We start from the raw sequence: 72,089 nt of genomic DNA, 5'->3' as shown, positions 1-72,089 counted from the left end.
ATACGTACACAATATGCGGTAAACGTGTCTTTAATCATCATTCAAGAAGTATGGAAAGCTTGACTGTTTTCTCAATGCGGTTGTCATCAGGATTCCTAATTCTTATTGTTTTTGTAAGGCTTTTTTTCATTGGCTTATACGCAAATGCCGACTCCAAGAGAATCTATTAATAGAAAACAGCAAAACGTCTCTGATTGGCTGACAATTTCGCTGTTTGCACTCAGAATCGGGGCGATTAAACCAAAGTGTGGCACGCATAGCATCATCACTCTGGTGAACGAGAATGGATATAACTAGGTTCACGGAAATCATATGGTCGTTTCGTGGCCTTGGATTGTTGCCTTAAGTAGTGCAAAATATAGGTTTAAGCAAAAATATTGATTTTAATGCATTCTCATGTTTTACTCATATGACTATAATGATAAACACAGAAAAAAAAATATATTTGTGTACAGGAAACAAAATATTTGCCTGTATATTTTTTTAATATTAGGTTCGTCGTCACCGATGTCAAAAGAGCGCAAAACAATCATTATAATTGCTTGATCTATTCAGAAACCATATGCTTTTGTTTTTGTTTTGATCATTAAAGTCAAATGAGTTAAACATACCAATGCATTAAGATTAAAAATAATTTTTACCTCAACCTATATTGTGGGCCTTTATATGCAAAATAAACCGCACAAAAGCACACGAAGTTTTCAATGAAGTATTTAACAAGGAACAATCCTTAAACTCCAGGATCAATCCTTATTTTTAACAAATGTCGTACATACGAATTCTCATTACTATGCAAAATGGATTCAATTTAAGACTTATGACAGCTTAGGTTAATATGAGACGCGCTTTTAAATGCTGGGATGGTATATATAAGCTTAAGTATGAATACGATTAAATTCAAACATACGTTGCTGTCTGGCCGGTGTGATGACCCGCGGAAGCTCAGTACATGCGTTCACTTTTAAATACATGTACATTAATCAGTGGGCGTAAATAGTCTGTAAGGGTGACTTAGTGCTCTTCATATGGAATATGGTATCCGTCAACATAAACAAGAACAGTTCAGATGTTTCATATTCGATTAGCTAGATGCCTTACCAAATTTAATAAACTTCTTACATACAGACAAAGTGAAAACAAGATGAAATAATTTTCTTTGGCGAATTGAAGCACACAATTTGATAATCGTGTTTAATTCGTAGACGAACGTTGGGAGTGGCTACGGTCAACAATGCACGGTTGAATGTTCGGTCAGTTTTGCCTTTTGAATGAAATGACTGGCGTCATTACTGCTTCAAAAAATAGCAAACAGGTAGTTTTTATAACAAGTACAAATTAACTGTACAGAAAGGTGGTATGTACCCGGTCAGCGATATTTTCAAAACAAATAATTGAATGAGTGTTTACTATATTGAACAGTTTTGAAATCAATAACCTAAAGATAAAAAAAAAACATTTGAAAGCTGACCCTTAGAGGTTTCTATGAAACAAAATATTTAAAAACAAATACTATCTTATTCTTTGTTTTAATTTTAACGTTTTACATACTAATATGAGCTTAACTTTAACTGCATGGTTCCTAATATTTAAGATACAATTATGAAAAACTTAATTGGCATTCAATGGCTTTGCCTATCTGTATTTATGATCAGGATACATATTCTTTTATGACATTAATTTCGATAAAATCGATTAAATCGATAATTGACAAATGTATATGCACTAATTGGCATGTCGTGCCACTTCAGCGAGTGTCATCAACCGAGTGACGCAGAAGACGGAAATCACGGGCCAGCGCGTGGAGAAAATGCAGACGATCTAGGACGATCATAGTTTTGATTTTTTTTCAAAAATGAAATACCACGAATTCAAGTGACCACGAAATTGTATTTTTTCGGCAAACCACTAAATTTCATGCCAACGAATATAAATGATTTCACAGTATTAAAGATTTTAGAATAATTAAGGCATTCAATTTATGACTTTAGATGTAATGGGAAAATTATTTTGCCAACGTGACGAAGTTATATATTTTCTGCATGTACGTTTTGTTAGTAATTTATTCTTGTCTTATTTCGTCCAAGGTTTCTTATATTTTTTGCGGAAATAATTAATTGATGCATAATTCGAATTCTGAAATTTATATTCGTTGAATCCGTTTTTGAGATACATTTACTTTACTTCATTTCAGAATATAGCCTATATTTCCAGCCAGTGAAATTGCAGATAGGCAATCATTAGGTTCTAACGGGGGCGTTGTTGTCATCGTGAAAAGTAGTTAGAAATGGAGTGGAGCAATCATTGTTTTGCGATGATTTGCTCCAATAAAATGGAATGGAGCAATCATCGTTTTTACGATGTTTTGCTCCTTAACGAGATTTGTCCTTGATAAGGCCCTTGGGAGGGGCTAAGACTCCTATTGTATACTGTGATGGTCCTTTAAGATATAAGTAAACGAATTGACAATAATGCGAGTGTGTATAAGTGAACATAAATGAAAATTGTTGTAGAACGATATTGTTCTTTATAGTGTAAGGGAAACACTACACGACGTGGAATACGGAGAAGCGTTATTCTTCTTAATCACAGTCGCTGGGTTGCGAGAATACTTTAAATTAGTTGTTGGTGTTGCTCATTCCTGATCGTTTGTTAATATTTCAAGGCGAGGATTATAAAGACCCTTTTTTGTAGCTAAATGCTCATTCGATGTTAGACCAGTCCCCTAATAACTCATGGATAATAAAGAGAAAGAAGACATTTTAGAGCGATATTATTTTGATGAGAAAAATCCCACTGCTTACGCTGGTGTGCAGAAACTGTTTCGTGTTCTTGATGAAAAATATCCTGGAATATTTACTGTTTCCTACGTAAAGCAATGGTTAAACGATCAGGACGCTTACTCGCTTCAGAAACCTAGACGACACACATTTAAGAGAGCGAATGTGCGAGTGACGGCTATCGGCGAGCAGCTGGACATTGATCTTAAGTCGATGTTTAACATAGCTGATAAGAATGATGGTGTGCGTTTTTTGCTTTGTGCGATCGACATTCTTTTCAGGAAACTGTGGATGAGAAAAACAAAACGGCAAAGAAAGTTTTAAATGCTATCAACGGCACGATGAACGACATTTCTCCGATAGAAATTCGCAAGGTTCGAGCGGATAAAGGTGGCGAGTTTTCTAACCAATGGTTTAGGAAATACATAAAGAATAAGAACATCAATTTTTTTCATCACCAATAACTCTCCGAAAAGTAATTTTGTGGAGCGAGTGCGGAGAACTTTCAAAGAGAAATTGTATAGGATGATGAGACACAAGAGAACCTATCGATGTATCGACGATCTACAAAATGTGGTCGCGAGTTACAATGCAACTCATCTTCGAGGTTGACACAGTTTAGCTCCAAATGATGTAAACAGAAGCAACGAAGCCGATGTGTGGGCGCAAATGTATTTGAAGAAGTCAAACAAGCCAATCCCGAAACGTGTATTTTTGAAGAGAGCAATACTCCCCATCTTGGGGAAGTTCTGCCCCTCAACAAAAATTGTGTCTTTGGGAGGGTTTTAGCATAGTTTACAACACGTTCGCGCATATCCATTTTCCGTACTTGTATTAGGTTTTACAGATAAAAGTTTAGTAAAGTGTATATGCAATGTTTGTTTAATAACTCACCAGAGCTTACACTATCCCCGTTTACGTAGACTTTAAAAATGCCTTATTATACCTATTCTCTGCGACTGACGCAGGATAAACAATACTAGATACAACAAGGCATTCTTTTCTTTTCCTCTTCCGATTAACTCATTTTTTTCATATTCGAATTAAGGTCTCCAGATTTCACTTATATTTATTGCTAAAATAATTACTTTATTATTCAAACATATTTGCTTTATTTTGAGACAAGCAATGCAAAATTGTGGTCAATCGAATTAAACCTTCAGTCACTTATTGTATTTTAAATGTTGTAGTATGTTCACTTTATTAACCCTTTTGGAGCACAAAAATAATTTTATCCGAAGTTTAAGCCACTTGTAGGTCATTCGCTTTTACTGTCATTTATTATAATATCGTCCGCTGCATTACCGATATTTTTTTTCCTTTCCTTTTCACGCAAGCAATATCGAATTGATTTAAATCGCTGCAAACCTTTTGTATCATTTAATCTAAAAAATACACGTTTCGGGATTGGCTTGTTTGACTTCTTCAAATACATTTGCGCCCACACATCGGCTTCGTTGCTTCTGTTTACATCATTAGGAGCTAAACTGTGTAAACCTCGATGAGGAGTTGCATTGTAACACGCGACCACATTTTGTAGATCGTCGTTATATCGATAGGTTCTGTTGTGTCTCATCATCCTATACAATTTCTTTTTTAAAGTTCTCTACACTCGCTCCACAAAATTACTTTTCGAAGAGTTACTGGTGGTGAAAAAATGGATGTTCTTATTCTTCATATATTTCCTAAACCATTGGTTAGAAAACTCGCTACCTTTATCCGCTCGAACCATGCGAATTTCTATCGGAAAAATGACGTTCATCATGTCCAGCTGCTTGCCGATTACCGTCACTCGCACATTCGCTCTCTGAAATTTGTGTCGTCTCGGTTTCTGAAGCGAGTAAGCGCATTGATCGTTTAACCATTGCTTTACGTAGGAAACAGTAAATATTCCAGGATATTTATCATCAAGAACACGAAACAGTTTCTGCGCACCAGCGTAAGCAGCGGGATTTTTCTCATCAAAATAATATCGCTCTAAAATGTCTTCTTTCTCTTTATTATTCATGAGTTATTAGGGTACTGGTCTAACATTGAATGAGCATTTAGCTACAAAAAAGGGTCTTTATAATCCTGGCCTTTAAATATAAACAAAAGATCAGGAATGAGCAACACCAAATACTAATTTAAAGTATTCTCGCAACCCAGCGACTGTGATTAAGAGGAATAACGCTTCTCCTTATTTCCACGTCGTCTAGTGTAGCAGTTGTTTTCCTTACACTATCAAGAACAATATCGTTCTACAACAATTTTCATTTATGTTCACTTATACACACTCGCATTATTGTCAATTCGTTTACTCATATCGTAAAGGACCATCACAGTATACAATAGGAGTCTCGCCCCCTCCCAAGGGCCTTTCCAAGGACAAAATCTCGTTAAGGAGCAAAACACCGTAAAAATGATTGCTCCACTCCATTTTATTGGAGCAAAACATCGTAAAACGATGATTGCTCCACTCCATTTTATAGGAGCTAAATATCATAAAACGATGATTGCTCCACTCCATTTTATAGGAGCAAAACATCTACTCCCATTACTGAATTCAATTAGGTACATTTCATGATAAGTGTTCAGGCGCTTACGTCACAACGATCAGACTAACTCTCTCGTTTAAACTTGTATTAGAACGGTAAATATCTGAATCATTCAACCAACAAATATGGCTTGTAAAAGGATGATCATTATTGAATTGAAAATTCATAATTTTAACCATATATTTTCAAGAAAATACTTTTTGTCACGTTTATGTAAAACGTACTTGACGTATAATAAATTCGGCAATAAATTCTAGTATGTTGTTAATTCAATTTCGACTATTTCAAGCCATATGTAGGTATAAACGTATGTATGTCGAACTATATGTGGATGTATCAATCACGAATAGTGAACATGATTATTACAATATGATATACATGATAAAATTTTGTATATAAAATTATGCATTTTATGTTTATCATCATGTCAATATATAATTTCTTATCATTCCTGTATACTGCTACCTATATTTCAAGCGAATAGCCCCAAAGTGTGTTGCTACTCATTGCGAAAATTGTGTTCACTTATTGGTGAGAGTTGTCAAATGGTATAGGTCTCCGCCAACAGTACTGGTTTCTACCAAGGAAACGGACTGTGTAAACACATCTGTTTTTTATACTTTCACTGTTATTTTCATGAAATATTTCAATTGAAAACAAAAGTATATTAATGTTAAGAAAATGGAGTTAATTATATTACATGTATTGACAAATTAAATCAGCGAAGTTTAACTTAACAACATCAATATTCTATTCATTTTAAAATGCTAACATCCCAACTATTTTACATACAAGAGGTTTATTTTTTTCATGTAAAATTTCATTTGAAAATGCTCAGTATTTTCCAGTTGATTGTGAAAACGCACAGAACTCCATTTGAGTACGAAACAGACAACTACCCAGTACTGTTTAAACTCATGAAACTATTGTTTTTTCTTACATTTAAAATACAGTTGTTCGAAGTTAATACGATAGTTTCACTTACTGTAAATAATGCTATTTGAGTTTATTAACATCCTTATCTCGTGTGGCTTGTAACTTGTTTCCAGCACATTCCTTTGTCAACAAGGAAATTAATCATGGTTTATTGATTCAACTTACGCGAAGCACACACAATACCAAAACCGCATATATAAATATCAATATAAGTGTATGACAATATCAGTCAGCAATAGTATATGATTATGTCCCGGAAATTGAAAATCAAGATTTATGTACTCAAGACTTGGCATTAAACATAAATAGTTTGTCCTTCAACTATACAGACAAACGTAGTTGGTATATGACATACCACAAGCGCTAAAACAGACATAACATTTAAGATATCCCACATTCATACAGTAAATAAATATTCGCGAGACAGCGTAAATGCATTCATTTAAAATGTCAAAAACATAAGAGGGCGTACGTTTTGTCATTCATTAAAGTAAGCAAAGAAGCATTTATCACTGAACGTTCGAATTCAGTAGTCGGGTCTTAACCTATCCAGGTCGTTTTCCTATTGGTTAACTTATTATATTTTAGCATTAACCGTCTTATGATTCAGCACGGGGGGCTCGTATGTGGTCCTATAGCACAACAAGCACTTTTCCTTCGCAGTTGGACGATCATTGCCACCATTTTGCATTTAAGCAGCCCTTTCTTTAGTTAAGGCTAACAATCGCTTACGATAGCTAATTTCTGCGGGTGCCAATACAGTCCGTTGAAACGTCAATGTAACTTAGCTAACTGTGGAGTATTACTGTATTTTATCATGTTTCTAGCGCCTAAGGCTCATCACATATTGAATGCCTCTCATATGGAACAAACGTATTTTGATTTGTTTTGTCTGTACATGAATACCATAAAATATTCCAAATTCTTAATGAAATCACTCAAAACCGGTCATTCGTAATTTTCCGATTAACCTTTTCCGACCGTTAAAATAAGAAGTTTTGATAAGTCAATAATTAATTTACGTAAAACAATCACCGTTTGGTATTGTTCATAAATACTTTTTTAAAACAGGTATTTTTTTGTACGTGTGTGATCTGCCCGTGTTGTTTCTCGAGTTGACTCTTAGACCTTAACCTTGGGTATTTAAATACGGTCTTCGTTAGCAAAATAACGCTATCGCTTTCTTTATATTCTGAGCCTCGCATGAAACTAAAGCGCCATGCCGAACATGAGTGAATTTTTTCAATTCATGCTCTTTGCTGTTGAAAGTCTCGCTGTTTCAAGGGAAATAACTGTAGTAGTCATTATATTGTTTCAGAATGAAGTTAGCTTCTGCTATCTGCTTACATTTTACATTTAAATTGTACAGGTTCTAATTATTCATATGAACAAAAAAATAAATGACTGAGGGCAAAACGGAGCTTCTCCTTGTTATGATCAAAAATGTCTACAAAGCGGCTGGGGTTTCTAATGTATTTTATTAGAAGGATTGATCTATCAATTCCAATTCCAAGTGTTTAAAGATATTCTGGATTCATGGAACTTTTAGAAACATACATCGCCGTCAGGAAGTCTTAAATGTTTACGAAGTTTCATACAGTCAGATCAAGCATTAGTATCAAATATTTGGACTTGGGGTGCAATTGTTACACAGGTTGGGCACTTCGGAATTTGATAATGGAAATATCAACGTTGTAAAATATCTAAGAATCTTGAATCGTAAGTTATGCTTAAAGCTTAAAAAAACGTAACCTGCCGTAAGTTACGAAAATTAAACACTTATAAATAATTTGGCATTGCTTTCCAGCACACTCCCATGCATGAACTTAGCCATTTTAAAAGTATGTGATTGCTTGTAAGCAAAGGTAAACTATAACCATAGCCTCTGAAGAATCACCAAATACTTAAAAATTGTCTATACATTATATGCATATACTTTTTTAATAGTTCGTGTTGTATTCGACATCTGCTGATGCAGTTCAACTAAATATAAAGCCACCTTTTAGTTATTTAACATGAACGATCTCCAATTCGATATTTTATACCAGATACAAAATGATGGGCTAACTATCATCAGATAATTCTGTGTAGGAGTTATTTTTATACTTGAACTATTTTATTGTACTTTAAAAATTGTACAAAAAGGGCACTAATGAGGAACTAAAAGGAATTTAATTTCACTGGATGGGGTAAATCTGTTTGCGTGATGGATGGTTAGTTAGTAAAATTAATTTATCCAGTGTTCAGTGGAAACTGTGCTTACTTACATAGCTCTCTAACTAATAGAGCGGCATGCTAGTGGGCCTGCGGTTATCGGTCTGAAATCGCCAACAAGGACACACTTTTTTCAATGTTTAATTCTTTAAGATCAAGGGGTGGTGGTACAGGAAAAGTTGAAATATGCTGACATTTTCGCTGTGCTCATGGAAGGCAGACATTTATTTTTGTATGTTTTTGCTATTTTCAGATGGCAGTATGGTACAAAAAGGCATCAACTCTGAATTCCTGGCTTGTCCGTATGTAAATTGCAGTTAAGCTGTATGTTTTTTTGTTGTATTTTTCAAATTGTGTATGATAATGCAGTTCTGGTTTTAGCCAAATCAATACAGTCAATCTGCAAGAGTGCAGCTTAAAATAGGTGTGACGTAAAAGATTTTACGAATACTTTTAATTTGGCTCTTTGAAATGTTAAAGGGTACAAGAGCTCTAGTGAATAAGGTGTCCGCCTCCCGTCCAATGTTGTGGGTTCTAGCCCCACCATGGGTATGTCCTTAGAACCCCCCCCCCCCACATCAGTACTGATTATTTCCCAGGAAACAGACTCGAGAGTGATTTTATTAGCTTTCAGCTTACATAATTTGGCGTTAGCTTAAATGTCAGCTGACATGTAAACCATTTAACCATTTTTGTAGACTTGTTTTGTAATTAGACAAAATCTTTATAAGAAGTGATGAGCTATGATTGCATTAAATATTTATTTTTGTTATTTAGTTAACAATAAAAGCACATCATAACAAATTGTATTGCTTTGGGAGATTGCATCTGTAAGGTTGTGCGCAAATGAAAAGAAGAACATCTAAATATTTAAATGCGAACATACTTTGCAGTTACAATTATTAGCATATATCCTTACTACTATTTACTAGTTCTATCCCGAAGCCAACAGGAGATGGCCGAGTTGTGTCGATTGATAATGTACTTGGTTAGTTTCGTTACTTTAAATAGCCAATGCTATATCAACACTGTTGAATAAGTATTGTCATCCAACGGGCTGCTAGTCAACAGGTATATCTATGATTGGATAACATTGTGTAAAACTGTCCACACATCGAAAGTTTCTTATTTTAATTTTATGTTATGAAAACAGGTGCGTTTCTGGAAGCGGCGTACCAAAAGTTCGTTCCAAACGGTATTTGTTAAAGTTTTGTAATCATAAGTGTTACGACCACCTAGCGCACGAGAAAAAATGAAACGAACAAATATCTTTCCATAACAACAATAACAACATTAATTTACTAACAGTGTCTTAGAATATATGCAAATGCATCTCAATAAAGAACTGTTAGGATGTTAACATGTGGACTAATGCACGACACTTTTTACCAAACGTTCCGGCAGGATTTCCCGGTCATATTGCGGAATGTACGACATTTAATGAAAAATGCGTCATTCGGAATGATAATTTTATAATTTTGAAATCACAAGGAAGTATACACGTAGAATGTTGTACCATTTATCTTATTAACGTGACATCAGAACCACGGCTCTTCTTACCAAACTTTACGGCTCTATTTCCCGGTTATAATGGATCATGCACGAATTATAATGAATAGTGCGGCGTACTTATAGCTCGTTTGTTTTTACAGTTTAGTATTCATAGGGATGTATACATATAAAAGGTCATCAGATACACCAGGCGTCTTAGCAGAACTTTTTACCGGTCATAATTCGACATGCAAGAATAATCATTTAAATATTGCGAAGCAATAATTCTTTTTATGAATGATAATTTTGATATTTTTTTTAAAGTTTTGTATTCATAGAAATATGACACTTCCTAAAACATTTTACATCCTTACGTCCCGGAAATAAAGTGGTATTAAAAATGCGGTGTTCCTATAATTCGTTCCGAACAATTATTACAATTTTGTATTCAATTACTGATAAGATTTTCTAGTTATTGTTAAAGTTTAATAATTAAGGATGATCAGCGCTTAAAGACAAACAGTTAATGCAAATGCTTCAAATTCATGATATCATCCTTGGTAAGTTAAGGCAAAGTGTATATAAAGTTTTGCAAGTAAAATGTTCAATTTTAATTGTGGCCTCAATAAATAATACACGGAAATTCTCAATCTGAAGACATTTATCGTACAACCCTTGATAAGATGACACCATTGAAACTTAAGCAAGATTTTATGAAACATATTTTATCTTTTTAAGTACTATTATGATTCTCAAACTCAATAAATAATACACAGAAATTCTCAATCTGAAGACTTTTTATCGTACAACCCTTGATAAGATGACGCCATTGAAACTTAAGCAAGGTTTTATGAAACATATTTTATCTTTTAAAGTACTATTATGATTCTCAAACTCAATAAATAATACACAGAAATTCTCAATCTGAAGACATTTATCGTACAACCCTTGATAAGATGACACCATTGAAACTTAAGCAAGATTTTATGAAACATATTTTATCTTTTTAAGTACTATTATGATTCTCAAACTCAATAAATAATACACAGAAATTCTCAATCTGAAGACATTTATTTTACAACCCTTGATAAGATGACGCCATTGAAACTTAAGCAAGATTTTATGAAACATATTTTATCTTTTTAAGTACTATTATGATTCTCAAACTCAATAAATAATACACAGAAATTCTCAATCTGAAGACATTTATCGTACAACCCTTGATAAGATGACGCCATTGAAACTTAAGCAAGATTTTATGAAACATATTTTATCTTTTTAAGTACTATTATGATTCTCAAACTCAATAAATAATACACAGAAATTCTCAATCTGAAGACTTTTTATCGTACAACCCTTGATAAGATGACGCCATTGAAACTTAAGCAAGGTTTTATGAAACATATTTTATCTTTTTAAGTACTATTATGATTCTCAAACTCAATAAATAATACACAGAAATTCTCAATCTGAAGACATTTATCGTACAACCCTTGATAAGATGACACCATTGAAACTTAAGCAAGATTTTATGAAACATATTTTATCTTTTTAAGTACTATTATGATTCTCAAACGCAATAAATAATACACAGAAGTTCTCAAGATGAAGACATTTATCGTACAACCATTGATAAGATGACGCCATTGAAACTTAAGCAAGGTTTTATGAAACATATTTTATCTTTTTAAGTACTTTTATGATTCTCAAACTCAATAAATAATACACAGAAATTCTCAATCTGAAGACAATTATCGTACAACCCTTGATAAGATGACGCCATTGAAACTTAAGCAAGATTTTATGAAACATATTTTATCTTTTTAAGTACTATTATGATTCTCAAACTCAATAAATAATACACAGAAATTCTCAATCTGAAGACTTTTTATCGTACAACCCTTGATAAGATGACGCCATTGAAACTTAAGCAAGGTTTTATGAACCATATTTTATCTTTTTAAGTATACCATTATGATTCTCAAAAATAATTCTTGTTACAGCTTCATGTATCCCACCGTCATCGCGTTATCAGTACATGTATACTTGTGTGTGTAAATTCCGATAGCCGACCTGAGTCACGTCGTATCTTTGATCTTTAACGATTGGAAAAGTTCTTTTCACGAACAATAATGACAACTCTCCCATTCTAATGTTCCTATCATTGTGAAGTGAGGAAATGCAATTGGACTGAATGATCTTAAAACAGTACACATTGGGTTAGAAAGAAATGTCGGACGAAAAAGAACAAGTTATTGCGTGTTATGGTTTGAAATGGCTACAGCCAACGGGCAATAACAGACCAGCTGTGCCATTATTGACAGACAGCACACCGGCGCCGTTTTTTAACCTTTGTATTACATATGGTGTTTTTTTTTTCATTTTATGAGAAAAAAGACACATTTCGGCCGTTACTCAACAGTAAGTTTTCATTGATTGTTTCATTGGGCAATTATCAAATATCGCACTGATTGACCTATAACCCAACTATTGTATTTATGACGTCATCAAAGTCACTGTTTCTAGGTCATAGATTACAATGTAGTGTGGTGTGGAATGATAAATACTGGATGACTCAAATATGTCGATGACATATTCTTAACAACTGTCAATGGAAAACTCGATGTATTTTAAATAAGAGGTACGATCATGCGATGTAAAACGCCACTGCTTGGTTTATGTATCAAGTGGTCGTGGTTTACACTAACATCGCTAGACATCGTTTACTAATACAGAAAATGGAAGTTGAAATGGTGCTACAAAGGAATATGTGTCAGGTATAAGCATACTGTCAAGTACGATTTCGTTTACTTTGATATTATTTGTTTTTTAAATTACTCGCGAAATAGGGGCTTACCATTACGGCAGTGGCATCCAGTCCGTATTGACCCATTTTCGGCCTAAAATGCTACTATATTTCGAAATATATGCAATAATTAAAATTAAAATTATTTTGCACTAGATGAATAATCACGCTTGATAAATAGCATTTTGAATAATCCTTGTGTGTTCCAGTTATTAACTTGTGTGGCGCAAGAATTATCTTTTTAGTTATCAAATTTGATTTCTACCTTTTTTTCTTTTAAAAGTATGAATAATATAACTTATGTTAAAGAGCCGGGTCAGACACAGTTCTGTACAACATGTATAATGTCTTCCCCATTAGCACATGTGACTACTCAATAAATGGCGCTTTACACATCAAACAAAAAGTAAGACGAAATAGATTCAGAAAAATATTGGAGGTAAATAAATAGGACGAAAGGAAAGAGGAAATGACTCGCTGCTCAAGATGATTTAAAGTTCTTTTATTAAATGTAAAATAGTTTAAAACATCGCAAATGTTTTGATTAAACAGAATAATATAATATACAAGAGTACAGTTAAAATGTATACAAAAAATATAACGTATGTTAAAGAGCCGGGTTAGACACAAGTTTCGTACAACATGTATAATGTCTTCCCAATTAGCACATGTGATTCATCAATAAATGGCGCATTACACATCAAACAAAAAGTAAAACGAAATCGATTTAGGAAAATATTCGAGATAATTCAGACGAAAATGGAAAGAGATCAGAATAGAAGGTACCTGATTGGCTGCTCTAAAGATGATCTACGGTTGAAAATGAATGTAATGGCATGGAAACATTCTGGCCTTATTATGATGAACATAGGGGTTATTCTGTGAAACGTTTATATGAATGGATATTCGTTCTTGAGTAAATAGATTAGAAATCAAAAACAATTCTGTCCTCAAGTAAAGTGTTATTAAATACTTCACTGGTTCCTTTTACGAGCATGGATTACTGACTATAAATGGTGTCCCAACAATTTTTGTCTACTCTACCCCCATGGTACTTCAATTTTAAATGGTCAACAGTATATTCTACACGTACTGTATAGTCGTCCTTAAAATGTACAATAGTTTAACACATCGCAAATATTCTGATTGAACATAATAATATTACATACAAGTGTAAATATGGATTTCATATACAAAATAAGATAAATATATCCCTTAAATTATGAAGAAAATCATAACATTTACTCATTATCTAATATTAATGGAACAAGCAACTCAGACTCTAAATATAAAAAAAACACTGTTAAAATATTTTACAATATCAGTTAAAATTTTCTCTTTATATGGAGAGTATAACATATATACAACAGGTTTAATGGTACCAAATACAATATAAATGTCAAGTAATGCATGTTTGTATATACACAACAATGGAAAATTATATACATTCAAAATCAGTGGCAGGGTGGCTTTTAAGTCGAGGAATAAAGACAACTTTACTCGTAAAGTTATTAAAGATAACATCTTCATTTTAAAGAAGGATATACATGAGTAATTGCTTATGGTGTTTGTTTTATTTGTTTATAATTGCAGGACTTTGGAACATAGAATCGAAAGCAAATTTCTAAATTCCAAACTGCATAAGGAGAACCAAAATGTAAATGATTTGAATAATATGGATACAGTTTAAATGTTGAAAACAATTTTAAGTTATTTGTACTACACTGCAAGATGTATTATAGATTTTAGTTACGAAATTGAAACAGTTTCTAATAATAAGTTTATTTAAATACAAAAGACTTGGAACGTACACAATACAGAAAAGAGCCGCCTTACCTCTTTCTTATTATAACTGCTCGTATTTATTTCTATAGTTGTGTATGTTGTATGAGTAGTGTGGTATACTAATACTAAATGATAAGAAGTCAATAAAAATAGCAGTTATTACAGTTACTGAGCAATTATTAAACAACAACATCGACAACAACAACGGGCGATGCGTATTAAAGAAACAAATCGAGACCTAATCTAAAAAATTGAAGGATTTATTTCATTTTCCTATTTTTAATGAACTACTTTAAGCCAAGCAAATCAGAGTCCATATTTACAAAAGCACTGTAATAATATTTTAAAATATCAGTTACAAATGACATATTTAATGTTCATATAGATCTGCCATTTTAATGTGAACAAACATTAAAAACTGTTGTTGCACAACGTTTCATTTATTGCGTTGTTTAGTTTTTAATAGAATATTCAAAGACTGCTTTCATATAGACTTATACTTTACATATGATGAGCAACACATTGTTATTATAAGTTCATACTAAATTGTCAAAGCTTATAAAGTATGAACCTGATTTGCAATCCAATAAGATGAGTGAAATGATAGTGTTTTAGCACTTTTTTATATGTACAAATATATGTTCATAAACCTAATGTGATTCATTATATCACATAGTACAAACACAACTGTTTATTTATACAACTTGGTGACAGTAGAGCTAACGAAACACAATTCAGGTTGGTCCTATGTTTTGATGTAATCTATAAAGCAAACATCTGTTGGCTGGAAAAAGAAGAATTAAATGGATATACCTTAATACCTGTAACAATAATAGAAGATCATTACAAGCTAAACTAAGAGCTCTACTATGAACAGATGTAAAAACAGAACGAAAATAGCTTTATTTTGACGTAAAGTCTCAGTAACGAAATTAAAAATAAATAATGATTCTAAGCTTAAAATAACAAAAAACAGCAACACTATTTAAACGTTTGCGTGATAAAGGTCGCGAAAGAAATAATAGGAAAATGAATGTCTTTGGGCACTGCCAGAAAGGATGTTTATAATCAGTTTCTAGTGGTGAATAATGACCAACATTAAGTATTAGCTATTTTAACAATAAAGCTGGCAATAATTTAAAGGTTTCTAAAATAAGAGTTCCGTTCATAAGTAATCTTAATGAGATGTAACATGCCATGCATTGCTAACGTTTAAGTAATGTTTTTTAAGCGTCCCTTTCGTCAAACAATTGTCCACAAAAAGATTATAACTTACAGTTCAGTATCATGTATCGAGAGATAGGGAAAGTCCACATCTGAAATGTATAAAAATTATGCACAACAACAAAACAGTTTTATGCTAAAATGCAAGATACTATTTTCATAATAACATAGAGTAACGAAATCAAGTTTAATGTTTTACTTAGGGACTGGTACGTCTGTACTGCTTGACGTATAGGAACTCATTCAGAGATATTTTGTTTTAAAATATTTAGATTTTTATTGAATTTGTTATCCAATTTTCTATCATCAGTAATTTTCACCTTACATTGTTTTAACATTTCAGCTTAATGGTGATTAATGACCTCTACCACACACTTAATCGAATACACAGTGAGCATTGTATCAATCGGAGAACTCATTGTTTTAATTTACAACGCGTTTGATAATATTCTGGCCGTCGCTCAAAACATATACACTTCGTCAAGAGTCCTCCATACCTTTTTACTAGGAGAGGCAATTACAACTCAGGACTGAATAGACTAAATTGTAAGAAGAAAACATTTACCCGATTGGCTGTGTATCCAAGAGTCTCGAAGATGATGCGTTTTTTCCCCTGAAATACATTGCAAGTCTCTATCGCTCTCTCTGAAAATAAGACAATATAAGGATCCTGTACAGACATATATCACTCAGCAAAATTCACAAAGTTATTTTGCATGTTTTTATACATGTTTAAAACCTGCAATAACTGAGCTTAAAACTGTATTTCTTTGATATCTATGCACATAGATAAATTGAAAGGCGGCATGAATGTTTAAATTGCGGTACTGTTTATTTAATGCTCTTATTTACCACACTGCACTTTGTTTTTATCGAAATATCTTTTTTAAGTTAGGTTATCCCCTAATTATCACCGAGAATAAAGTTTTACAAATAATTCAGTTGTAGAAATAACGTGCGATGATAAGATTGAAGACGACATTGTAATTTGGTGCTGAAATAGCAAAGCAATATTGAATTGGTATTACTTATGACAATATAGGGGAAATTGATAGGAAAGCTCACCTATTTAAATTAGCATTGATAATAAATAATCATTTAAATGTGGATCGCAATGATATAAAACAAACTTGTAACGGAAGCCGAAGTTTACTAGAAAACGTCTCCTTTTTCTTTCAATTGTTAAGTTAAACTGACATTAAGATAGGGGTAAAAAATGATTATTCAACTATTACGAAACGTGATATCATTACTAAGCATTCACTTATTTGCACAGAATATATGTGGTATAACAACGTTATCGTTTATTAAAGGTTCTTATAGCCATTTGGTCCACAACCCAATTGCATTGACTGTGGTTCTCACCATTCGAAAATGGTGCATTGTCTGAAAATTATGGCATACAAAATTGAAGGATTTATTTCATTTTCCTATTTTCAATTAACTACTTTAAGCCAAGCAAGTCAGAGTCAACATATGCAAAACCAGTGTAAAAATATTTTAAAATATCAGTTACAAATGACATATTTCATGTTCATATAGATCTGCCATTTTAATGTGAACAAACATTAAAAACTGTTGTTGCACAACGTTACATTTAAACGATTGCGTTGTTTAGTTTTTAATAGAATATTCAAAGACTGCTTTCATATAGACTAATACTTTACATATGATGAGCAACACATTGTAAGTATAAGTTAATACTAAACTGTAAAAGCTTATAAAGTATGAACCTGATTTGCAATCCAATAAGAATGAGTGAAATATTACTTATTTAGCACTTTTTTATATGTACAAATATATGTTCATCAATCTAATGTGATTCATTCTATCACATAGTACAAACACAACTGTTTATTTATACAGTTTTGTGACAGTAGAGCTAACGAAATGCAATCCATAAATTTAAATCAAACTTCTGTCTGGAAAAAGAAGAAAACAATGGATATACCTTAATACCTGTAACAATAATAGAAGATGATTACAAGCTATACTTAGAGCTCTACTATGAACAGATAAAATAATGGAACGAAAATAGCTTTATTTTGACGTAATGTCTCAGTAACGAAATTAAAAATAAATAAAGGTTGTAAGCTTAAAATAACAAAAAAAACACTATTTAAACGTTTGCGTGATAAAAGGTCGCGAAAGAAATAATACGAAAATGAATGTCTTTGGGCACTGCCAGAAAGGATGTTTATAATCAGTTTCTAGTGGTGAATAATGACCAACATTTAGTATTAGCTATTTTAACAATAAAGCTGGCAATAATTTAAAAGTTTCTAAAATAGGAGTTTCATTCATAAGCAATCTGAATGAGATGTAACATGCCGTGCATTGCCAACATTTAAGTAATGTTTTTTAAGCGTCTCTTTCGTCAAAAAATTGTCCTGGAAAGAGATTATGACTTACATTTCAATATCATGTATCGAAACGATTTTTCCTTCATGGACAGAGATGTCCTCATCTGAAATGTATAAAAAATATGCACAACAACAAAACAGTTTTATCCTAAAATGCAAGATACTATTTCATAATAGCATCGAGTAACGAAATCAATTTTAATGTTTTACTTAGGGACTGGTACGTCTGTACTGCTAGTCCACCTAAATGGCCGTCAACCAGTCTTTTGACAATTTTTAGACTATGGCAGACTGGTGACGTCCACCATCCCAGCAAAAAGTAGCAAACGGGCCTTGCGCAGAGGATCCTCGCGGCCACAATTTTTAAATTATCTTTGTTATAAATTCAAATTTCTACGAAAATATCATTGCCTTCTATCAAACACACATTTATTCATGTCATTATGCCAAAAAAAACATGTTCAGATACCATAATGCACTTACATGCATCGATTGTATCCATTAATCTGTAAATCTAGGACAAATCTGACAGGTTGTGTACATGTATGAAACGGGGTAGAGGATTTCGAATATTTTGGTCGTTAATAGGCTCGGTTAAATAACACTATTAAAATGCAACCATTTCAATGCGCTGAACGCTAACGTGTTTGATGGGTCAAGTTGGGAGAAGTTGATGATGATGATGTTCGTGATGATGATGATGATGATTAGGTATCACCATTTTTGAACACTGTTGCGTTGCTCTGCACAATACATAGAAAAGGGAGGATAACTGTGACTGCGCACAGGGTTAACCATCATTGACGGATGGGTACAAATTTATTCGATAAAAATCAACATGTATAAAAAAAAGGTGGACTGCTACGCTCATTTCGTGACCCAGAGTATATTTATGTGAAAATAACGACTCTAACGACAAATCCAACCCAGTTAAGATCACTGTTAGGTACATTTGTAACAATTATATCATTATTAATCAACATCGATGCATAATATTACTATATATTCTTTCGCCCAGTGTTAAATGGTAGAGAATTGTAGCGTTACAGGGATACACATGAAATTTCAAAATAATAAAAAAGTATCCCTGATCGCTCATTATTGTAGCTACTGTACTGCTTGATGTATAGCAACTCATTCAGAGATATTTTGTTTCAAAATATTTAGATTTTTATTGAATTTGTAATCCAATTTTCTATCATCAGTAATTTTGACCTTTAATTAATTTAACATTTCAGCTAAATGGCGATTAATAACCACTACCACACACTTAATCGAATACATAGTGAGCATTGTATCAATCGGAGAACACATTGTTCTAATTTACAACGCGTTTGATAATACACTGGCCGTAGCTCAATACATATACACTTCGTCAAGAGTACTCTATACTTTTTTACTAGGAGAGGCAATTCCAACTCAAGACTAAATAAACTAAATTGTAAGAAGAAAAATTTACCCGATTGGCTGTCTCTAACGCTCTCTCTGAAAATAAGACAATATAAGGATCCTGTACAGACATATATCACTCAGCAAAATTCACAAAGTTATTTTGCATGTTTTTATACATGTTCAAAACCTGCAATAACTGAGCTTAAAAACTGTATTTCTTTGATATCTGTGCACATAGATAAATTGAAAGGTGACACGAATGTTTGAATTGCGTTACTGTTTATTTAATGCTCTTATTTATCACATTGCACGCTGTTTTATCGAAATATCTTCAATAAGTTAGGATATCACCTAATTATCACCGAGAAGAAAGTTTTACAAATCATTCCGTTATAAATATAACGTGCGATGAAAAGATTGAAGACGACATTGTTATTTGGTGCTGAAATAGCAAAGCAATATTGAATTGGTATAACTTAAGACAATAAAATGCCAAATTGATAGGAAAGCTCACCTATCTAAATAAGCATTGATACTAAATAAACATTTAAATGTGGATCTCAATGATATAAAAAAAACTTTCAACGGAAGCCGAAGTCTACAAGAAAATGTATCCATATTCTTTCAATAGTAAAGTTAAACTGACATTAAGATAGGGGTAAGATAATGACTTTTCAACTTTTAAGACAAGTGACATCATTACTAAGCATTCACTTATTTGCACAGAACATATGTGGTATAACATGTGGTATAACAACGTGTTCGTTTATTAAAGGTTCTTAAAGCCATTTGGTCCACAACCCAATTGCATTGACTGTGGTTCTCACCATTCGAAAATGGTGCATTGTCTGTACATTATGGTATACTCGTTTTGTATTAAGATTCTTTGGTAAAGATTTTAATCTTAAAAGAGAAACATTATAGTTAAACCGTCGATACATGGCGGCTACCAAGCATTTAATCGAATACATCGAGCATTGTATTAATCGGAAAACACATAGTTTTAATTAACAACGCATTTGATAATATACTGGCTGCCGCACAATACATATACATTTCGTCAAGAGGAATCTAAACTAAAGAGAAGCAATAACAATTCAGGACTGAATACACTATATGTAAATAGAAAACATTTACCCGACTGGCTGTGTTCCCACGTGTCTCGATTTTGCCGCTTTTTTCCCCCTTGAACGAAACCTAGGCATACTTTCCCTAATCTGAAAATGAAATAATACAAGGATCTTGTACAGACTTATATCACACACCAAAATTTCAGAAGTTAATTTGCATTTTTTCTGTATACATGTTCTTAACAAAAACCATGTAAAATTAAGAATAATTGTCTAAAAACTGTATATATATATTATCTGGTTACATAGATAAATTAAGAGGCAGCACGACTGTTTGAATTCCGGTACTGTTTATTTAATGCTATTATTTACCAAATTGCACGTTTTTATCGAGCTATCTTTTTTAAGTAAGGATATGACCTGATTATCGCCGAGAAGAAAGTGTTTCAAATTATTCCGTTACAAATAAAACTTGCGATGATAAGATTGAAGTTGAAATTGTTAGTTCGTGCTGATATAACAAAGCAATATTAAATGGGTATGTTGTATGAAATTAAAGTGCTGATATGATAGAAAAGATCAGCAACTAACATTTACCTTGATACAAATAATCTTGTACATGTGGATCTTAATGATATTAAACTTAATGCAAACGTAGGTAGTTAATTAGAAATAAAGTGCTTTCTCTACGGGTGTGTAGCTTCATTGCCGGAAACCTTCTAGTTCAATTTTTCTAACGACTTCAAGTGAGACATACCGGGATTGAAAGGAAAACGTTTTCCTATGTTAATGTTATTTTAAAGTCTTTAACACATATAATAACAAGCAGTTTTGTTGCAGTTGAATATTTATTGAATATACAAATGTATACACAAACATGCCAATACTAATTATACGCATTAAAAAGGGACAGTATTGTATTATTATCAATATGATGTGGAATTATGATGTTATTAGTGAGTAGAAATACACAACATCCAATAACTAATACAAATGAAACAAAACGAACTTTAAGCCTAAACACGACAGATTTATTCCTTATACATGTTTTAATGAACTACTTAAAGATAGACAACTCTGAAAATACATCTGCACCGTTAGAATAATTAACAATTTAGTTACAAATAACATATTTAATGTTTATATATATCCGCATTTTGCATGTGAACAAACATTTAAAAACTGTTTGTTGCACAATGTTAAAGACAAACAAATGTGTTGTTTAGATTCAAATATAATATTCAAAGACTGCCTTCATAGAGACCAATACAGGAGTAGAATCGAAACTATAGCTTTCTTTAAAGTGCCTTTTAAATGTTTCAAATGATAAATAAATGAAATGTACATCACGCTTACAGATTAAATAAACTAAATTCTAATTCGTATATCTTTTTTCAAATCGGGTATAAATAGAGTATATTTGTTGATTTCAGTTTAAGATCGAATTGTATTTTAAGAGATTGATAGAAACCATACATAAAGATAGTTTTTCTACGACCTTACACTGAAATCAACATTATCTCTGTTTCGTTAATGCTTATGTCGGAGTTCTATTAGTACTTTAAATTATTGTATAATACACCCCTATTTGAAAAGCTACCCATGAGACGCTCCTCACCTAAATATTATAGCTGACGGCGTAGATTGTGCACACATTTTGAAAACATTATTAATAAATGAACTTTTATTAATGCATCTATGTTCCAAATAATAACAGTAAATGCACGAAAGCACTTTTAAATTAAACAGGGCATGAATACTTGACCAAATTACTACGCCGCCATTTATTAAATGAAATATTTAAAGGTCGAACATGTTAGCAAATCATTTGAGGATTAACATTGGATAAACTATATTTCTTATGTATATAGTTTATTTCATGATATATTAATATTCAGTCAACCCTCACTGTCAAAGACCAGTCTGACTTGCTTGAAGATAGGTCGCTTTACAGGTAAAGAGTGAAGATCACGCTAGGTTCTTGACAAATCTTGAGGCGAGGTTGGAGTAAGAAATCATCAGTTAATCTGTTACTTGGTGTGTGAATATTCCGGGAAGTTTTGTATTACAAAGACAAACAACAGTTCAAAAAGTCATTTGATCGATGATATATATGTTACCTCGTGATTATTTTCGAACAGTTGTTTTCCTCTGTAATTTGTTTTGTATGAAAGGATATGTTCGAACGTTCAGCTTCAACGTTAAAGAAAACGTTTGAAAAAAAAGTGATTACCATTTTCTGAATTTATGTATTTAAATTTATGCTACCTTTTTAAATATCAAATCATTCTTTTATGGTAACATTCTCTGGCTCAAAAGTGACGTGTTTAGTTTTGATCAAGGGTAAGTAACTACAATTGGTTTTTAAAGGTAGTTCTTAAAGTTAATATTTTCACTCCTTAGTTTACAGTGAAAATATCAAATTGGTATTCTCACTAATGTTTTTTTTAGAGATTAACTTCCATATTTCATCGAAAAGCATGAAATAAATACTGATATTGAAGATCAATTACAGTTATGTAACTTAGTTGTCTGATAGCCCTTAACCCAAAGGTGAAGAAGTATTTGACATTGCATACACGATTGTGTGATATGTCTTCAAGTACAAGCATGTCGTAAGTCAATCAGTGGCGATTACCTGTATTGATGATCAAATATAGTTGTAGACCTTAATTTCCTGAGATCCTGGATCCCTTGTACGGAAATTTGAGATATCACTATAAATTCTTAAATTCCGAAACCTCTGCCCCCAACTTTTCTAAGTCCATCATATATAGTTTTTTGTATTAATTGTATGGTGACTTTGTCAATTACTCAAACGATTTTGAGATATTACAAGAAATATCCATTCCTGCTGAAAAACTTAAACCAAGTTCTCTAAGTCTAAGAGGCTATAAATTGTAGTGTGTAACATGTATTTATCTTAATTGTCTGACGGCCCTGAACAGAAAGGTCAAGTATTATGTCCATTTCACCAATGACATCTTGCCTAAAAATTAAATAAGTCAATCAAGGGCTATAAAGTGTATTTACAATAATGTATAACTGTTTTAGTCAATCGTCCGCGTGAAGTAGCAAGTCAATGAAACGATTATTAAGATATACAAATCTAATTTTGCTGAAAAGACCTTTACCGGACCCGGACGCAGACGCCAACGTCGAATACAAACTTCGTATTCTTTCAATAGTAGAGCAAACATTATTTTAAGAAAGGGGTAACAAGATGACTATTCATCTATTACGACACGTGACATTATTTCTAAGCATTCGCTTATTTGCACAGAACATATGTGGAAAAACGGCGTGTATGTTTATTTAAGGTTTTTAAAGTCAGATGGTCAGCAACGCAATCATCTAAACTGTATATAAATTTTCTATTGTGATTCATATGTCAAGATTTTAACATTTTTAACAGCATTTTAACCGTCGATAAATGGCCGCTACACTGCAATTAGTCGAGTACATAATTAGCAAATTATCAATCGGAAAACACATAGTTTTAATTAACAACGCGTTTGATAATGCGGCCGTCGCACGATATATATACACATCGTCAAGAGGCCTCTTTTTCGAAATGAGGGGTGAAATTACATTTCAGGTTGAATATACTATAAGAAAGAAGAAAACGTTTACCCGTAAGGCTCTGTTCATGCTTTTCTCGGTGTTGGTGTGTATATATGTCCCTGCTCTGTTCATTCTTCTTCTCCTGAATCTAATAAGAACATATATCGCGCCCGCTGAAAATCAAAAAATAAAAGGATCTTGTACAGACTTATATCACTCACCAAAATTTCAGAAATTATAATTTGAATGTTCTTAACCAGGACCTGTCAAAATTGAGAATACATGTCTCAAAAATGTATTTTTTAATATCTGATCACATAGACGATTGTTTGAATTGGGTACTGTTTATTTAATCATTTTATTAACCACATTGCACGTACTTTATCGAAATATATTTCAGTTAGGATATGACTTGATAATTTCCTAGAAAAAAATGTTTCAAATCATTCCGGTACCAATATAACGTGTAACGATCAGATTGAAGATGAAATTGTAATTTCCTGCTGAAACAGCAAACTTATTGCAACATAGGTAGTTAGTGAGAAATAAGGCGCTGTCTCTATGGGTGTATAGCTTCAATGCCGGAAACGTCATCGTTTTTCAAGTACGACAGTCCGAGATTGAAAGGGAAACGTTTGTGCTAGGTAACGTAACTTGAAGAGCTTTAACGCATGTCATATAACAAGCAGCTTTGCTGCAGTTGAAAATTCATTTAATATATACACAAACATGTCAATCATGATTTTAGTAGAAAATGTAACAAACAGTAAATAAAAGAAATGTATCACAAATCAAAAGCATTTTCACATTTTATGACAGCAATAATGATTAAACAGAATAAAATTAACAAACAAGAGCAATTATGGTTTCCGTTTACAAAACAAATGAAAAAAAACTTTTATTATGAAGAAAAATCATGACATTTACTCAATAACTTATACTGATGACACAAAACGAATCCTAAGCCTAAAATGTGAAGGATTTATTCCTTGTACATGTTCTAATGAACTTCTTGAAGCGAGGCATCTCTGAAACTACACCTGCACCGTTAAAATATTATACTTTCTCAGTTAAATGTTTAAAAGTTCATATTAAAATCTCAAAGCTTTTCAGGTATGATTGCCAATCCAAAACGAATTGAGTAAAAGGTAATTTATTTAGCACTTTTCATGTATGAACATAAACTAAATGTGGCACACCCTTTCGTGAAATCAGACAACGTTTTCACTCGAATAATATTTGTATCACATAACACTAAAACAAGTCTTTATGTATACCACTGCGGCAGTAGAGTTAATAAAACACGTCAGGTTGTTCAGATGTTGTATTGCAATCTTTAAAAGATAACTTCTGTAGTCTGGAAAAAACAAAACAAAATAAAATGTAAACAACTTATGTTTATAACTATTATAGAAAATCATTACAAGCTATAATAAGAGCTCTTCTATACACAGATATTGAAAATGGAACAAAAAAGCTTTATTTTGACGAAAAATCTAAGTAACGAAATCAAAAGTTTGCTGATCCTAGGATTAAAATGGCAGATATCTGTTTAAACGTTTGCTGTATGGTGTTTGTTGATACAAATAGGTAAAATAAATTATTAACATAGTTTGCAAAATGGTCGCGAAAAAATATACGAGAATGAATGGGCACTGCCGGAATGAATGTTTACAATCAGTTTCTAGTGGTGAATAATAACAAACATTAGGTTTTAGCTATTTCAACAGTAAAGATTGCGATAATTTAAAGGCTTACTAAAAATAGGAGTTTTGTTCATCAGCAATCTGGGTGATATGTGACATGGTGAGCATTGTCAACATTTAAGTAAGGTGTTTTTTAAGCATCACTTTCGTCCCTATAATTTTCTTCAATGAGATATTTACTTACATTTCAGTATCATTTCTCAAAAGGATTGCCTCCTTAAACAGGTAGATTGCCTCCTCTAAAAAATAAAACAATGTGTTCACGAACACAACAGTTTAATGCCTTAGTATAAGAAACTATTATCACGATATTATCAATGTTGTCAATTTTTTTTTTCTTTAGCATTGAGTAATTTAATTAAGTTAAATGTATTACTTGGGTACCGGTATGTTTTTACTACTTGACGAATGGCGACCCATTTAAGAGATTTTGTTTAAAAATATTTCGATTTTTATTGAATTTGTCATCCAATCTACTATCATAAATATTTTACTTTTAATAGCTTTCGGGATAAGAGGCTACCCCAATATGCATGTGCATACCCATGTACATGACTCTTTACATTGCAAATGATTTGCCATGAAAGGAAAGGAAAAAAAATCATACATAAAAGCAATGATGCCACATTATCTGTAAAGGTCACTGTAATTTTAACCTTAAATGGCTTATTTCCTTTTTTGTTTCCGAACTTGGTACTTTGTACCAAGCACTCTTCGATTAGTTTGTAAAGCCTACTGATTAATATAATTTGCTTTATTTAGCTAAGAAGAAATCAGGTTAACAGCAGCATAAATAAAACATATATACAATTCACGATAATAACAGCATTTCTTGAAAATTCGATATTCATTGCTATAACTGAAAGACGATTTACAAACCAAAACTTTTATTAAAGTAATGAACTTTTTTACGCTGGTATTACCTCTCAAATATAATCATTAATAAATACAAAACAAATGGTGCACACAGTGTTGCATCGGTTTTAAAAACTCTGTCAAGTTGAAATTTTGGCCAAGGATTGCTTCGTTAAAGTTCAAGCAAATCTAAAATATTTCACACGTGTAGAAGTGGAGCATAGTATTTTATTAGCTAAGAAATATTTTCATATCCTTAATGACAAAACAATTATTTAGAAATTAATGTCATTTACTTGTTAACATCGGTTTTGACCCATGTAAGAACCCCGAAGAAGTCACGTGATTCCTCACCCTGGAATTGCAGTACAAGTTTGAGTCAAATTCTAGTATTGGCAGCCTAAGACTTCAGAACTTTGTTATATCGCAGACTATCCACAGCTATTGCTAACAAGTATTTTTTTTTGTAATAGCATAGCGCTACAAGAAAACAATTGATTTCAGGGTTATTTACATTTTTTACAAATTAAAACTGACTGAAATTCGAAATGACGTGGATTTTTTTGCCGCGATCAGGTTTAATTGCATAGCCCGAGAATGGCAATTAACATAACACGGATGGGAGCCTCGCTCAGCCAGGTTTATTAACAAAAACATGCGCAATCAAATGTAGATGAAATATTACTATATTCGAATAAAATGGTTGAATGACAAATAACATTTCAAAGATATTATAGCCCGTATAAAATACTGCAATTTAGGAGGGGGGAAAATCTCATCCGGATCCTGCCTAATTTTGAAATTTTCATTAACTGATAGAAAACATGCAGTCCATGGGAAGTTGCTCGTTGGAATCTTTTTTTTCAAATTTTAAATCCTTTTATATAGTATTGTTTGGCATCATTTGCGAAGCGCTTCCAACCCAAAACTACAGTCATGTTTAAAACAATAACGGGGCATAACTCAAAAATTATTAAAACAAAAGTAATTGGACTTGCATTATGACACATCCACATTCACTAATGGAAACATCTGTCTTCAATGGCATGCAGTGTTCTTGTGAAATGTACGGTGAAACTAATATTTTTTTCTGGCAGGGTCAGTGCATACCTGACGCATTTTGAATTGTACACATGTATTACATCAGCAGTTTAACTTTAAAATAAAAATACTAATGAAAATACGATTTTCAAGCATAATGAATGCCAACATTCAGCAAATAACATTAAACATTAATTAGCCTAACGTTGCTGGCCATTTACTTTAATTCTTGATTTTAGGGTTAAGCACTTGTCATTTTCGTGTTAGATGTGCATGCTCAGATATTCTGGAGTATGCGCCACTGGCAGATTGGTCCAAAGAGAACATGGACATTATCTCATATCTTAAATTATCTGGTATTTGTATAAAAACATGGTCGGACATTTGCATCTGTTGTAAAAAAATATTTTCTACAACTACCTACGCCACACCGTATATAATACGTTTGTGTAACCAGCTACCAGGCCAATTTTACACGGCAACCTCAGTCCGGGGATGTGCATTTGAGCATGTTACTTCAGTTTGTACATAATTTTAGTTCTGCTTGCGTCTCATTATAACCCTGCACAATCGCCTTGTACGAAAATGCTCCAAATACTCTGTAAAATAATGGAAAAGCAGTGTTTAAATTGTTTTTAACATGAGCCTGCTATGAATGACATTAATGATAGGTAAGTTCTAAACATACGCAAAATCGAAAGGAAATTCCTGAAAATAGTTGACATACATTATATTTACAGAACACTTAGAAAAGATCATTGTGAATGTTATGTTTAGGCAGTGATCAGTCATAATAAGGATACATTAGCTTCTCGTTTGAAAACAAAGATCGGTAAAACATGAAGTCGCTCGCGAGTGGTGTTCACATATCAAATATGAATTAAAAATATAGTTCATACATTTCAGTTCAACTCAACGTGAGACGAATTGGTCGGATTTGTGTTTATTTTGCGGTTTGTAATCAAACATTAACAATGTCGTTCTGTTTCCTCCATCTTTCGTAAAATGCGAAAAAATACGTTTAAATCTTCTTTCATGAAATTGTAACGGTATTTTGTAAACTCTGCAGTAGTTAAATCGTTGAATGACAAAAAAGTTTGCTTCATTCTTTATTTTAGATGAATACACAATATCATTTCTGATAAAAAATAAACGTATTCGCATTTATATGTATTTTCGAATCAATTTACGGAATGTAACGATGTTAAAATGTGTATGCAAGTCAGGTATCAGCGTGTTTTCCAGGTCAGAACATGTTCAATGATCTTACCGGCCTGAACGTGCCTTCTATGTTAAGGGTCATTCATTCCGGCAAAGAAAGGAAGTAGTCCCTATTTACATGCGCGTAGAAGGGCTTAAACACCCGATCCTGCCACACATTTAGCCTGTATTGATACCAGTCGTCATGAATGACATTTAATTAAAGATGGAAAATTAATGATAATTTTCGGTTTAAACTGTATATAAAGCTGCAAGTAGACTGTACACCTAATGAAGCTTGATTAATAAAAATAATGGTGATAAAATATCCCATAACATGAATTTAACGTGGTTCAGAAAGATTTCCAATTCATAATTGTATACTGCATTTTCTTACATTAGTGTTACTTTGCCTGCATTTTAAGTTTCAATTTCGATCCCCAGCTTTAAAATCAGACCTTTCAGAGTATAATCGATACAGAAAATATTATCGAGAAAAAACTAATGTTGAGCACTCAACCAGAAAAGGCAATGAAATAATACAATGGTAACTACAGAGACAATCTCAGTTGCCAATAAGTTGAAAACGATGAACTTGTGAAGAGCACAATGTTCAAGGCCTATCGCACAATGCATCAAAACAAATGTTTGGGTTACTGCTTTGGAAAAGTCAGAGACACAGGAGTTATTTGAGGTTTAAACTATGAAAACAGATTCTCAAAATTGTCCCAACTTGTATTAATTGAGTTGATATATATAAAGTAAAGAAACAAATGAACTCATAAACTCACTTTACTTAAATTGCTCTTGCCTATATAAATCTGTTTTGTATGGAAACCTCCAGAATGAATATAAACAAAACATATCTTCGTATATTAAAACTGAAATGTTCTTACAGCATTGGCCTAACGAAGTGCCATCAAAGCGCTAAAAGCGTTGAAAGGCTTTCGGCCTCCTACATTTTCTGTATATTCATGTAATTTGTAAAACAACTAAAAGAAATAATATGCATGCTCATGAATGAATTCCTTCGCGAATACTTTAAGATTGTTAATTTTGATACTCAATTAAATCAAAACCATGAAGTATAAGTCACTTGAAATACTCATTTGATATGTTTAATACCTAAATAGTTACAAAAGTATCGAGTGATACTTAATAGTATATGAAACCTCATCTAGAACTTTGATTTCTTAAACAATGCACTGCAACAGATAAAACATGTGGTCATTAGTTTAATTTAAATCTTCTCCTCACTGAAAACATGCATCGAATTTAAATTACTACGTGGGTTTTCCCTCTTAAGACTCAAGTAAATAGTTAATGGATGATATGTCACGCACAACAAAAACGCAAGTTAAAAACGATTTAATGCATTATTGTATGCACTCTAAAGTATGTCGTTTCAAAAAAGTAAAGTAAAAAAAAATATACATAGAGGCTAATTGTGTTTTTTTTCATTGTTAGATCGTAATATATTTCACCGAGTATGCACAAAACGATATTCAAAAGTCGCGTGTAATTGTGTAAATTATATTTTTTTACTGTTCACGAATTGAAATATTTTGCGATCTTAAACTGATAAAGGGCAGTTTTTTATTATATGCTTTAAAAGGATGTAAAATGACATTTTATAGTAGTTTTTCAGTACAGATCGCCAAATAATTTGCAAAATTAACATCATTTCAGAAATGACGTCGTTGAAATTGTGTCGTGCGCATTGACGTTTGAATTGAGAGCGGGCTATAATTTCAAAACAGTGATAATAACAAACCGTTATTACATTGTTTGAAACAGTGAAATAGCATTTTCCTTATACTGATCAATCTCAATAAACCACCAGAAAGCATATAAAATAAATAAGATTATTCAAACTCTGCAAAAATGAAGCATTCTCATGAATTATTATACTGTATTTGAAATTGGTGTGCCCCTTGATGGCAACGACTCATGTGCGTATGTTTTTTAAAAAAAACCCTGTAAATCCGGACCTCTGACACGCACGTGTCATAAAATCCTAGTATTCAAAAACCCTTTTATTCAACGAATTCAGGAAATATGTAAGTAAGCAATACTTGGCATGTTTTCTGGACGAATTGAAAAAAATGGGGGATATTATGATAGGACGCTTTTCTGGTGACCTGTTTCAATCCGAGTTCGGTGTGTAAACACGTATCCGCCGTGATGCAGGTCACCAGAAAAAGCATTACTATCGTAATACTCCAGTATATGCTTTTTTATTTTTTATTTTTCGGTTTCAATTTTATTTAAATACAATGTATACCGCTATCTGTCAAATTTCCAAAAATGAAATGGCTTGCGCGTGTGAATGTGTTAAGTACTTTTGTGTATTGAAGTCAAGGCTACCTCAGCGAAACAAGTCAGAAGTTTCATAATTCACTTTATTGAGAAAAATAAAAAAAAACTATTTTTATCTCACCAAACTAACATAATTACTCATTACTCATACGAAAACATTTATTAAATGTCACAACACAAAAAAAACAAACTTTAACTGTACTTTTTTTACGAGTATAAACAAATTGTCATTACACGAAGACGTAACGCGGCCATTTTAACAAAAGTTCGTGGAATTTTTGACGATCATTATATGTAGAACGGAGGGAAATTCGTGAGTCAATCGCTATTACTGTCAATGACGCGAATTCACCTCCTTTTTGTATTGGCGAGCTGCTCCTGTTTATGATAATGTTACGACTTATGAAATTCGAATTGGCTGGGACAAATAACTAATCCTTCTCCCGGGAATTGGCAAACAACAAGGTAATTGATAGGCATATAAAAAAATATGTATTATACGAATACGGGGGTCAGACTTTTTTTTAAATGATTTTTCTGAAGAAAATACCAAAAAAAAACCTTTCTGTTTCTCCTGCTCTAGTGATGAGCCGAGTACCATAAGCAATGCTTGTTCCCGTGCAACATTTATGTAGATTTTATATGTTCACGAGGTCATTTACTGTTTAAACACATTTAAAGTTCCGAACGTCTTAAAAATATAGTTCATGAAATCAAGACAATATTCCACGCTTTCTTGTTAAGATTTAGATGGAAAATGTTCTTCTGTCTTCAAATATTTTTTTATCATAATTACAAAATGTGAAATAATCGCATCACTTTTTAAAATATGGCCAATTAAGCATACTTTCGCCCAATTAATTTATTTACAAACATGTGGAATGATGTATTTTTGACCAATATGAATATGTTATTTTACACGCTTATAATACAGAAAAAAAAAACGTTATGACTGTATTAAACCGTAAACAAGGTATAGCCATCTTGGACACCATCTTGGATTTCTCAGCTTCGCATCGGCATTGAACAAAATGATTAGCCATTCCAGAAACTACAGACCTTTGCAAACAGTTTGGTATATGAAACTTGCTGTTGGCAGGCATTTACCATTTTGGTGATCTATACCTCTCCAAGTTTTCAGTTTTATAAAGCTTATTTTTAATTAAAAAACAAATAAACAATGGAAACTACAGGAATAAGTGTATTAACATTTTATTATGAATATCTTTAATTGATGATTGATGATCCTTGTCTGGGATGTGTAAAACCATGCGCAAACATAACCTTTGTATGTATCATCAAATCATAATACAACTTGGTGGCAGTGGTTATGGGTCAGTATGTATCAGTCAAGTTTGATATGTAGGTAAGTCGCCTAAGTTTAGCCGATCTTTCGTAAAACAAAAGTAGTTAATGTCTTGAGTAATAACTTATCTCGGTCAAGTTATATTTATTGGTTATCCCAAATTTGTTATAATTGTATTAAATAATATATACTAGTTTACGCACTCCTTTAATAATCGGAAATGGTATATGGTAAATACATGTTTTACAATATCATAGTAAGGTGATGAAACGCTGAGAGTACCCAGCACAAATGTCGAAAACTAAAACGAATACAGCGCTTTTTCACCAAAAATTGTGAAGAGGCCTAGTCTTTTCATTTTGGTAAATTTAAACCCCTGAAATTCTGCAAATAGGGAAATTTAAAAAGCGTTACCGTCTCAAAATGGAAAATTACACATATGAGGATTGAAGACACCTTTTAAACATGTGTCAAGGTATCCATATGAAACTTGGAACTCATGTTACAAAAAACAGGCTCATATCTAACATGTGAGTCTACTTCTAGCTATTTTTTTCAATTGTGACCTTTTTGATATGAAATGTGTACAAACACTCCAAAGGGTCAAGCTTGAAAGGTCTAAAATGTATGGACTTCCAATTGATACACATGTAGATCTTATGGGGGGAGAAATCATGTCTTTGATTCGTTTTTTTACCATGAGACAAGGACAGGAGAGGGAGAGAGATTAGTTTTGATCTTCAAAGAGTTGATTCTAAATTGAGGGAAAGATTTGATAACAATAAATGGACTAATTGGTCCTCGAATAATGTTTAAATTATACAGCATTCTTCTTATGTTAACTTAAAAGATAAAAAAAGATTAATTTGCTCAAATAGTATAAATTTTTATTGTACATTTTTTAAGTAAGATCTTCCTTTTTGGGAAAAATATCTGGGAATTGTGAAAAAAATATCTGGAAATTGAGAAAATATGCCATTTTTTTCCAATTGTGAAGTAACCTTATTTCGGCCATTAACAAAGAAGGTGCAAAAGCCCAGGGATATTTGTAACAAAATGTATAGTTTAGAATTCACAAAGAAACACAATAAAACTTTCTTAACGATTTGGCACTGTCAGATAATAAATCACTAGAAACAAAATGTAAACTGTACATTTATGCAAGTGTTACGTCATGGCAAGTATACATGCCCATTTGTGTTTCTGAGTTGAATACAGTTTACGAAGGAAGAATAAAAAAACAAAAACAATTTATACCAAAACGCAGCGGTGTTGCAAGAACATGAAATATAAGTGTAAGTCAAAGCTTGAAATTGCACTCACGGTAGTATCTTATTACTCTGCGCTTAAAACGCAAATTTCAAGGAAGATATTTGCGATTTGTTAATTGTATATACTTCATTGATAAAATTCGTTTTGCAGATGGTTTGATGTAACATTTCCTCGTAGAATAAGCTCATATATAAAGAAGATCGAAACATATTAAAGTTTGTATATGACTGTGTTCCAATCAACTTAAAGAGTTGAAAGGTTTATGACACTTCGAAATTCTAGAGATAAAACTGATGGAACTCATCATCCAATATTTAGGAAGTTGATTAATTATATGATATTACATTTTATAAAAAGCTTCGGTTAAAACACATACCAATCAATACAGTCACCAAGACTGATGCCAATACTATGAAGCTCAATGCTACCCAAGATATTGATGTCTTTGGACTGCTATCTGAAAAAATAGTGATCATTTGTGTATAAATTCATCAGATAACTTACATTTAGTTGGGAAATTACATCTTAAACGTGTTTAAATGCAAAATGAAAAAAGTAAAAAAAACAAAACGGATATACTGTATTCGTACTTTCTATTACGGTTAAACTTATTTGTCCTCAGGCTTAAATATGTAAATAGGCAAACCGTTTTGCATAAGCATATCAACTAACGACATAGTTGAAAAAACCCGGTCACAATTTAGATAAGATATGTTAAATTTTAGTTTTATTTACCCTTATCCACGTGCCGACAGTACATAAGTGCATTTTTTTTGTGTTCTTGCCATTTAAAGGGACTGTACACCAGATTGGCACCAACAAAAGTTTTTTTCTATAACGAATCTCATGATAATTATTTAATAAAATGTTTTTTCTCTTTGATATCATAATTGTTAAAAAAAATCCCAAAATGTAAAGAAAATATCGAGACGGAGACCGGGTTCGAACCGGTGTCATCAAAATTGCAGACCAGTGTTGAATCCACTGTGCTACAAATGCTTACCCTAAACGGTTGGAATATTTAAGCTATATACCTAACTTGGTAATATCACGTGATAACATCGACTATCCAATCACGCACAAGGAATGCATTATACCAGGTAGACATACCTAGAAATCTTTTAATGATGGAAAAATACGAAAAAAGCGAAAAATAAATTAATTGTAAACTATGATGTACTTCAGTTAGTAAGTTTAAATGCATTGTACACATCGACACCAATTTTATGTCAGTTTTCGACAATATTTTATTTTGCTTTTTCATCATACGGAGTAACAGCCCCTTTGATAACAACATTTTTTTTTAATTTTAACATCATCACACAGTCGCACTTTGCCTGTGTCTTAAAATGGCCGCTTTCAAATTAAATACAGGTAGCCTTATCATTTTTAAGGCTATTGAATATATCGACACTCGGCATGAAATTAACAATTTAACCATGCTTCATGTATAAAAGCGGACAACAACAACAACTACTACTACTACTACCACTACCACTACCACCACCACTACTACTACAACTACAACTAAAGAAACACACAAAACCGACATGATATCTTTGGACATATATAGCAATGTCTGGAAGCCGAATAGTCTCATGTATAATATACGACCATCATTTGAAATATATAAGGGTTGGATTTGCAAAAGCATTACCTTTAACACGAAATGTGTTTGAAGACCGCCATGTTAGAGGTTTGTTCTTATAATCTGGATGGAATATTTCGGTCTCTATGAATACATCAGTGTAGCCCTGCTCTTGGTCAGTGATATTCAGTCCAAAAGTAAATCTATACGCAGATATTGTATCACATTCATCGGAACAAACTGATGCGCTGTTGAAAGGTGTCATTGAATGTCCCATTCTGGTCTCATCGAGGAGCCTTAAAATTGTATTCTGAAACAAATAAATGTTAATTTAATCTTCTTCTTTTTCAACGGTTCAAGTCGTAAGGTCATTAAAATACATTTTAAGTATTTAAGAGTAAAACACACACAATAATATGATGAAGCTCATTTTTTGTTGATATGATATACTGTTACAAAATAGTGATTCAATTTAAAAACTTATTTTTCTTGAACTTATACATTTCTTAACCGTTATGTCAACACTTAAATATAATTGCCTTAAAAACGACAAAAGTCTTCTCATGCCTCAAGAAAATAAAATAATTTTAGCCGATGCTTGGGACAGCACATGCACTCCCATGCTGGAATGACTTTCCCTTCAAAAGACGTGAACATTGCATTTCAACATATTGCTACATTAATGCTTATGGTTGTTTCATTATTTTATTTTGGCGTTGATTCCTCGTTGGATTTTTGTCGAGCCCGTTTGTAATGAGTTGGATATACAGAAATTATTTGAAAGTCGGTTTAACTTATTTGCTTTTGTCCGTTAGTCCATGTTGTTTGGAATGCAAAATGTTTCAAAATGTTTTGCATTCGTTGTCACTTTGAGTCGATTGTAGAAAGTAGGTTTGTAAACGTCAAGATCAAAGTTAAAATATGGGCCAATAGTACAATTGTCTTACATCTTAACTTGTACAGACTTCCTGAATACATTCACGGATTTTACGTTTACTTGTATAACATATATGGTGATTTGTTTACCAAAGACAACGACTCCAATGTCAAGATTACCTTGGCTGGCCGCGTACCAGCGGACCGTACCCTTGTTCAAATGATCTTTTAAAACTGGTTAAAAAACGTTTTTAATGTTAAAAGTTTTTTGTATTCAAATTTGGTAAAATGGATTAAATTTAAACCAATAACATACATATTATTGCATGGCAATACTATATAAATGCGAAAAGTAAACATTACGGTGGTACGGCGGACCGGGTTGTAGTGATAACCGATTATCATTTAATACATTTTAAGTGTTCAAAATCTACCTTAGCAAGATTTTCTGTCTTTCTTACTGTGCGATTAGCATATCTTCGAAACAAATATCAAACCATTATCAAATCAGTTTTTATAAATCAAACCGTCTGTCGTCAATCCTAACATTCACCGTTTGCTCTCATTCTTTATTATTTAGACGCTTCCTAACGCGCCAAGGTAAGTTTTATAAAAAAAGGCAAAATGTGATAAGTTCCACCCAAAGCCAAAGTTTCGAGGTATTATATCGAACTTGTTGAATATTTTTACCCTGAGATTTACCGGCATAGGAGGCCCGTTAAATTACAGTTCAAAACGAAAAGGAACCTAAGATACGACTATTTTTTTTATTATGCTTGGGTAATTTTTGGGCTCAATGTGGATTAAATACGCGAATACGCATACACAAATTTACAGAATTACTTGAGGCAGTACATCAACTAGAAAAAAACGCTGCAGTCTATTGCATTTTTTCTGTACCATTTTTGTTAAGGTTAGTTATATAACACAGCAAATTGTATCAAAGTCAGTGTAAATGATATATTCTTGACACACATGAGTGCAAAGAAATCAATGAGGTGTTTTGGTTCTGTCTTGAAAAAATAAAAGAACTTCAAATGATAAACAGAGAATCACAAACATAAACAAAATGGTTTTTGAATGAGATAAAAACCGGTGCAACAGTTGTTATTGTTGCTGATGACATAAATGATATACTTACATCGTAAGTGTACCATACTATCTGCATGTCTGATAGAGAGACATGAAAGGTACACGCTGTTGTAAGATAAATTGTATCTTTTTCCTCGGTAGCATTATATTTTTCAGTGTCAAAGCCTGTAAAAGAAGTTAAGAATACATTGAAACATATATAATTGCATATAATCAACATTATTGCAAGGAGGAATATACAGGTATACAGTCATATTCTTATTTTCAACAAATATAATCGGAAGCTGGTCAAATAATGAAAGAGTTAGTTAAGAATTTAATTTAATAGGATGAAAGTACTGACTATGAACAAAATTGAGACTTTCCTCTTTTTAGAAAAAAACACCAGTTCTTACGATTTGAAAATCTAAATTAATGACAAAGTTGCTTAATCCTACAAATGCAAGAGTGATTACGAAATTGTCAAGAAATTTGGTATTTATTCCTTATCTATTACGAGTTTTATAGGTATTTGCGAAGGACGTTGAATTCAGACATTTAAGTAGCTTGTGTTATTCAACATAAGCCTCAAATGATTTACAAAGTGATTTCTTTGACCGTTTCAAGGCGATATCCCAACATTGATCAATATACATGTTTTCCATTAATATTTCGTTGTTTTGTGTTATATTTTGCAGTTCTTGTTTTTGACGTCTAGTTTTGTTTATATAATGAAGCATGACCTTGACAATTTATTCATACATGTTGAGACAAGTATGGGGTAACGTATTTCTTAAAAACACCAGTGGGTTCTTTATTTGATTCCAATAACAAAGCTAGGGCGGTTACCCAGACATTTACAAATTGATATTTTTGTTTTTAGGTTGTGTTTTTATATTAAAACATCAAGAAAACTGATGGGCAAGCGTTTTTTCCATTACGATGATCCTGTTTAAAGGCACACGATCAAAGCCCAACACACACTAAAGGAGAGACACTTACATATTTAACTAAATATAGTAACACATTTGTGCAGGGCTTCCGCAATTATTTGCTTGACTCGGCGATTATCCGTGTTGCGGCCCAGGCCGATTATCGATTATCATTTTGTAGTCCGTAGAACGTTCGTACGCAAATTCAATTCTCGTCTTAAATTTCAAATTTGGCGACTGTAAAATAATGCCTTAACGAATTAATCATAGTTTATCGATCTGCTTGAACACATTGATGATGAAAATCGTAAAGGCAGGCAAACGCGAACACTGTTCAGGAAAATATTCTAGAGTTCGATAATCAGTAAAAGCTATTTTGGCGGCATTGTTTTATTCAGTTATGACATTAAAAGAAAAACGAAGTGGCAAAACGGTTTTTACTTGAAAAACAACTTTGAACAACACTGTAGATTCATGTCGAACTCAATAATACGAGGTATTTGTTTACTTGAGTACAGAAAATTGTTATACTACGAGTAAAATTTTATAAAACTGAATTGTGAAATTCAAAGCATAAATAGGAAAAAATCAATGATTCGTTTACAACAAATTCGGATAAACGTGTTCCTGAATAATTGGAATTGATGAGGAAAAATTGGCGACAAAATGTGTTTTCTTTTTTTACAAAACTTGTCTTACTCTTAAAAACTTAATTAGATTTGAGAGTAAGTTAATTGATCGTCCTCAAGCATAATGAAGATAAAAATGTACAACTGGATTGCAAGTTAACTTTAAGAAGAATATAGTTAATTTACAAAAGAAGAAAAAACGTATGTCTTAAAGATGCATGGCGGAGCCGGGCCTTTGCGTAAAAATTGGCCCTCGTGCTCATGACTTTTGCTCGACTACGTCTCGGGCCGTTATGAGACCCTCGGGCCAATAATGACGCAATGCCACGTCTCCGCCATATATCAACCTCCTAATAACGTACAACACAACATATTCATATCAATTGGATACATCACAGACATACCACATATGCATCAAAACATATTGTTAAATTACCACTTTGGAACGGTCAAAAACACCAGTTTACTAAGGGTTTAACTGATTTATGAGTACTCAACCTCAAACTTGCCGAAATAATTATAAACCTAAAAATGCTCGTATACGCTCGTATACGCCTAATCAAGTTTACATCAGCTTTAAGAAATAAAGTATGAAGTAAAACTTAACACATTTATACGAACAAAGTAACTTCAAGTACTCAACGATCAGATACAGACATCATCTGCAGACAAATAAGTTTGGCCGGAGCAGTAGTGCCTATTCACCAAACGTACGATATAATCATTTTAAAGCTTCACTCTCACAGATTGAACGTTTGGCAACTTTTTTTATTTTTTGTCTTGGAACGAGCCAATTTTTGCGAAAATCCATGAAAACCAGTTATAAAAGACTGCTGACGAAACATTAGATCGGAGAATTTCATATTTAAGTAAACAAATTGATGTTTTATGCATTATTCTTAAACCGTTAGTAACGGTTTAAGCAATAAAACATTAATTTTCGAAAAAAAAAATATGAAAATCTGCGATCTGTTTTTTTTTTGGTCAGCAATCGTATATCATTGGTTTGCGATATTTAAGCAAAAAATTGCTCTTTCAAAGATAAAAAATAAAAAGTTGAAAAAATGGTAAGTCTGTGAGGGTCCAGCTTTAAGACGGGCAATCCAACATCGCCTTTGTCAAAGTGGTTTACAAGTCATCACTTACCTATTATCGAAACTTGAGCTGAATCCTTTTCTGGGAAAAGCAGGTCTTTACACTCATATACGCCACAAAGATCAGGTTGAATAGTATCTTTAGATGTCAAAATATATTCGTTCCTTCCCGCAGATGTGTTTTGCGTTATGTTAAACCTTCCGTCATCAATATTGCAGCCATGTTTTCCCAAACAATATGCAACTACAAGTTGTTCATGTCGAAACTCAACATCAGATGTCCTGTCATTTGTACACCTAATCGTGAGTGGTTTGTCGAACTCGATCGAAATACCGTTGTCTTGAATTATTTCAATCTTTGCACGACACGTCAATACTGAAAGTAATCAAAGCGCTGAAAGCGCTGAGGAACGGTGGCCCCGAGAGTAAACAATTTATTTCAATGATGACAGGAATTTCAGAAAGAAATTGATAGGAACACACAGGGAAGTTGAAAGGTGGGGTTCATATGTTTTACAACAACGTACGAGTTGACAGGCTTCAATTTTATTAGGTGTGGTATATACATATAGAACTTACATACAGTGTAAGATAAAAGTAATGTATGTAGAATATTTTTTAACATTTTAGGGTTGGAACGTTTGTTATTAAGAAGTAGTTGAAAGGGAATTACAGATACACGAGTTGATATGAAATGGATGTCATTGCATATTTTCATGCAGTAATATGGTCATTTTTTAAACTAATCCAGGCATGTATGCTTAAAGATGTTAATATTGTTCCCAAGGGACAAGTTTCACAATGGAAATGAACATCATGTAAATGTTGAACAAGAACTGTCACAGAGACAGCGGGCTCGACTATACTGCCGCTTTTCAGTGTAAGGATTGAAAAGTTTTGGCGAAACATGCATGGATCACTGTTAGATAAGATTTTAATGCAATTCATGTGGTGAGATATTAACATAACTGTGGTTACATGGAAAATTTCAACCAGAATGTTTTAGTCTAATAATAAAGGGCAATTATTTGCAAAATGCAGTTATATGCAGTTATATATCTTGGTTATTCAATAACACTGAGTGGTTGAACACCATTCTATAAAGTCTCAATACAATACATCGAGTAGTTGCTAAGAAATTTACCTATGTGTGCTACACGCAAAACCTTAACCAGAATTTCTATGTCAAATAATAAAGGGCAATTATTTGCATTAAATGAAACTAGAGTTATCTTACATGAGTGGGTTTGATTGTATGAGTCTGATTGCAATACATCAAGTAGTTGCTTTGTTATTTATATAATATGTGGTTGCACACAAAACCTTAACCAGAATATCTAAGTCGAATGATAAAGGCCTATTATTTGCACTAAATACAAAGTAGAGTTATCTAACTTGGTTAATTAAGTATGTTGGATGGTTGAGTACCATTGTATCAAGTCTCAATGCAATACCTCAAGTAGTAAAACAGATATTCACCTATGTGTGGTTGCACGCAAAACATTAACCAAAATTTCTAAGTTGAATAATAAAGGCCTATTATTTGCATTAAATGCAAAGTAGAGTTATCATACCTGGTTAATGAAGTAGGTTGGATGGTTCAGTACCATTGTATCAAGTCTCAATGCAATACCTCGAGTAGTAACTGAGATATTAACCTATGAGTGCTTGCACGCAAAACCTTAACCAAGGTGTGACGCCGATGCCAACGCTTGGGTGAGTAGTATAGCTCTCGATATTCTTCGAATAGTCATACTAAAAATTGATATGAAAATACCATCTGTATGCAGACAGAACATGGAAACAAACAACATAGCAAATGAAAAGTGTTTTGTACAAACAAGTAGTACAATGTTTTATTTACATATCAAAATCAACCTAAAGCAGTAATACATTTAGTAAATGTCGTGTTGGAAATATGTATGTGAGCAAACTATGCATGTTGTGATGAGGTTGGCAATAAATACATGTGTAACTGCACATCAAATATGTATTAACATTATCAACATATACACTGAAAAAATATGTACAAATGTATGAATGAAACATTTATGTGTTATCAGTGTTTATGCACCATTTTCAATAAAAGTTTCAGTATAAAGCAACAACTGGTACAAAAAATATGGTCATTGCAGCATTGCTATATTATGAAAGCTGACACAGTGTAATTGCAAGCATGTTAAGTTGTGGAATACAAATGAGTAAGAGATGCTTATGAGTAAGACTGTTTGTCGTTATTCAGTAAAATATACATCGAAATTGGCAGATGAAATAAACAGAGCATCCGAAAAGTTTATGGTCAGTTTGTGGTACATCTCAAATTCAAAACAAGTGACAGTTTGTGTGCTCCTCCTCATAATGATTTCCAAGGCAACAGGGCAATGGTCCATTTAGAACTTCTGAATGTTCTTAAGGATAGTGGCTTGAAGGCATGTTACATCACAGCTGAGTACATCAAAGCTGAGTAAATCAATACCATGGTGGTGTTGACCTTGTGAAGGCTTCAGTTTTCTGAAAGTACATATACCACATACATAGTCATTAATATTCATTGCATGATAGAATAAGGAAGTGACTACAACACAATTTTTTGGAACTTTATAGAAACTTCTATTTTTTTATGTGTGCTTAAACTTCTGAGTAGTTGTTCATTTTATATGAACACACAAACAGGTCTAGATGAACAAGAGATGTCATTTGAAGGTGAAATGGTGGGAACTGATTCACTTCTGAAAAAGGCATGCATTTAAAGAAATTTCGGTAAGATGGAAAAAGAAATTGATTATGAACACACAAACAGGTCTAGATGAACAAGAGATGTCATTTGAAGGTGAAATGGTGGGAACTGATTCACTTCTGAAAAAGGCATGCATTTAAAGAAATTTCGGTAAGATGGAAAAAGAAATTGATTAAAAGAAAGAACAGATTTGCGGAATTGAGTCCGTTGTGATGACAATGTGAGATGTACCTTGACCTTTGGGAAGGGATGTTGGCATTGCTATGCTAAGTAGCCATTATTGGTCGAATGAAATTTGGATTTTTTAAAGACCCCTTGATTCCTGTACTTGACACATTCAGAGACAGGACATGAATTCATTGAATTTGCCTGTATATATATATATTATATGCAATGCAATGTAAAGCATTGTATGAAAATAAATAGTAAATAAAACCTGACCTGTGGGTATCTAAATTACATGCAACATGTCAACTTTTAATGTTGATAAAAATATACCAAACCCTAACAATACATATATGACAAAGTTAAAGAGCGGACACAGCCACCTTGACTAAATGCATAGGACACAAAGACAATGATAGCCACTACATGCTCAATGACTGTTAATACATAAGATTTGCATAGGAGCTAACATAATTGCTTAGGACACATAGGAAATGAAAGCCAATACTTTCTCAATGAGCGTTATGGTGACGGAACTGCATAGGAGGTAACAGAATTGCACCGGACACATAGGCAATGATAGCCACTTTTCTGATAGGGCGTTAATATGCATAGTAGTTAACGGAATTGCGTATGAAACATAGGCAAGATAGCAACTACACGTTTAATGAGCATTAAGGTGACGGAATTGCATAGGTGGCAATAGAATTGCATACGACACAGTGTGAGACCACAGTTATTTTTACTTTATGTTTCATATAGACACTAACCTGGCTTTTCACTTCAAAACAGACCCAATTGAAAAACAAGTAACTGGCTGCTGTTAAACAATCCAAGACACAAAATTTAATCACAAGGAAACATAGGGTTGATCAATGCGTTGTCTCACAAAATTGAGTAGTAATACATGACCCTGAGGTCAGGACAGAATAAGGCTACAAACAACCAGTTTACATAGTTCCACAGGCAATGATTTTTCCATTTTTTACACTGAAAACTATCAGTTTTTGCAATACAGTGTCCAGTTATGTAAAGCTCTATGCAAAATGGCCATCTGTTTATTCTCTTTCATTCAACTTTAATGAAATATTGATACTTGAACACAAGCACTTTTTTTCTGTTTTCACATCCAGATCTTGGACAACGGGGTGCAGATAACTGTGGTCTTGAGCCTATTTAAGCAACTCCTATATTCATATTCAGGCTATATGCAATTCATACTAAAAGTTTGGAAAAGATATATTAAACAATAAATGAATGAGACAAGTATTAGCACCTGTGGTATTTTCATAAAAAGCGGAAACATCCAGTTCCCTCAAATGGTATAAAGCTGGAAACCTTTGAAGAGCCATTATTTCCTTATGCATTGGAATAATTTGACCAAGTAAAGTTTTCCTTGTAGCTTTCAATAGTGTTTATAGAACAGCACCACAAATGGCCTGCCTACTCTTTTAAGATTTTTTTCTAAGCAAAATAAGGTTTTTGCACTTTTTTTGCACTTAGCCTTTTATATAAAAAATGACATAGAGCCAAACTGAAATGCTTCAACTTGTCAAAATGTTTCTTATCCACTTATATACAAAGGCAACAGAACTGTTTAGTTTAACAAAATAAATTTAGTGATTATGTGTTTATAGACAGTCTAAACACCAATATATGCCAAATTGTTTGCTTCCGGGACAAATGGTGCAACAACAGAAATAGCCAAACAGCACCAAAACTGAAATTTTTAAGACAACTTCTAGTGTTTTCATGTATGAGGTGGCTACATGATGTAGAAAATGCAGAGATAGCATTAATATGCCCATTTTATAAAAGAAAATACTTAAAGAATCTGTTTTGAAGGCTATATTTGGCATTGAATTCAGAGTACAGCACTTCACCATTGTCTAGAAGTTGCTTATTTACACCTGATTTGCTATAAATCTCACTCTTTTGATCATTTACACACAAACAAGTACTACAGAGTTGACTCACATCTTCATTCTTCTGAAATATTGGATTCAGCGCTGCATCTCCTGGATTCAGATTGCAGGACTACCGCTGGGAGGAAAAAGGCGCAGCTAGCTGGAGCTTATTGGCACATCATGATCTGCAAGCAAGACACAAAAGCAATATTTTACACTTATAAAACAATCTGCCACTACTGTTAAAGTTTGAAAAAGGCCTGTAAACACTCATTTAAGGCATACACAACCTTATATGTAGTCATAAATGTGATAAATATGCAGAAAAGCTCATGAATTGAAAGATTTTCAGGACAAATTTTATGATATATGTAGTCTTTTGGACATTTTGCTATCAGTTTTTAACAATTCAAAGGTTAATCTCATCTTATTGAGTACCCAGATGCATTTTGAAAGCATTTAAACCAGACATGTTAGAATTTCTTCTTACTTGGAGACGATAATCCTTTCTCGGAGATCCTTGCTGAGAGCCGGTATGGAAAACCACACAAACCACATTTTTACCAGCACTGGTTCTTGTCCTTGAAAATTCCCCTGTGGCTACAGCAACCAGGCTGGTTATTGAAATAAACAATACATTAGGGTTTTAAGACATTTATAATATATTAAGGTTGTTTTTTTAATGCATAAAGGGAAAAGGCTCTAATCTTTATGAAAGCGGCTCACTTTTTATTTCTTTTGCCTTGAGAAATGTCAAGTTTTTCACTGTATAAACTGATTGAATATATATTATTATATATATGAATGATTGATAGAATGAATTAATGAATTAATAAAAGGTGGCATTATTTCTTTAAAATAGGGATCTCATTGTGCTGCTGTGATTGTTGAAGTAGATGTTTTCTTGTCCATAAGCTGAAAATCATATGCACACTAAATAAAACATCAGTCTGCATCAAATGTTAATCAAGTTTTGTTTAATTGCTTATAGAATTTTAAATTAATGTAATGTTAGCTTAAAAGAGCAAACAAAATGTTCGAATAGATGCACAATACAGACCAAAGACTAATACAAGTCAGCAGTTTCATTAGAAAATAATATTATTATCAAAGCCGCACCAGAAATGATTGACAAACAACATGAAAGAAATTCATTTAAGAATGGAACAAACAGTACCCAAACTTACTCACTTTATACTTCAGTTTGGATACAATTTTCCATTCTATGATCTTGAAGTACTAACAAATTACAGCTTGTTGGCATACACAAAGTACATCTCGGCGGACGGGCTGTCTGGCTGGTTCTCTACAGTTCCTCCCGGGTCTGTTTAAAATAATAAGAAAGGAAAATAAATAAATCAACAACACCTTATCAAACATACAATCATTGACGCCCTTATAGCCTATACAACATACTCAATTAACACATCTCTGGCATACCAGTTTAAATTGTTGGGTCCAACTTTTAAGTGTACCACCACGACCAAAAGCTGGCAGGTGCGATGAAGCCAACACTTGAAGATGAACCTAATATCACGTTTCAGTTAGAAAACTACTGCTGTAACCTAAATCTGGCATTTTTCTCGGGCTTTATTTTATATAAACACGTCTTTTTTACAAACTGTAAACATATTTGAGAACAAAACGGTACGATACAGCTGGGGACGAACACAAACTTTGTGAAAACATGTTTTTTTTAAAAAAAATATTTAAAGAGTAGACATAAAATGTATTCATTCTTAATGTTTACACCTATTTACACAAGCTTTACATGCAGTTTGAAGCTGTCAGCAACTGTTTCATGCATTAATCATCAAACATCTGACTAAGTGAAAACTGTGGTTTCACCGTCACTTCGAGGCAGCCATTTTGGATTTTTGTTTACATTTTGGCAAAGTCTATAAATGGTCTAAGAACGTTCATAGTCCAGTTGTTATCGTATCAAAAGTGATAAAAACTATGAGACCTCTCCAATGCTTAAAAACAAACCAAATAATCCTTTGTACTTGCCTTAAAACATGAAAAAACGTTTAATCAAACTTTCACTTTCGTTTTTCTTTTAGAAAAACCACGATTTCAGTGAACTCTGACTGGTTCCCAGAATATTTCATCATCTAATTAACTATAAATAGCCACATGGTTCTCCGCAAATGTTGATATATGTGGTTTAAAGGGTGTAGAAAACCAGAACCAGCATTGGGTTTCAGTGAAAAAATAATATTCATGAGATTCATAAGGGGAGATAACTACAATCGACTTGACATCACTACATCAACTACGTAGTAGGTCACCTAAGGTCAAGAAACTGTGTGACCCACAAACGGCACGAATGCATATATGAACAAAAGCATAATATACGTCATCAAAATTATCTAGATGAAATACACAAATTCACATCGTAATCTTAACAAATTAAATAGTAGAATAAACACGCAGGTTCATGATTGAGGCCACTCAATTAATGTACAGTAGGTCACGCACATATAAAACAACGTACACATATATTTGCACAAAGAACAATATACAGTGTAAATAATGAAGCAATTTCAATAACTGTCATGCCAAGCACACGTAAAGCCGTTTGTGTGTAACAATTATAAAATACTTACAATACACATTTAATCCAGCTGATGTCAATAAGACACTCTTAGACAGGGCGCTTACAAAATGGCGACGATCAAAAGTTGAAATGACCATGCTAAATATAGGCGTAGTAATCTGTATAATATACTTTTTCGATATACGGTTTCCAAAAAGCATTCACTTCGTTCATTTGTTTATTGATCAGTGAAATAGTGTTTACATATATTTTCATTTTAAAGGAAATTTTAGAATTGTTTGGAATCGATTAATCAATTATGGTAACTACTTCTTATAACCGACTCACACCTGTAACAATACACTTAGCTTTTCGCCGTTTTCGAGCGGTTGCGTATAAATATGTTGTATTCATTTTGTAATTTTTTCAGCTGCATTTTCAGGGATATGCAAAATGTACGAGTTCAAGTGTACATTACTATACAAATTAATTCAGATTTGTTTAAAGTTTTGTTTAAAAATGTCATGTGTATTCAATCATTCAATGAGCGCATTATTTCGACCGAATCACCGTGTAATCATTTGTAGTAATGATCTGATGTGCCTACTATGAACGTGGCCCTGAAGGGCCCCCGTTCAAAAACGAACAGTAAAAATGTACTGCAATGAAATATCTATATTCGTTGGAAACATTCCCAGTTCCATTCTATGCATGTTGTAATTTTAATATATTAAATACAAAAAAGTGTATTTGAATTATGTTTTAAAATATGGCGTGTCATCACAATTGATTCTTGATATAATTTGGAATGTAAGTATCGTATTGACATATCTTGCCATTATCTACTGGGATTGTTTTAACTGATTTTTTTACACATTTTCATTATCTTTTTAATGATAAGTATGCACTATTTGTGTATGTTTAATTGCATCAATTTTTTCAAAGTTCTTCTTTAATTTTAGTTGCTGAAAGCACATGTTCAATCACTTTGTTTTAGTAAATCAAACGTACATGTAGTTCGTTTCAATTGTCATTATTCTTTAACACGGCGATTCGAAACCATTTGTTGGCTAATAGTTGAAACTGAGAGAACACACTTCTTAACGGATTCGTTGTACCTATAGGTCATATACGTTATAGGTATAATGCTAACATCTGCTTTGACATATATTTAACATATATTGTTTATATAGGTAAAGATTCAATTTATTTATTGTTGTTCTTAAAACCAAAGTTTTGTGAGATAAGGTTTCCATATATATCTTATGAAACAGTGTTTACGCTTTACTTCTTTGGCCACACCTCCTTTTTCCTCGGATTTTTGCCAAAATAATTTGGAGCGAGCGAGCGAAAAACAAATTAGAATTTGTCAGTTTGTATAAACCTCAAGCGAGCGAACAGCGAAAAATATTTTTATTCCTTATTATCAATATCAAGAAGATTTTTCAATATTATTGCCCTTCAACCATTTTGAATACAATCTGAACTGAATCGCTACTGGACAATGGTAAAACAACATACTATTTCAGCATCCGTTATTTGGTAAGCCCAATATCTGTATTAATCAAATTTCTAAAATAATGTTAGCATATTTTAATTATTTTAAGTATAATGATTATTTATGATAAAAACGGCTTTAAGGAAAACGTCTAAAACAACTTATAAGGCCACACCAAATTAATGTTTCATTCCTTGGATTTTTGCTAAAAAAAAAGAATGAGCGAGCGAGCTAAAAAATAAAACACAACAATTTTGTCAGTGTTCATAAAACCCGAAGCAAGCGAAGAGTGAAATATATTTTTCTTATACTCAATATGAATAAGAAAGATTGTTTAATGAAGTTGCCCTTTAACCCATTTGTATGCAATCTTGAACTGAAACTCTTATTGACATTGCGAAAATGTCCGACTACATACTATTTAGTCATCCGTTTTTAGTACACACATAATATGAATAAACCAAATTTCTAATATAAAGTATATAATTAAAACTTATTTTAAGTAAGACAATCATTCATAATTAATAATAACTCTGCTTTTAGACAAAAGTTTGAAACGACTTATATAAATCTGCCTAAATCACTTTAACATCATTTGCAACTGTATTTAGACATTCATTCAGATTGATTTCGGATGTTTAAAAAATAACGTTTTACTCTGGCATCATCAAACATCAGACTCCATATAAATTAAAATTTCTTGACCTTATTCGTTTTGATTATCGCAGTAAATGCAATACCATGTGTTTATCAAAATGAAAAGTACAAGGGTATGTTCAGAGAACTTTTAAGGTCAGTGAGATGTTTTTAGAATCCTGGATTATGCTGTAAAAGAAAACAAAAAAGGTGATAAACTTAGGTTAGGCTTACCTATTTATGGTCTATCCGGACTAGCGTTTACATCGGTATTTGTGATTTTTTTCGAAACTGTTGTTTTGTCAGAATTTGGTAAAAACTGACTTTGATGCATCAATTTGGGACAAACTATGAAAACTTCTTCAGCATTGACGTCATATGATAAAATATTGGTCAATTGTATTATGACTTGAATCAAATTATTCTTAATTGAGTCATTGTTTATCATTTTGATTTCCATTCAAAAGTAATCACTAATAACGCAATATTATAGCTACTAGTATCAGATACACATGTTTAATTGCACAATTATTATTGATTCAATTAATGATGATTTAGTGCATGAGGAGGTAAAGAATGACTTCCAAAATGATTACAACACATTTATTGTAAAAAATAACATTACATTTCCAAAATTCTAACCAACGCGTTCTTATCGGAAGCCTCTGTTTTGATTGAATTTTATTGAAACTAATGCTAAACTGGTCGATATACAGTATACAACTCCAAGCATTGGTTACTTCCCATTAAAAACCCCACTACAACTGCATAGGAGAATTGAAACTGAGTTCGGTGTTGCCTTATTCATAACTATGATCATATTACAATGCCTTCTTCCACACGAATCTGCTTCATTTATACGTTTTATTCATTCTTTAAAAAAATGGCGGCTTCCGGTTAACATATGTTTCGTAATTTTCAAATTGAGATGAAATGTTGTTTTCTCACTGATTCAGAAATGAAAACTATCAATTGACCGTGAATTGTTTTTCATATTGATATAGACACCAAGTTGCCGCTTGTCCAAGCTTTTTAGTGTTTTAGAGCAGTTTTGCTGAAAAGGCTATTATCTGATTCAAGTCATGATACTAATGACTTTTTTTAAATGTCCAAAACCAATCATAAGTAATCTCTTACTACAGATGCGATGTAAAAGTGATTCCTGTAGGTAAGCTGATTCACACATTTTCTTAAAGCAATGATCATCATACATAAAATATTCATCTTAAAAATTTGGTTGATCCATTTCTATGCCTTATTATTTATTTAAAGTAAAAAGCTCATTTAGTGTACTGTCCAATAGAGATTAAATTCAATATTGTGTTAAAATTGGTTAAACGGCAATGATCTTATGTCAAAGAATCAATCGTCTTTCTGTTGATTTTATAAAAAAAAAACGGTTTTCAATTTTCGCTCAGTGCCGTTTGTTATGAACTATTAAAATAACAAAATTGTATATATTGTTTTCGCTCTCTCCAATAATTTTGGCAAATATCCGTTAAACGAAAATAATTCACAAGAGCTTGATACAATATCAATGTTGACTTAATTATGATAATAACTTAATAAAACTACACTATTTCCTGTAACCCGTTTGTTTGCAAATGGACATTTATCTGAGGCTTTATATTATGTGGGTCAGTTTGATAATGATACCATGAACATGAAAATATGTGGTAAAATACACAGTAATTGGTCAAAGTGTTAGGTTATACATGTATAGAGGAGTAATAAAAAAATAATACTGACCCGTTATTGCAATGAAGAGAATGCAAATCGTTGACTGCATTTTCTGAAAATGCATATGAAGCTTTTGAGTTTAAAGCTAACACCAGCCACCACAAAATACATGCTAACAGTAAATTGAGGACTTTAAGCTACTATTCTTGTTAATGCTACATTAGATACACGTTACATTTATAAAAATCTACTTTTGAGCTAGCTTGTTTCTAAGCACACTTTTGAAGTTTAATTACAACTGTTATCAGTATGAAATCATTTTTCTTATATAACTTAAATTTATCATTATACACTTCCTCATTAAAAATCCCTTGGAACTCGGCCTTATCTATATACCGGAGTTTCAACACTCAAACTTTAGGTCGGTTTCAGTTTAAGTGTAACGCATTGAATGAACATTATCATTTCAGTTGGAGCTTATTTAATAATCTCTTTCTTTTGTCTCATGTGTTATACATAAGCTATAACCTACACTTAAATTTCACTGCAGTGATTATTTCACTTATAATGACCTACTGACTACGGTAGTTTTGATTCTTGGACTAGTTTTTATGCACACTTGTATTGAAAAGTACTTACTTTTGATGATGAACAAATATATGAAGAAGTTTACTCAATTTAAGTATCATTGGTGTTGACGCGCTGAAATGATGTAAAATTGAAAGGCTTATGATGCGTCCTTAAGTTTGCATATCAATTAAAGGGACTAAACACCAGATGAAAACATTTTTTTGTCAAAACCCTACTTAAAATTAATATCGATGCGCACAACGCCTTGGTTCGTACATACTGATGATTTCCGACATATGCATCTTTCGTAGTTTCTGCGCATTTTCCAATTCAAAATGTACTGGGGTTGTAGACCTACCACCTGAAATCCAGTAACTTAAATAGCGTCGACTTATTTATCTGTACCCATTATGTGCCTTCCACATGCTTATTAAGCACACACGTGTTTAGAAAAAAACATTGGGCTCTTTTAAAACTGGGAAACCATTATGCGCTATGTTTAAACGGGGAAACTCAGCGGAAAAGCGACATGATTGTTGCGTAATTAATTCTTTTAAGGTAACACACCCCTAATGGGCACCATTTTATACTATGGTCAGCTTTATAATTTCTTAATGTGTATCATTTCCTGGATTAAAAAACAAAATTTAAATATTTACGGTCAAAAAATTATTTTATTCAAATTTGAATTACCCTACCCCATTTCAAACTTGTCGATAAAAACGACATCAACCGGGAGACAAGAAAAAACCTTTATTTCATTTTTCTTTTAACATTTTGGTAATAATTTGGTATCAGTAACACGAAATATATTTGCTTTCAGAAATAATACATTTTTGATCACATCACCAACATATATAATCATACTGTACAAAAATAGCCATATGGTAATTTAATTTTTTTAACATACTGTTTTGACCGCGTAAAAATGGAACATCGACATTTAAAAGCAAAAACAACACGTTCTAGAAGTACTCATGACCTATTTTATAAATAATTATCTTTAATATTTTGGGAACATTATGCCAAAAAATCAAAATGTGTTACCGTCTCATTTAAAAGATAATAAACTTTGTAATTCCCAACCACATATTTCAGCCGTGTCCGCACGTTATAAAATCTTCACAGAAGCTAATATGTATGTGTAGAAATGCATTAAATTCCTTTTTAATGAAAATACTATATAAACTTATGTAAAAAATGTTAGCTAATGAAAACAAAGAAGAAAAAAAATAAAATAAAAATATTTGTGCTTCTGGCTGGATTCGAACCACTACCTTGAAACCCTCAAAAGATTTGTAGTCCTGTGCATAACAAGATAGGCTAAAGCATTAAAATTGCAGAGTTTCAAGTGGAGGTTTTCATTAGGGGTGTACTACCGTAATTATGTAAAATGATGCAATATCGGCATGTATGCTTATCTGACAATAGTTTATAATAATACGATTGAAACTTCAGAGAAGAGCCAAGTAGTCAAACGATATTCATAAACGAGTGTTGTTCGGGGATTTAAACATAAAAAGATCACATTTTTATCAACATTTAAAACCAATCTGTACAGTATGAAAACGCTATAATTTGAAACAGGATAAGTTGGCGCTTAATTATGTTTCATAGGTGTCATGTCATTTTCTGAAAATGTAAGACGTTATCTATATTTTAAGCATTAACGTCTGTTTCCAATCATTGCTTTATGGTCGGCAACAGGCGTCATTGAATAGTGCAGTGTTGTAAAGTTTAGCGCGAATCTGAAAAAGCCTAAGCAATGACAATAAATAGTTCATTAGGGATTCAGGCACTAACTAAGTGTTGGAAGACGTTTGTCTGCAAGCGACATTACATGTATAGGAACGGCAGGCTATCAATTAAAGATGAAGAAAAAAGTGGTCGGCCATTCATCGTTGTGGCTAAAATCACAAATCCTAGCCATCCGAATATTTTCTTTCTAAAACAAGATCCTTATTTGTAATAGACGTAACACTTATTTATACATGTTAGCACGTATTCACATATAACCAAGTATGGTGATACTTTACTTTGTATAATTAATGCAACACTATTGAGAAAGTTTTGACCTGAGGCTAGTATACATTTTGTATAGAAATCTTGATATAACGTTTGATGAACTAAGCCAGTTTTCTCTCATTAATGTGACATTGTCAACAAAATTTGTTCTTTTCGCGAACAACCTTTGTATTAGTCCCATTATGATGGTCTGCTAACAATAAACTTTGACCTTGTTACCGTGAAACAAATAGGGTATTACTTCTGCGAACCAGTGCATTGCATGTGAAATGTTCGGTGAAGTTCCTACTATCATGATGTATCAGCGAACATAATAACCTACTACTAACCAATGCAACAGATGCATGGTCGACAGTTGTATAACCATATACCATGATGTTAAAATATTCAAAGTCATGAAACGAAGGTATTGTTAATGAAAATTTAACAATAAACATACAATGAGGAAAGACTAGCTACTGTTAAAAGTCATGACACTATTGTTATTCATTACATTTAACAAACAGTTAATTCGAAAGTTGTTAAGATAGTTTCACTTACTGTACACAATGATATTGCAGTACATTTAATATCCGTTTTCCATGTGAATTTGCAATTGTTAAACGAAAGACAGTCGAAAAGGAAGTAATATGCCTCAGTTCTATTCATGAAACAAATAAGATGACACACACATTGCTTTTAAAATCGACGCATGCGCGAAAACTCATTTACGTGCTATCAGCGAGTTGTTTACTTCGCGAAAAGGCTCAATTACCAATACCTGTCGTAAATTTTCGTAACGTAAGTCGTCTGCTAGTCAGACGATATTGCAGTCATAATATTGCGATTTTGCATGATTAAAATTTTGAGATTAATGTTATTCCATTTCAAAATTAATTAATTTATATCGAACTATTTGCCTTATTTTCTATAAATATTGTCGATCAGTTTTGGTCCTCATATGTCATTTTTAATATTTTGATGATTAATTATTAAAGCTTAAATAGTCAGTTATGTACTCAATTATACGATTGTTTATATACTTTACATCGCGTTAACATACTACTACTACTACTACTACTACTACTACTTCTACTACTACTACTACTACTACTACTACTACTACTACTACTACTACTACTACTACTACTACTACTACTACTACTACTACTACTACTACTACTACTACTACTACTACTACCACCACCACTACTACTACTACTACTACTACTACTACTACTACTACTACTACTACTACTACTACTACTACTACTACTACTACTACTACTACTACTACTACTACTACTACTACTACTACTACTACTACAACTACTACTACTTCTACTACTACTACTACTACTACTACTACTACTACTACTACTACTACTACTACTACTACTACTACTACTACTACTACTACTACTGCTACTACTACTACTACGATTACTACTACAACTACTACTACAACTACTACTACTACTACTACTACTACTGCTACTCTACTCCTACTTCTACTACTGCCACTACTATTACTACTACTACTACTACTACTACTACTACTACTACTACTACTACTACTACTACTACTACTACTACTACTACTACTACTACTACTACTACTACTACTACTACTACTACCACCACCACCACCACTACTACTACTACTACCACCACCACCACCACCACCACCACCACCACCACCACCACTACTACTACTACTACTACTACTACTACTACTACTACTACTACTACTACTACTACTACAACTACTACTACTACTACTACTACTGCTACTTCTACTATTGCTACTGCTACTACTTCTGCTACTGCTACTGCAACTGCAACTGCAACTGCAACTGATAATGTTGTTGTTGTTGTTGTTGTTGTTGTTGTTGTTGATGATGATGATTTTACTGGATTCGCAAAAAGAATGATAAATCATTACAGCACATGTTCTTGTAAAACCATCGTGTCATTTAATAGCATCATCATACTGCAATACATACTAATGAACATAGTTACCTTACAAAGATTCTGATCTTTATAAACAGACGTATACTTATATATACAGGCAATGTATCGATTTTAGAATATGACAGTATTTTCGAAATGAATGTCAAAGACATAAGTTAGTCCTGCAATCTGTACAGCGTTCTGGGGTCCATGATTTTATACGTACGTACAGTTCTTAAAGCTTTGCTCGCATCAAAACTTAAATCAGTAAACGAAAAACAATCACATTTGAAAAACGTTTTTTCTTAACAATACAATTGGTTTATGTCAAAAATATATGATAAGAAAGACTTCCTACGATCTTGCCTAAGGGAACAAACAAGTACACCTGTATTATCACTGATGGATATATTACGGCCGCAAAGTTATATTTTAAGCAAATTTGGATTAATTGTAGAGGATTGAAACTTAAGGTTTTGAATAAATGCTACTTTTATTCAAAACATTAGAAAACAGTGATTGTTAAACTTGACTGTTTAAAGCATATCAGTATTGCATTACATTACAAATCTTGATGTCTATACATCTCATGGCCTGCAAGTGCTGCATGTCGTTTAAATATCGTTCAGTGACACCTTAAACAACACTTCGAGTACGCTTAGTCTGATGTATGAACGATTGATAGATAAACTATGGATATAATAACAGTTCTTTTTGGATTTGCTATTTGTACGACATACGGTATGTCACGTTTATATTTTATGAACTTCATTTAAGATTATGGTATATTACAGTAGAAAATGAGGAAATTCGAGTTTCTCTTAGATTATTTTAGGTGGCAACTCGACAGTTGCAAGTATTTAAATCGACAAGATGCCAGTTTTGAACTTCACAAATGCTATCTTTTTGTAATTTATTGAACGTTCAACAGAATACATCAAAGATAGGTGTACATGTATATGCATGGATTATTCACAGCAATATTTGAAGGAACGGGGCATATACGGGGTCAAAGCTGCCGAGTTCGTTTCCATATAGGAGTTCGAAATGCATAACAATCAAGTCCGTTATCAAAGGTTTTGGTTAAAACTGTGTAATGTTCCCCATTAACAGACTTATGAGACATTTAAAGGAACTTAACTTAATGATAATCACAATAATGTAAGAATTAGTATTGATTAGTAAAATCAATAATTTTGCTTAATAAACTACGATAAATATTTTGAGAAATGAAGACCTGGGTGTTTTCGCACTAGGTATATTTGGTTATTTTCCTTACGTTGATGAGGTCGGATAATGGCAGATTCCGTGGGAATGCGGTTTTATTCATGATAATTCTGTGGATTTCTTTTAACAAGAGCACATTATTGATAAGGATAAGTAATTCTAAAGGATAATTGCTCATAACATTTCAGAATAGAAATATATATTATCATTCAAAATAATTAAAAAGAAAAGTGATAGACTATAATGATATTCATATCCTATCCGTTTGCAAAAAAAAAAAGATTCATCCCAAGACAAAAACACCTTCGTCCTTTTTAATTCGTCTGTTGGCGGTAGGAATGGGATGAGGTGAAAATGTTTTATACACACTTTTTAAAGTCAATTTGTAAATGAGTTATTCTGATTGATGAATTTGTTGCAAAAGGTGTATATATTTTTACAACTTATTCGTCATCAATATAATCAATACTGGTCTCTCTTTATCAACTGTGATCGCGCTTGTTAAAATATAATGGCAATCTGATAAAGAATAAACTTGTTCACACTACTGTTTCCTATCATGGATTAGTCCTGCCATCTCATTATGACGTGTTTGCATGATGACAAAAACATGGTGCCAATAGGCAATACGACGAATACATCGTATTGGTCGTTCTTGCGTGTTTTACTGTTTGCGTGTTGCCAACAAGCCGATTCGCCAACACATCAGAACGAGATGAAAGACTTAAGCAACAAACATCCTCGGCAAATTGGCTAAGGAAACTTTGTAAATATTTAATATTCATAAGCATTTTCCGACCAATGAAATAGCCGATAACAAAAAGGAAAGAATCTCCTTTGTGAAGAGTTATCGGCGTATTTTATAATATCCTGCCTAAAACGATTTGTAAGCCGCAATCTCATTGGATTATTTCGAAGCGAGATTACATCCGTAACTTCTGACAACTGTCATGTTGTGATAGCGTGATCGTAACTTGTTCCAGAATATATTTTCAGCCATCCTTAGTAGTTTTCCGAAGAAAATCATGGCTGCCGTCTTTTACAATATTGCTGCACATCAAAGATGGTTTACATTTTATAAGTGAATATAAAGAAAACTAGATTTTGAAACTGGTATATATATTTTTTTTAAATAATAGGACGGTTTAAAAAAGCTCTATTGTTATCCTAGTTAAGAGCAAGTAATTCAGTCAACATAAATGCTGCAGTGTAATGTAACCTCAAATGATGTTTCCTCAATTTGTTTCGTTGTGGTAAAAACATGGCCTTGACAAAAACAAAACAAAACAAGCAAAACAAATGGAATTTTACCTGCAGTTGTAGAATTTCGGTTTATATAGATATGTTTTAACTTACTTAAATATCATGTTATATGTACCTTTATGTACCTTTACAGTTAGTTTACAAAATACGCATCCTTAATTGTTATATTTTTATTCATTTTATCTTGACTAGACTTAAGCAAAATGATGAAATGAATAATGAAAGACACCACGGACTGTGACTAAGTTATGAAAGTTTAACATTTTATGTGGATTAACCCTTCAAATGAAGAGCGTACGGTTAATTTATAGTTCGTCAATTAATAATTGTTTCAGCATTTCATTAAAAACAACAACCCTATTTGATTCTTTCTCACCCATTTTGTAAATAAACGACCCGACCGTAATCGGAAAACAGTATATCAAATTACGTCAGAAAAAAGCGGGAAAAAATCAATAAATGATCTTATAATCACTTTTAAATGTAAAATTGAACTTTTATGACAACAATACATTTAACATATCATAAATTAACATTTTCAAAAATGTTGATTGAAGTTTTTCGGGGCCTACAACACAAACAATAACACGATAAACATTTTTCAATTTTCATGTATATTGTTATACGAGTACTCATAATCCGAACATATCCGATGCTGTTGCGTTCATCGGATGATTATCGCAATTGCAGAAAGGCAGTTCGTTGAAGGAATTATAGTTGAGGTATAAATATTGATAATTAAATGCTAACACGCCAGCGTAACCGTAAGGAATTAAACGAGAGTTTGAAAAATGGGTTTGCATTATTTTACCATCTCTTACTGATTAAGCTACTATTGATATTAATAGGATACATTCAAAAGTATAAAATTGAAATCTTCGTTTAGTTTATGTAACCTAGCAGATACGCTAATTTTTAAGTACATAGTGGATGCCATGATGGATGCCATGATGAATACCATGTGGCCTAAATATTTAATTGTTGCTTAAAAGTCAACCTAGTTCACAAACTGAAAAGAAAAACAACAACATGTTTTTACATGTATGCCATCATCTTGGATGTAACTTTAAACAGTCTGCTAGGAACACTATGATTTAACACTCAATTAGGCTATACGATTTTGGTGCTATCATTTTCATGCATAGAAACGAAGAATGTGAAATTGATGAGTCAATAGTTTTTATGTTCAGTTGTTGAAAGATAATTTGTTTTAAAAAAGTTACAAAATACGTATTTGCTTAAGAACAAGTTTGACATTTGATGGAACCAAATGCTTTTTTAAAGTCTACAAACTAAATAAAGAGAAAAAGTATGCTTAAACAATAAGCGGTCATTTTCTTTAAACTAAACCGTGCAACGTTTTGTCAATATCATTATAACATAAATAAACAAGATTTGTTTAAAGGGTGGCATCAAATGATATCGTAGAAAGTGACATAACATCCTGACGAATACAAACGTGCTTGATTTAATGAACTAACGCATCGGCTCCTGCATGCAAGGGTACTTGCAAAAAAGACATCGACTGGCTAGTGAACACAAGCACTGTCATCTACTAAGTTAGAACTGAAACAACATTGACACATCAGTGGCTGGTGAAGCGAAGCAAAGGCACCGGCAAACAAGCACACTTACACGTAATAAACAAGCTTGTCACATATCTGGCCAGTAAACCAAAGCACCGACACCTATATGCAAGCGTGTTTACATACAACATAAACACATGACTGGCTGGTAAACCATACCAACGAAACCTGCATAAATGAGTACGTAAATGAAACACACGCGTTTGACAAATGTTTGGCCTATAAACCAAAACACAGAAACCTGCATGCAAGCGTACGTTTACAGAACACATAAGCTTGAAGCTTGTCTGGCCAGTAAAGCAAAGCACCAAAACCTGCATGCCAGCAAACGTAAACAGAACACACAGGCTTGAAACATGTCTTGCCAGTAAACAAAAGCACCGACGCCTGCATGCAAGCGTACGTAAGCAGAACACACAAGCTTGACACATGAATAGCCAGTAAACCAAAACACTGACACCTGCATGTTAGTGTACGTAAGCAGAATACACAAGCTTGACTCATGAATAGCCAGTAACCAAAACACTGACACCTGCATGCTAGTGAACGTAAACAGAGTGAGAGGGACTGATCGGACGATACCTGATTTCGATGAAGTTAAGGATGTGGCCATGCCATTAAATTAACAGCAACACATTGTCATCGGCAATTACATACGGGCATTTGAAGGGAACATAGTCAACACGTCATAGGGAGAACGGCCTCATTTTAACGGCAGAAAACTTAATATAAGTTTAATGCGGTTATTTTAAAACTTGTGATGAACTGTCCCATGTATGGTACTATAATAATGTATGAAATATACCGTCACAAAGGTTGAGATATTGTTTCCGCTAGTCATGTTCATGTAATTGCGTTGCTATCATGGACTATCAATCCTGCCGGTTCCTTTGTTTAATTATTTTTGGGAATAACACACAATTATGCATAATCGGTAAGTTAAAATCATTGAAACGCTCGGAAATAGTCCTAATATTGTTTTCAAAAACAACAACATTTTGATGCTCCCACCGAAACAGGGCATACATTTTTGCAAAAGTCTGTCGATCGGATTGGCTGTCGGTCGTCGTGTCGTTTAATCGGTAGACCATGTCCTGTCCGCACAATAACTCGAGAACGATTTGACATTATTAGTGTTCGGTTGCTTTTAAATACTAGATTACTCATATGATTTATCAGTTGGCCAAAGGTCAAGGTCACTATCAACAGTCTTATGAAAACATAAACGTCCGTACAATTACTTAGGATCAGGCAACTTTAGTAAGTGAATGACTTTGTCCAGTAAGTGAGTATTGTTTGTGAGGTCAGTAGGTCAAATTTGATGATTAGCGATTTAATTCAATGACAGCTGAGCACAATAACTTGAGAAAAGTGCAACTTATGACTATGATACTTAAGAAGGATGTTGGCATCGACCAGTAGAAAACCTCTATTGATTTAGGTCAGTCAATCAAAGGTCCGGATATCGGACGCGATAAACAGGCTTAAGAAACCTATGTCCGCATATCTACTTGAGAATTATTTTAACATTGAACTAGGATTATGAAACTTAACATATATGTTGTCTTGGTCAGTAGATGCTTGTTGTTGACGTCATTAGGTCAAGGTCACTGTCAACAGTCTTATATAGATTTTAACCGCACAATAAATTGAGAACGGTTTTACCTAGGACGCTGAAACCTCAGAGGTACGTTGGCCTTGACCAGTAGATGATCCCGCATTTGTAATAGGATCAGTAAGTTGAAGTTTCTGGTCATAGTCCATAGTCATTTTGAAAACATATTTATTATATAAATATCAGATGCAATGGAGGATGAGAGCCTATAATGTAAACTCGAGAATCAGTTTTTTTCACAAGGGAGTAAATTTTGTTTTCTGCAAACATTCGAATCGATCTATTTGAAATTCCAAGTGCGTATTATTAGAACCACGCGAGGGTAACATCAGTAATATCACGTGGTGAAGAGAGTTATGTCAGGGTTTCAGTAGGGATTGGCCGGCTTATGTCGTGTACATAATAATTTAACATGGGCAGGTCACTTGATTTATGATAAATTCAGATATGAACGAACAGAGAAATGTTTTCTTTGCATCATGTTACAAAGCATCTGTTCATACAAAAAAATAAATAAACAACTGAATTATGTATATATGAATTATATACAGCATACCGTCATAAGGTTGATAGAAAATAGCGTTTTGGTTATTAACAAATTAAAAATGTAACAAAAGGTCATCAGCTGATATATTTGAAGAAGAGTGTTAAACAATGTGATCATTTTCTTTTAACCTTCTCTGATATGCCATATAAATAAGTATTTGACAGTCTTAAGCATTTAATACTATTAAGGCAGAAGGGTGCCCATGCTGGTCTCTATGATATAAGGAGGGTGCTTCAGAAAAAAACACAGTGTGCAACGTCCTTCTGTAAATCTTTAGGTATGAGAGTTCAGCGTTTCTCCATAACTTTTGCAGAAAACTACTGGTTAATGAAGTAAATTTTACCTTTAAAGTGGGGACTACGGATTTTGCAAAAAAAGTAGGAGCAAGCGAACGAAACAAAATATTTATTTTTTTAAATTTAAGGCAAATCAGAGGCAAGCGAAAATAAAAATAAAATAAACAATGAATATTTCTTACCATATTTAACATACAACTATGTTAAAAAATGCTTTTTATTGTAAAATAGTTCTCAGTTATACATGAAAAGGTTTAATTGTATCACATGAAAATCTGTCTCAATATTTAGCAAATGGCAATAAGATCCAGTGCTTATTGAATTGTGGGAAAATATAATTGAAGCAGTAGCAAACAAATCTGCAAATCTGGCACTGGACATTAAATTAAGTGCAGGTGTTGCATTAAAGATGTTTCCGTTTCAAAACCTCGCCTTGACCACGAACCTATGGTTTATATGCCACTTCATCACTTATTGATGAAAGATCCGGGGAAAGCGGGGACTTTGACTTTCGGTTCAGCCAAGCCCAGGCAAAGTCCCCGCCCTGCGGGGACGAACTGCTCGTGAAACCCCCGCAAAATCCCACGCACCAAAGGAATTCTAGGTAAGGCCCATACCACGCTATATTTGGCTGGAAGACAAAACCAACGCATTCATCCGGCACTGCGGGGCCATCTCGAAGGTAAAAACACGGCTATCCCCGATTTACCCCTGGGGCCGTGGCTACAATTGACTGATCCATAAGAACAAGGAATTTAGAAAATTAAAACAGTCATTATACTTAATACTTATAAAAGGTTTTAATTTCTGATTTTACTGATGTTATTATAATACTGAATGTGTAGATACAGACTGTTTCTAAAACATTTACAAGTCCTACTTTTTTAACTTTTTAAAACACTTTGCGCTTCCCGGACATGATTTTGTCCTGACACGAGGAACGTTTGCGCGCGAAGAATGTTAAGCATGGACATTCCTTTTTAAGTAAAAGAAATTCAGAAAACATGGAAATCCAGAAGAATACAAAAAAAAATCCGCGCGGCCAAATAATGTGTGCGTTTATTTTTTTCGTTTTTCGAATATTAGGTGCGGCAAATCTGACGAGCACATGATCAATTGATTGTTGCCTTATACTGGATATGTATAGTTGTGCTTTTATTGATAAATGACGAGAAAAGTGCGCGGTTGAATACTCGTTTCATTGGTTTTTGCACTTCTCATCCCAGTGAACTGACCGTTCCAAAACGATCACTGGAACATTTATCAATCACGATACTTTTATGTACGTAAAAAGTAGATCGGTCTTGTTTTGTTGTACTTTGACGTAGCATGAGTCTCTATGTGTATTTTAAGGCGACCGCACCGTGTCCCTAAGGTAATTTTTAAATATTTGGCTTTTGGAATGAAGTACATGTTCTGCATATTTTTTTTCAGGTATTGAATTGACGATTGATAAAAACAGTTTTATAGAAAACTCAACGGTGAGCATGAATTGTTCAACAGACACAACACCGGAGAATATTTTAATGTTTAACACTCCTGGTATCACACCGTATGCACGCATCATTTATGGTGCAGGGGAGTGTCATGTCACGATATATGAACACTCTATACTATCTCAGTGTAAATGTGTCAGTAACAAAGTATTTACATGTGTAAGCAAACGATTAAATCGAATGAAACACGGTGATCTTCTGGAATGCAACGTTTTGGGTGGAACCGCCAGCAATTATATTCGAATCGACATACAAGGTATGTTATATCCGACTTTCAGAGCAAAATACAAATATTATAATATTATATGAATTTAAAATAATACGAATTCAAAAATTATTTTGATACTACATATCTAATGAATGTTTATTTTAGAATTGTGGGCTATTTCAGTGCCAGTTCAATATGCAAGCATACCGCGAGATATTCCGGACAGATTAACCGTGGACGAAAACAAACTGGCGTCTTTGACTTGTCAAGCAAACGGTATTCCCGCAGCAAACATTACTTGGTTTTGGGACAACTCCAATCTTTCCACACTAGTTGAAGACGTGCAGATAGTTGATAATATAAGTCAAGGTATTAAGGTCGAATCTGACAAGACGTTCTCTGTAACGAGCAATTTGACACTCAACGTAAACAGGTCCCACAACCGAAGGGTGATTTATTGCCGAGCCAGAAATTTGAACTCGGAACTCAAAACCAGTAGGAGGATTCAACTAAATGTAAGATGTAAGTAACGTGTTTATGTATTTCTTACACTTGATCATTCCATTTAACGCGGTCCACATTGCAGTTTATGACTATATTGAAATCTTAATTTTAGATCAAATGTTCCTTATGCACTCTATCAAATTCCTCAAAGCCATGTTGGTTCGTAAAAAATATTGCTGACAGGTGGCGGGACTAGTTTTCACAATAAGACTTTTATCGAAATTTTTTCCTCAGAAATGAATTTCAAAATAATTTCAGAGATGTTCCTTATATGGTTTCTTATCAAATTACTTCAAGCCATGTTCGTTCGTATTAATACTTGGCAGACAGGGGGTGGGCTAGTTTTTACTGTATCAAAAGCTTTCTCTCAGAAATATGTTCAAATGTATATAAGGTGGCCTCTTATCAAAATCATTGTTTTATTAAAATCAAAAGCCATGTTGGTTCGTAAAAACCTTGGCCGACAGGGGCTGGCTAGATTGCACTACATGACTATATGGAAAACTTCTCTTCAGAAACCGTCGGCCAGATTACTAGATTTTTATCAAACTTGACTTGGAATTGGACCTGACCAGTACATGACCCCTTTTGTTTTTGGGGGTCATCTGGCCAAAGGTCAAGATCACAGTCACCTTGAATGGTAAAAGGTTGTCCGATTGATAACTCGACAATGCCTGCACCCATGGCCCTCAAACTTGACTTGGAGAATTGGCCTGACCAGGAGATGACCCCTATGGTTTTGGAGGGTCATCTGGCCAAAGGTCAAGGTCACAGTGACCTGGAATGGTAAAAGGTTGTCCGAGTGATAACTCAACAATGCCTGCACCCATGGCCCTCAAACTTGACTTGGAGGTTGGGCCTGGCCAGAAAATGGTCCCTATTGATTTAAGGGGTCATTGGGCTAAAGGTCAAGGTCACAGTGATTTGGAATGGTAAAAGGTTATCCGAGTGATAACTCGACAATGCCTGCACCCATGGCCCTCAAACTTGACTTGGAGGTTGGGCCTGGCCAGAAAATGGTCCCTATTGATTTTAGGGGTCATTGGGCCAAAGGTCAAGGTCACAGTGACCTTGAATGATAAAAGGTTTTCCGAGTGAAAACTCAACAATGCCTGCACCCATGGCCCTCAAACTTGACTTGGAGGTTGGGCCTGGCCAGAAAATGGTCCCTATTGATTTAAGGGGTCATTGGGCTAAAGGTCAAGGTCACAGTGATTTGGAATGGTAAAAGGTTATCCGAGTGATAACTCAACAATGCCTGCACCCATGGCCCTCAAATTTGACTTGGAGGTTGGGCCTGACCAGTAGAAGACCCCTATTGTTTTAAGGGGTCATTGGGCCAAAGGTCAAGGTCACAGTCACCTTGAATGGTTAAAGGTTTTCCGTGTGATAACTTGACAATGCCTGCACCCATGGCCCTCAAACTTGACTTGGAATTGGACCTGACCAGTACATGACCCTTTTTGTTTTTGGGGGTCATCTGGCCAAAGGTCAAGATCACAGTCACCTTGAATGGTAAAAGGTTGTCCGATTGATAACTCGACAATGCCTGCACCCATGGCCCTCAAACTTGACTTGGAGAATTGGCCTGACCAGGAGATGACCCCTATGGTTTTGGGGGGTCATCTGGCCAAAGGTCAAGGTCACAGTGACCTGGAATGGTAAAAGGTTGTCCGAGTGATAACTCAACAATGCCTGCACCCATGGCCCTCAAACTTGACTTGGAGGTTGGGCCTGGCCAGAAGATGGTCCCTATTGATTTAAGGGGTCATTGGGCTAAAGGTCAAGGTCACAGTGACTTGGAATGGTAAAAGGTTATCCGAGTGATAACTCAACAATGCCTGCACCCATGGCCCTCAAACTTGACTTGGAGGTTGGGCCTGGACAGAAAATGGTCCATATTGATTTTAGGGGTCATTGGGCTAAAGGTCAAGGTCACAGTGACTTGGAATGGTAAAAGGTTATCCGAGTGATAACTCGACAATGCCTGCACCCATGGCCCTCAAACTTGACTTGGATGTTGGGCCTGGCCAGAAAATGGTCCCTATTGATTTTAGGGGTCATTGGGCCAAAGGTCAAGGTCACAGTGACCTTGAATGATAATAGGTTTTCCGAGTGATAACTCAACAATGCCTGCACCCATGGCCCTCAAACTTGACATTGAGGTTGGGCTTGACCAGTAGATGACCCCTATTGATTTTAGGGGTCAAAGGTCAAGGTCACAGTGACCTTGAAACCAAACTCGTCAATTCCTGGACCTATGGTCATCAAACTTGACATGAAGGTTGGGCCTGCCCAGTAGATGACCTCTATCGACATTGGGGGTCATCAGGCCAAGGTCAATGTCACAGTAACCTTTAACGCAAAAAAGTTAACAAATCTTCTCCCACTGATATCTCAACAATGCCTGAACCTATGATCATTAAACTTGATATGGATGTTAAGCCTGACCAGTAGATCACCCTTATTGACTTTAGGATTCATAGAGCCAAAGGTCAAGGTCACAGTGATCTTGAATGGTAAAAGGTTGTCCGAGTGACAACTCAACAATGCCTGAACCCATGGCCTTAAAACTTGACTTGGAGTTGCATCTGACTTGTAGATGACCCCTTATGATTTAAGGGGTCATTGGGTTAAAGGTCAAGGTCACAGTGACCTTGAACGAAAAAGATTTGTCTGTGTGATAACTTGACAATGCCTGCACCCATGGCCCTCGAACTTGACATTTAGGTTTCTAGTGACCAGCTGATGACTCTGGATTTTGAGTTCATAGAGTAAAAGGTCATGGTCATAACACACTCTATCCTCACACTTTAATGGTCATAATCTTAAAATTGCCTTAACGGCAACAAATCAGCTGTCATTTCGGTCCATGCATATTTCATTCAATTGTCCATATAATCCTGACAACATGGCGCTCAGGGGGGCATAATGCTTGACAAACATCTTTTGTTAATTAACTAAGCTAAGCATTACATCTTTGATATTGTTTATAAACAATCTCCATGACCACAATATATAACTATCTAAACCACACTCTTGAATTATGTTTAAAGATTGAAAAAATCAAGTACAGATGTACTAGCTATATTTCTTAGTTCCGCAACAGCTAAATATTTTTATATAGCGCCTTCAGCTTAGATCGTGTCGTTTAATTTAACAACTTGATTACGGTATTGTTCTATAAGAGGCTATTAGGATTTGGCCGGCGTAAGGATGTATTTTGACCCAAATAGAATCACGACCTCCAGTCATTATTTTTAAGTTAAAGTGACCCGCGGGTCAAACTTATCGACTACAGGCTCATAATGTTATGACTCCTGTAAATGAAGTAAAATGAAACAGGGAAGTCGTTTATCTGTATATGTCGAAAATTTGCTTAAGCGTTCATAGTACTTCGCGCCTTCGTCATTATAAAAATAATGGGTCTTCGCATTGATACAAACAGCTTAGTTTCTTCATTTACAGCAACATATAATTAACTATTGCGAGATTAGCAGCATCAGTAGTAGTCATATGATAGTTAGTAGAAAGAATAGTAGCTGTTGTTGTACAAGTGGCAACAACAACAATTTCATCAGGAGCGACAGTTGTTTGAGGAGTATCATCATCATCAATATCATCGTCATCATCATCATCATCATCATCATCATCATCATCATCATCATCATCATCATCATCATCATCATCATCATCTCCTTCATCATCATCGGTGGTGGTTGTCGTTGTGGTGGTGGTGACGGTGGTGTTGTGACGGTGGTGTTGACAGTGGCAATAGCAGTTGCAGAAGTGGTAGTATCAACAGCAATAGCTGCAGCATTACCAGCTGTATTACTAAGACTTGAGAGCACACGTATTAAAATGACCAACATAATCGGTTCTGTTCGATGGGGATATATACCTATTTACAGTAATGATCGTTGGGAGTCATGTTATCATTTGGGGGTGGGGTAAATATTTTACAGAAAAGGAGTCACTCAAGGACAGCGGCTATTGTCGTGGTTTTATGTGGGTCAAAATATGTTCTTTCACCGGTCACGGTCAGATTAACACAAAACTAAGCAATTCTCTAGATTGAAACATTGCAAAAAACCAATCGCAATCAGTTATACGAAAATGCATTTTAAACGCCTCAGAATGTGTTTATGATGATGTGAACACAATTGAAGTAAATTTAACATTCGGAGATTCAGTTTCGCCAATATGATGTATTTTTTCAAGTTTGGTTTTGTATTTTTTGTATTTAATTGTTTTTACGGTGAAAAAAAAAGCTTTTAGAATGAATAATAATAGTGTGTTTTTTGTTTGTTATAAAATGCGAAACCAATTAATCTGACATTGTAAAATCATTAGTCAATCATACCCTTAAATATAATAAGACCTATGAGACGGCCAGATTCCGATATAATGCAATACAGGTTACATTTACATTCCAAATAAAACGATTGGTTAAGCATACCATTTTCATTAACATCTGTCATATGTCTAAAAAAAATAATGTTACTCATTAAAAACAACATATTTTTGTAAATAATATTATTAAGTAAATAATAAGTTTTACTAAATCAAGTACTCAGTAATTATGTTTAACACTTGATACTTCTTTACGTCTTTCTGGGCAAAATCTAATACATTCTTCCAAATCTTGACTCAAACTACAGCAACTCCCTAGGTATGATAACATGATTAAACACATGGTCAGATTCTCAGTCAATTAGGGGTTAATGTGTAGGTGAAATTGATTTCACATTTTTCTAGTAAATCAAAGTCTTAAGATATGTAATACATATTGCATATTCAAGCGTTGTAAATACTATTTTGAGAGTGGACATGAGACTGAAACTTAAACAAGTATTTTGCACCCAAAAGAATAATTTTAAATATTAAATAATGAATAAACTGTATGCCATTTAGTTCTGCCTACGACTGGGATTTTGATTAGCGGTGGCCGTGACTTTTATATGATCCGAAATTCACCAACAATACAGAGACTGGAATGCTCTGTAGAAGGCGGTAATCCATATGCAGACTTACATTGGTCTTGCTACAATGGAAACCAGACAAAGTTCAACGATTCCTCGGGTGCAATCAGTACCGTTACTTGGAAGGCAGAATTGCACAACGATTCTATTTGCACCTGTTCTGCATCGCACGATCTTGGATGGACAAGTGTTGAGGAAGTCTATATCCATGTATTATGTATGTATAATTAATGGTTTTAAATATTAGCGAAACTTTAAGGTGATTGTTAAATACCTCTGTTTTACTACAATTTTAATTTCATTTACGAATTTTGTAATCCACAATACAAACCGATCTGCAATATTGGAACGACAACTATAACACACGGTTCAGTTAATGTTTCTCTGGCATCCGACGTTACCATGACATGCCACAAGCGATTCTGAATAAATCTAATATATCGAAAAAAACTATGTCGTCAAGCTTATGAGCAATAACGGAGGGAAATAAGTATAAATCTCATGGACGTACTGAACGGGTGACTCACATCGTCACAGGACAACATCATAATGTTATACCATACTATTCATATTTTTTTTTAAATGCTGTTTCGATTTAATGCTGAAATCGTAATTATTGTGTTAAAAATTAACAAATACTTTACATTTTATTTTGATAATGATATTGCAATATGAATGAGCCTGTTAAGTTTGAAATAAAATGTTGATAAAACATATTTGCACACATTGTTTTAAATAAGACTTGCCAAACGTATGCCTTTACTTAACTTTTTCTTCGATAAGCTCTCCGTCCGGTAAGGTAATTAATACACCACATATAGTTGTTATCAAGAACGACAATGTCACTCTCGTCTGCGTACCTAACGGATTCCGTCATTCGTTCTTTTCATGGAGAGACAGTTAACAGTTATAAAGAGTTGACCGACGATCAATAACGCGTCTGCATTGCATCAAACACCCTTTTTCCAACTTTTGAACAGCAAATAATAATAGCGCTAAACTAAAAATGGATGTTTGTGTTTGTATCCTGTATATCGATTTACATATTAGTTTGTTGGCATTCTCTAAATGTATTGATAGAAAACACACCTTAATCAAATGTTTCCATTTCAGATCCACCTACGCCTCCTTTTATCCAAATAAACATGTGTAGAAACATGAGTGTCCCAAATGGAAGCTTCATTAATGTTCTACGCGGTGATCAAGTGGATATCGACTGTTCTTCAAGCGGAAATCCCCCACCGACTTACTTCTGGTCAGATAGTTTACAGTCAAGTAAACTTTTAATACAAAATATGTCGGAACATCTCGCCTTCGAGTATTTCTGCACTGCCAGTAATAACATGGATGCTTCGTATGGCAAGAGTATTTCATCGTCCATTACTTCAAGTTTTCACCTTGATGTTTTGTGTAAGAATATAATTCAGGTTTAAAACTTACGTTAAGGTTTCGTTAGCATTTAGTGTTCTTTAAGTTGCCATCTTGCATGGCTTGTATTTTCAGCATAGTGACACTTTGATATTGATATCTTCACAATAAGAGAGAAAATGGAATTCAATAAGAAAAGGCAAGAGTCTGGTGCCATTTCAGCAAGAAATTTGGAGCGATTTCATGCCTAGGTGAGGTTTTGTACAACAAAGAACTACCGTTTAAAATATATCCTATGTACAAAATTGCTCCTAGGATTAATGATTTTACAAATTTTTAATATTTGTCAGGATAAGTTAAATTGATAGCATCCTGAATAACGAATGAAAAGAACAAAGTGCAATTCATTGTAAGACCTTGCATAATTTCACAGATACAATTTTAATATGATATTGTGAACGAGCTTTGTGCGACTTCTATTATTCCGGTATTGATGATTTATATAGTTGTGTCAAGGCTGTTTAGATATTATACGATTGTGCAATCATTATGGTCATAATGGTCAAGAAAGATTCACTATCTGGTAAATTAACATGACCTACAACAACATTGCAAATATATTATATATGGGATAAGTTATTTTCTGGAAGTATTTATTATTGATAATTATGACATTTGAGAACAGACAGACATTGTAATAATTCACTGCTTGACTGAATTTTCGAGCACTTCTTTCTTTCTTTCTTTCTTTCTTTCTTTCTTTCTTTCTTTCTTTCTTTCTTTCTTTCTTTCTTTCTTTCTTTCTTTCTTTCTTTCTTTCTTTCTTTCTTTTTTTTCTTTCTTTCTTTCTTACTTCAAAAAAGGAATTTACAAGTTTATACATTCCCTAATGTGTTGACGAATATTTCTGTAGAGGACAGTTAAAGAGCTTTATATTGTAGATCCACCAAAGATAACGAAACGTACGACACCAGTTGTGGTCCTTGAAGGGAGTAACTTCAGTTTATCCTGTGACTCAAAACCGGGAAACCCAAATGCCACATCATTTGTTTGGACAAGTACAGAACAGCCTTACAGAAATACATCTGGTCAAAACTTCACCATACAGAATATATCTCGAACAGAAGAAGGTGTTTTTACATGTGTTGCTGAAAATATTATGCACCCGACGGGATGTCCAGAAGTACATGGACGCGATATGGAAAACGTTCATGTGGATGTTCAATGTATGTGTTCTTGTTTAAGTTTTAATTTTAGGAT

At 33.4% G+C, this 72,089-nt stretch overlaps 1 protein-coding gene across 3 annotated transcripts; it reads right to left on the bottom strand.

The window, feature by feature from the left end:
* Positions 1 to 13,242: 13,242 nt before the first annotated feature.
* LOC128234082 (uncharacterized) lies at positions 13,243 to 54,479 on the bottom strand. 3 transcript variants are annotated; one of them, XM_052948074.1, is made up of 12 exons: positions 54,346 to 54,419; positions 51,850 to 51,912; positions 51,280 to 51,322; positions 40,101 to 40,424; positions 37,464 to 37,579; positions 35,516 to 35,756; positions 34,235 to 34,315; positions 24,229 to 24,332; positions 20,663 to 20,742; positions 16,336 to 19,618; positions 15,823 to 15,862; positions 13,243 to 15,330 (listed from the first exon to the last, which is right to left on the bottom strand). In XM_052948074.1, the coding sequence occupies exons 3-10, from the start codon at positions 51,317 to 51,319 to the stop codon at positions 19,393 to 19,395; spliced, it is 1,212 nt and encodes a 403-aa protein (XP_052804034.1). In that variant the 5' UTR covers positions 51,320 to 51,322; positions 51,850 to 51,912; positions 54,346 to 54,419; the 3' UTR covers positions 13,243 to 15,330; positions 15,823 to 15,862; positions 16,336 to 19,392. The 3 variants fall into 3 exon arrangements, 2 of the variants coding, with proteins under 2 accessions (XP_052804034.1, XP_052804033.1); XR_008260867.1 differs by lacking the exon at positions 51,850 to 51,912 and having other exon boundaries at positions 40,101 to 40,451; positions 54,346 to 54,479; XM_052948073.1 differs by lacking the exon at positions 51,850 to 51,912 and having other exon boundaries at positions 54,346 to 54,473.
* Positions 54,480 to 72,089: the final 17,610 nt, after the last annotated feature.

This window comes from Mya arenaria, chromosome 5 (assembly GCF_026914265.1).
Source record: "Mya arenaria isolate MELC-2E11 chromosome 5, ASM2691426v1".
NCBI classification, from domain to species: domain Eukaryota; kingdom Metazoa; phylum Mollusca; class Bivalvia; order Myida; family Myidae; genus Mya; species Mya arenaria.
The sequence above is the reverse complement of the archived record's forward strand: the minus strand, read 5'-3'. Positions and strand labels throughout refer to the sequence as shown.

Bases quoted from the DNA above. Each gene is read 5' to 3' on its own strand.
- LOC128234082 (XM_052948073.1), bottom strand. From the start codon at position 54,453: ATGAATAGAACTGAGGCATATTACTTCCTTTTCGACTGTCTTTCGTTT. The intron at 40,425-51,279 runs GTCAGTATTATT...GATTACTTTCAG, and splicing joins TCTCTTCATTGCAATAACGG to TATTGACGTGTCGTGCAAAG. The intron at 34,316-35,515 runs GTAATGCTTTTG...CTATTTTTTCAG, and splicing joins AAACACATTTCGTGTTAAAG to ATAGCAGTCCAAAGACATCA.